Here is a 52,762-nt window from a genome sequence, read left to right on the forward strand (position 1 = left end):
GATGTGCTTGAAAGTTCTGAAGCAGGGATCGCTAAATATACTCTGTAATTGACCCAAGTGCTCATTGCTTTACCTCTGTATTTCAAAAATTTATATGCTGCCTTTTCCACAGGCTCCCAGAGGAGTTTATAAGAATGACCATAGGGCCATAACACAACTAAAGCACTAATACACAACATTAATACACATAGCTTCCCAAGCAAAGCATTGGCAGTGGAAGTTAATATGCTTTCTGCTTCAGGTATGCCCCTGGAGATCCCCTGAAGAAAATGCTTTCTTTGAAGGCTAGTCTCTGGCATTGTGCCCCACTGAGTTCCCTCCCTTCCCCAACCGCTCCCTAGTCTCCATCCCCAAAGCTCCAGGAATTTTCCAACCTGAATTAGGCCACCCTATCCCACCCACCCCCATTGCCCACCAGTGGCCATAGGAGACCTAGCAGCCCTAGTCCCTTTTGAAAAACACAGTGTTACAGACACAACAAAAGGCTACCAGTGTTGGTGCTTTCTGCACTGCCTCTGACAACCTGTTTCACACTATAGAGACAACAAGTGACAAAACCAAGGAATGGGCCCAGGCAGGACACATGGATGGGGGAGTGCAGTTTGTATACAGGGTAAGGTAGATGCAAAGTAGAATGTGCCTTCAGATATGTAGGTCCCAGCTCAGGTCTTGGAGTACTTTTAAAGGTATTAATCTGTACCTTGAACCAAGTTCAAAAGCAAACAGAAAGCTGGTGCTTCCAAATTGCTATACTGTATGTGTAGCAGCTAAGTCAGATATGCAATGTCACAATCTGCAAAAGATTCCAAGCTTGTCTTCAAGGGCAGCCCCATGTCGAATACATTGCAGTAATAGTCATAAGTTTTACACGGTTATATCAGAGTCCAGAAGGGAAGACAGTTTCTGAATCTGTTGTGAATGAAAGCCTTCTACAGACACTTCCAAACTCTATTTCTGCTTTAAAAGAAATGGTTGGGCCAATAGCACTCCAGACAGCGCACCTGACCTGCTAAAAAGAGTTCACATAGTACATGGTCAATCTCCTCCTGAGCATCTGCTTTAGCAATTAATATAACCTGTCTTGTCTAGATTCTGTTTCGGCTCATTCCCTTTCATTTACTTCAGCTCAGCTTCTCAATTAAAGTGATGTTTGTTACAGCTGGAGAAGTGATCCTTATCCGGTCTGATGATCAAATGAGCACACAGAAAAGTAAGGTAAGTCATTTTTAATAGCAGTTTATCCCATAAGCTTTCCTTGCTTACAGAAGTGGAGAGGTGGAGTACCATTTCTTTTCCATGAGTCTTTCTCCATCACTAGGTACCCAGTGCATTCAGAGGCTCACTATTATTGCATGTACCTTCTGTAGGGGCACCAGGGACAGATTAGGGATCCTGCTGGTGTAGCATCTGTGCATGCATCCATCATGTATTTGTACAGTGGTGTCCAGGAAATGTATTTCTTGCATCAATTGGTTCATTGTCAGGTTGATGGTGAAATGGTAGTTGTTGAAGAAGAAGAAGAAGAAGAGTTGGTTCTTATATGCCGCTTTTCCCTACCCGAAGGAGGCTCAAAGCGGCTTACAGTTGCCTTCCCATTCCTCTCCCCACAACAGACACCCTGTGGGGTGGGTGAGGCTGAGAGAGCCCTGATATCACTGCCCGGTCAGAACAGCTTTATCAGTGCTGTGGCGAGCCCAAGGTCACCCAGCTGGCTGCATGTGGGAGAGCGCAGAATCGAACCCGGTATGCCAGATTAGAAGTCCACACTCCTAACCACTACACCAAACTGGCTCTTGAGTACCCAGTGGAAGTTGTCTAAGGCAGCTTTACCATATTTCCAGACAATAAAGATATCATCAATGTAATGTAGGTATAGGAGAGGTGTAAGTGGGCAGATGCTCATGGCTGTACCATTAATCTGAAGTTAGAAGTTGTTACCAAATTTGAAGTCGTTAGGGATGAGAACAAAATGGCGGGGTTTGATGGCAAAGTCAGCTGTGGTGTTAGAAATTTCTTATGTCTTGTAATTCATCTTTGTGTGGGATGTTGGTGCACAGAGATTCCACATCCATTCTCACATTGTCTTCCTTAAGCTACAATTATCAGCTTGTCACCTTTCCCCCTTTCTTACATTAGCTTTTAGTCTTATGCAAGAGTATAAAGGTGATTAGTTTAACCCATTTAGCACTCAATGTATTTATTGTAATCAAAGTTGAAGGTTAAAGCAGTGATGCAGGAAGAGAGCTATAACCAGCAATCCCAGGATGGGTATTTACTTATTGTGAAACATGGTTTATCACAAGAACCATCAATTAATTAGAAATAACTGGGTGTGTACACTCCCACGTTAGGGGGAAATGGCTTCATTAAGTCATGAATGTATTTCATAAATCCAATCAAGCTTTAAAAATCTTTTGCGCTTAAATGAAATCTTAAATGTGGGTGAAATATGATGAAACTGTTAATCTCATAAAATGTGAGGCTTGGTATAGATCCATTTGTGTATCCTGGATATGTTTTCCAGAAAAATAACTACTGAAATAGCCACTTTAAACACCCATGAAGCTGCCTGATACTGAGTCAAACCATTGGTTTATCACTGTCAGTAGCATCTGCTCAGATTGGCAGCAGCTCTCCAAGGTCTCAAGGAAAGGTCATTTACATCACTTACAGCCTGGTCCTTTTTAACTGGAGATGCCAGGGATTGAAGCTGGGGCACTTTGCACGCAAAGAATAAGCTCTTCTGCTGAGCCACACCCCTTACTTACTTAGCCTCTTCTACAGATCCTGAAAACACATTCTTGCTTAGTATGTGTGTGCTAAGGTAAGTTGTGCTGTTCCAAGCGAGATTTTTCTTCACTTTTCTAGTGTCAGTGGGATGGATTGTATGACTTCATAGTCAATCTATGCGGCCCATCCTACTGAAATCAGAACAGGAGTCTCTCAGCTGTAACAGCCCAGTCTATGGCAACAGCATGGTTCTACATTTGGGAAAGGAAATGGAGGAAAGACCTGCTTGTCTGGTGAATTGCCAAAGGCTCCTCTCACTCCGCATTTTGCCATGAAGTGATTCCCATCTTGCTGTGTTCTACCTCTGAAGATGTCAGCCACAGTTACTGGTGAAACATTAAGGACTAAAGCTACAGACTACAGCCACACAGCCTGGAAAGCCCACAACAACCAGCTGCCTGCCTCTTTTCCCAATTTCCCTTCTTTATCCATTATAAGAACCATTGGACTGTGTAACTTACAGTATAGAAAACCCACAGAATGCTATGCAAAAGTGGAAAGGACCCTCAGTCGTGCCCGAAATGCACAGTCTACCCTTGGATTACATAGGAACACTGATGTAGCAGCTCCCAAAGGCAGCCGAGGGTATATCTATAGTACTAAATCAGTTTAATTCATTCTTCTAAAAGAAATCTAGAGAATAGTTCAGAATTCTGGCAGTGAAACCAAGCTCCTTTCAGAACTACAACTCCCAAGGTTCCCTAGGGAGAAGAATTATTCAATCTGTGCAGGAAAAACACATTTGTTTGGTTTGTGGTTCGTAGTGCCCAGAAGCAGTGCCATGTTGATTACAGGCCAAATAATTAATTGCTATTTTTGTGTTTCCAGGTATCACACCCATCCTTGCCCATTACACCATATAAGATAAAATCTTCCATTTGAATAAGATTCTAGATCGCTTGTGTGCATGAGATCAGCAAGCCACAAACTGTTCTCAGTGTTAGGAACACAAGAAGAGCCGGGCTGGATTTGACCAGTGGTCCATATTTTGTTCAATCCCAGCATCCGGGAGTTCAATCCCAGCAGCCGGGAGTTCAATCCCAGCAGCCGGCTCAAGGTTGACTCAGCCTTCCATCCTTCCGAGGTCGGTAAAATGAGTACCCAGCTTGCTGGGAGGTAAACGGTCATGACTGGGGAAGGCACTGGCAAACCACCCCGTATTGAGTCTGCCATGAAAACGCTAGAGGGCGTCACCCCAAGGGTCAGACATGACTCGGTGCTTGCACAGGGGATACCTTTACCTTTACCATATTTTGTAGATTCATCTTACAGCAGCCTCTCCCAACTTTTTTACCATTGAGAAACCCTTGAAACATTCTTCAGGTTTTGAGAAATCACAGAAGTAGCCCGGTTGTGTCCCATCCAGGGCCCCTTCCCTTCCAGCCCCCTGCACGACCATTATTCGCAATTTTGAGAGGAGGGGCGGATTGCCATGAACATATATAGTCATATCACCCAATACCACCGCCGCTATATGTTATATGTTATATGTAACTTTTAATTGGGGGTTTTATGGGGATTTTATTGTGTTTTAACTATTTATGTTGTAAACCACCCTGAGACCTATTGGGAGAAGGGCGGTCTAAAAATTAAATAATAATTAAAAAAATTAAAAAAAGGTTAACAAAAAAATTATACAGTATTAATTGGGAAACGCTTCCAGGGCCATCAAGAAACCCCGGGGTTTCATGAAACCCTGGTTGAGAAAGCATGTCTTAAAGCATATTGGATGATCAGCTAAATACATCATTGTAAAGCAAACTTCTTAATGGCTCTCAAGTGCATTCAGTTTTCTCTTAATGCCCAGTGCCTACACTTTTTTTCTTTGTATGTTTTTCCCACAGCTGTCAGAATAGTGCACAGCAAACAAACAGGACTAAATAGCAAACCTGCTTAAGAATTTGTAAGCCGTGTTGATAATAGGGATAGCATTATGCAAGTAGCAAACTGCCTTTTATTAAGATGGCTATAAGGGAGGGCCCATAGATTGTCGCTGTTGTTCCAGCAAGAGAGAAATGCCCCTAAACTTTTTTTCTTAGCCAGGTTTGCATTCAGTTCCAGTCTGCAATAGTCATCAAAGAAGGGAAGTTATCTCTGTGATGTGCACAGGGATAAGCCAAAGGCTAGTTTATTTCTCTTTTGGGTAGAGTGTGCCTGTTCATGTCTGATTTATCTCCAAAAAGTGAAGCTATGCACAGAGGGAAATGAATCTGGGGTATGTTTAGGAAAGACTGGTGTTGCTTGTTTGTGCCTAGACTAGTACGCCCTCATTGTGCTCGCACCATTCCCTACTACTTCGGCTAGTGGTTGAGCGGATTGATTTCGCCAGGTCTTTGGCAAGATCTTACAGAAACTGTTAAACCAAGAAATGGAAGCAGAAGGAATGAAAGGCTGGGAGTAGCCAATTCTGTATGACTGATTTTATCAAGAGCATGGCATACATAGAATCATAGAGTTGGAAGGGATCTCATGGGTCATCTAGTCCAACCCCCTGCACTATGCAGGACACTCACATCCCAATCGCTCATCTACTGTAACCTGCCACCCCTTTGCTTTCACATACGTTACACAAACACATGTCAACGCTACACAATGACAAGTCAGACCATTGGTCTACTCTAACTGGCAGCAGCTATCCAGGTTCTCAGGCAGAAACGGTAGGGCTATACTAGGTATTACCATAGTTTCAGAGGATAAGTATGCTGGACTACAGTAGAACAGTTAGATTGGCGCCCAGTAGCACCTTACAGGCCAAGATTTTCAGGGTATGAGCTTTCAAGAGTCAAAGTGTTCGTCTATCTGGAGCAGTGGAAAAAAGCTAGATCAGCATGGTGAGACAAGAGGCAGAACTGAACAGAGAAACCCTGGGGAAAAAAACAATGTATATACAATCATGAACAATGGACCTTCACGCCATTGGTCAGTTTCGGTTTAATTTCTGTGAAAGAACACTTGAATAATTTTATGGTTGGGGGTCACCACAACATGAGGAACTGTATTAAAGGGTCGCGACATTAGCAAGGTTGAGAACCTTAGATGAAGCAGCAGATAATCACTTGTAGCTATGGCTGCCAAGCTCCAGGTGGATTTCGGTGGAATCACAATGGTTCTCCTTAATACAGACAGCAGTTCCCTTGAAAGACATGGCTGTTTTGAAAGGAAGACGTTATGTTATTATATCCCACCAAGGCCCTTCCCCCAGGTTTTACCCCTAAATCTCCAGGAATTTCCCAACTCAGATCCAGCAAGTTTCAGATGGTGAAGGAAACCAAGACCCAGGCCTTTCCAGATGACTTTAAAATCACAGTATCTTGGTTCCTCTAGAAGATTTCCTGTGTAAGGAGGCAGCCATTGCCATTTTTGCCATTCCCTCTCTCCGGCAGTAGACGGTGTTCCTGGTGGTCCCTTGTTCCGCAGGAACAAAATTGCAAGCTGCAGAGAGGGTAGGCATGAGGAAGTTACACTCTGCTCATGGGAAAACTCTTCTGTCCACAAAAGTGCTCTGTGGAATCCAACCCAGAGGCTGGAAGAATGTAACAGGTCAGAAACAGTGGTATCGGTATAGCAACAGAACATGCTGAGCCAGTGGGGTGACTTGCAATGGGTCCTTTTCAAAAGAAGTCAAAGAATGGAGGGGGGGGGGTTCTGAAGGAAATGGGTCAGAGCATATAATAGAGTTAGGTCGGCTATGTTGGTTGTATAACATAACCACCGACACTGCCAATGTTACACAGGCAAAGTTGTCTTGGATTCCTACAACATACAGAAACCGTTTCTTCGGTGACGAAAGCCTGGAGCAGGTTCTGCATGATTGATGCATGTGAAACTTGCGTAACACAGGGCAGGGTGTGTATCTTGCGCACTCATTGCTTATTTTTCGCACGAGAGTGCACTGACCTTTCACCTGTACTGCGAGCTGATCCTCTGGTTTTCTTTTTCTGGAGCCAAAGATAGCTGCTCTTCTGCAATGTGCCATGTGTGGTCTTATTACCAGAGCAGCAGCTGAAATTCCTGACGCACTTTAGGAGGAAAATATGCGGGAATGCAACAAGAATGATGTGTGAGTGAAAGGGAGGGGAGCAATTGAACTGAAGCTGTTGTGCTGCAGTTTGCATTAACTATGAATATATTTGCATAGTAGAAGGACATTCTATCAGTGAGAGGTGAAGTCTTTATACAAACGTTTTCTGCAGCTTACATTACTGTTGCTGCTTTTTAATCATTATTTTATCTATTTATTATCTATTTTCATTTTTATTGGCATGCATTTTACTTTCATACTAATTTCTTTGTATAGTATTTTCTGTTTTGTACATTGCTGTGAGACTGTGTGTTGTGAGATTACATTTTTTTAAAGTAAGCACAATACTCTTATTCTTCCTGCAGGTTCTATTTAAAATGTATCTCGGCCTGGTGCGTATATGCCTTCATAGGTAAAAGCAGACTACAGGAAGATCTAGGGGCCCCTCTGTATTTAGCAACATCCATACAGCAGGGCAGAGCATCTTGTGGCGCAGAGTGGTAAGCCAGCAGACATGCAGTCTGAAAGCTCTGCCCATGAGGCTGGGAGTTCAATCCCAGCAGCCGGCTCAAGGTTAACTCAACCTTCCATCCTTCCGAGGTCGGTAAAATGAGTACCCAGCTTGCTGGGGGGTAAAAACTGTAATGACTGGGGAAGGCATTGGCAAACCACCCCGTATTGAGTCTGCCATGAAAACGCTAGAGGGCATCACCCCAAGGGTCAGACATGACCCGGTGCTTGCACAGGGGATACCTTTACCTTTATACGGCAGGGCATCCAGAACCTTGAGGTGCTGGGTGGGATTGTGAGGTGGGAGGTTGGGGTTTTTAACTTGCCGCCAGTTGTTGCAGATTTTTACTTTTTATATGGGGTTTTTATACATGTAACCCGCTGCGAGACGGTTTCCGATAGCAGCGGGAAACAAATCCAAATAATAAATAAGAATATGAATTGAACTAGCCACTGTACAACAACATCAAATAGAAGGAAACAGAAGGAAACTGGAAAATGATGTATGTGACAAAAGTGGAGGCTCTGCACCTGAAAATTTTAATATGTCCTTGGGAGACCGTTACAGTCAACCAGTAGTCCGTGGCCCCAAAGAAGTGTGACAGGCCTCTGACAGGGCTTTTTCAGTCCTGGCCCCCACCTGGTGGAATGAACTTCCAGAACATCCGAATCCTGATGGAACCAACACAGTTCCGTAGGGCCTGCAAGACAGAGCTCTTCTGCCAAACATATGATTGAGGCCTGTACGCATGGAAGAGCTAGAGCCTGGGGCTCCAATTCCCATGGAGCATATATCAGCCTATGACTTGCTGAGATACCATGCTGTTGAGTTTTAAAATAATTTAAAATGAATTTATATCTATGGTTTTATTGGTTATACTGCTAGATGTGCACTAGCGGAAAAGTCAGCATATTTTCAGATTTGAGTTTGCCTAATTTGGTAAAACCTGAATTAACTGAATCACTGATTTGGTAAATCAATTCAAGTTTGTTTGATTTGAAAAACTTAAACAAATTTGGACAAATCAGTCACCAGACAGCTGATCCTTCTGGGAAAGAAGCCTCTCTGGAGATCAGCTGTTTGGCAGCTCGGGAGGCATTTAAAAGGAACTGGATGATCCAGAGTTAAAGGGACCTAGATAGGTCGAGGCTAGGGAGACACACTTCTTCTTCTGGGCCTTTCCTCCCCAGCCACAGGACCCCAATTTTTGAAAGGTTTAACGTCAAACAACAATCCTTGAGCCACCCCAACGTGGCCTCAAAGCATCTGGCTAAGGAGTTTGGAGGGGCATCTGGTCAATTGTCCATGAGGACAATTGGATGTCATCCATATATTGGTGGCACCCAAACCCGTAACTCTGGATCATCCAGATGAAAGGATGCATTAAGATGTTAAATAATGTTGGGGAGATAACTGGGAACTTTGCTGCCCCAGCTCCTATGCGTGAGCCCTAATCTGGGATGGATGAGGTGTACTAGGCCAAATGCTCTCCCATGCAGGAGCTGGAAGAGGCGGGGCAACCTGTCCCAGCTTGAACTCCAGCCTGCTGCCCAGTGTGAAGCCTCCAGTGTGGAAACGATCTAAGATAAATTTTTCTTAGTGACATTTCAAGTGATAAGCTGGCACACCTGCTCGTGAGTAAGTGTTTGGTCTACCACTGATCTTGTTGCTTATCTTTAATTATGCATTTTCTTTGCCACAAATTTGTTTTGTTGCTAAGTTATTTAAATAACTATATCTGCAATTACTTTAGAGACTTAATGGTACAAACACAGCATCCAAAGAACAATTAAATGCTTTACCATTTTGGACATTTACTATGCTATACTGGCAAATGTTAGCCAGCAAATGATAGAAGCTGTGGCAAAGATAGGTCACGTTGCATGGGTCTTATATAACAGCTCCAGAAATCTGCTAGTGTGAGAAATTATTAACTCTGTCATTTATCATGAGCCAGGATAAATGCTGTTCTTTTTCTATAAATGAATATGAGAGTTGGTCAGTTACCAGGGATACATGGTTAGTCTCCTGACTGTAAAAAAGGTTGGCCATTAGCAAGACATTTATTATCTGCCCTACATTCATTTGGCTAGTTTTCTTTCCGTTTTTTGCTGGGCTCCCCTGGAAATCCAGGCGATCAGCTGAGAAGTAAGGAGCCTGATGCATTAGTGTTACGTAGCATTTTTAGGACAGCCAAGAGAAAATGTATATCCTTCAACACAGTCATGTAGTCCAACATAAAGGGCTGATTCTAACTAATTTGGTAATTTCCTCTAATTCCTTGCTTCTGTTGCAGATCACCCCCCCCCCCATTACATTCCTCAGAGTTCCTTATCTTCCTGGAGTAACATTTTATAGAGATCAGTGTGCAGCAGTAGGAAGGGGGAGGTTAGATTCATTCTGCCACTTGTAGAATTTAGTCTAGATCCAACCCAGCATGTATCTGTGCCTCCCTTTAAGCATACTTGGAATTCAGCAATACACACTAGAATGATTGTTGCCACATCCAGTATTCCACCAGAATAATATATTATTTGACACACGTCCCTATTTCTGCGAACAAACAAAAATGTTCCAGTTTGAGGAGTAGTTGAATTGCAAGAGTATAATGTAATTATTGCCTGGATGTTGTGTTTTCAAACTAGTAAGGGAAAGCAATTTGTCTTTAAGCAGGCTATTTAGAAGTCGGGAAAGGAAACCTGCTCAGCATTCAAGTACATCCAGTCCTTTGGCACAGCTTGTGAATGCTGCCTCCCAGTGTTCTGTTTTGGCCTGAAATGTTGACCAGATTTGAAGACTGCATTGCAATTGGAACAAAATTACATTCACTTGAAAAGCTGAGCAAACAATTTTCCTTTGTTAAAAGAGAGCATTAACTGGAACTGGAACTTAGTGCTTTTGTTAATTTGCACAGATATGAAGCTAAAGAAATGGGGGGGGGCAGACCTTATTCTAGTGAGTAAATTATTTTGTGTGACCATTTCTTTGAATTTTATCTTCGGATACTTTCAAGTCAAGATAGATTAGAAATGTAAGCCTTGAGCTTTCCATCTCCCCATTCCTGTTTACAATTAGATGAGGGCTCCTAAGACCACCATCAAAACTGGCTCCCAATTAATATGCTGATAGTAACAGACCATGAGAGCTTCCGCAATAAATTATTACAAAATGGATGTGTGCATGCTTTACTTGGAAGGAGTTCAACAAGGGAATATAATTACCTTACAGTAAATAGTTTAACAGTTTAATGATCCCATGCAGACTTACTCCAGTCTTTCCCTATTGAAATCAATTGCTTAGAGTGGAGTAGCTTGGCATTGAGATTACACAAGACGTTTGATCATAAAATCTCTTCCTGGTGATGCCCAATTACATTTTAAGTAATTTGCTAGACCATGATATGAAGCAGCCAGATCCTCATCTTCTGGCTGACATGAGCCCATTAATGATGGGAGGTAAAACTATGCCAGCTATCCTTCCAATAACAAAGTATGCAAATGAAAGAGAACCAAGTATATACCAGACATATAAAAAGCAGAGAAGAATGTGAAGGCGTTATTCCCACAGACAGCTAGCAGATCTCACCCTGTTGTCTGTTTTTACCTAGTTAGGTTACTCTTCACCATCTTCTTTCTTCCAGCTAGGAAACTCAAGGCAATTAGCCACATTTAGAAGCTAAGCAATAGAACTGTGCATCATAAAAATGCAATAAAATGCAAGATGAAACTAAACAAAAAAACAAGAGAATAGCAAAAAATAATGAGTGAATAGAAGATAGCTATGTTAATTCTCTAAGTTTCTTAAAGCCAAAGAAAGTTTGAATAGCACAGCACTAGGCCAGGAGCTGTGGGTGTCAAATGGGCCTTCCAAAGAAGGGAATTTCAGAGTCTATGGCTATTGCTGAAAAGGCTCAATCCTGTAAAAGCTTCCTACCTTGCTCCAGATGGTAGAAGAACATGGATCAGGCCCTCTGCTGATGTCATATTTGTGGAGGCAGTCCCAACTTCAAAGGGATCTGCAGAGAAACAGTTAAAGACCCTGCCCAGCAGCTGATCCTGACAATTAGCTGCTTGGTGGAGTCTTTCTTCCTTCTCCCAAGACCCTTCTGAAGTTGCAGAGAGGGTTGTCTCTCCCAGCTTCAAAGGGGTCAGCAGGGGAAGCATTTAAAGTCCACCGAATAGCTGATCTTGGGTTAGAGGTTTTTACTGTAGGATGTTTTAAATTCTGTTTGTGAATGTTTTTATTTATTGTATTCATATGCCACCTTCCCCTGAGGCTCAGGGTGGTTTACATAAATGTAGAAAACAGTACATGGAACTTAGTTTTTCATAAGAATAATAATATTAACATTAAAACTATGTTGTAAACTGCTCCAGGCTCATTTGCATAATAATAATAGTAATAGCTGCCATGAGGGAAACAATGACAAAATAATGGAAGATTCCCCAAAATGTTGGGTTTCAAATCTCTTCTTATGATGCAGACAGCAGTTTCTGAATGGGTGTTCTCAACAGTAACAAAGATGATGCCACCGGTGTTCTTCTGAGCCATTCTCCAGTGAAATGGAGGAAAACCAGAATTTGCTTTTGAAGAAAAAAGTAGTGATTGCCAGAGAATCCATGAACAGGTGCAGCTGGAGATCTGTTTTGCAGACTGCAGATTTGTAAATTCTAAACTTCTGTATTTTAATTATTGTATTACCTAGACCATTCCCTAAGGAATTTATAATCTAAAATTCAAGAAGAGAAGACAATGGACAATTGTTTTGTGATACATCAAGATATTTATCAAGATGTGGGAACAGAGAAAGCGATAATGCTATGAAGGACTTTGACAGTAAGGATCAAGAATTTTTTGCTGGATCCAGAAGCAAGCCGGAAGTCAGTGATCTTTCTTACCCATCATTCAAGAAGGACAGCACATGTGCTAGTCTGAAATCAGATGAGTTTTATTAAATAAAAATTTTGGTCTCTCTTGCTGCTGGCTGCTGTGAAATTTGATTATAGTTTTTGCTGATGTTTTGCTGAGTTTTAGTGTAATTCTCTTTCCTTATAAGCAATCTTGACTGCTAGTCAAAGTAGAAAGGTCAAATGTAAACTTCCTAAATACATAGTTTGTGACAAACTTAACTATTTAGCTGTCAAGCATCTGGTCTCCTTGTGGGTATTTTCATTATCCACAGTAAAAGTGGTGCTTATTTAATGGTGTTTATGTGAGTCAAAGACTGTAAACCTGTGGAAGGAGTGTATTCCTTTAAAATTAACATTTTAATATTTCAGGTACTTTACTGTTACTACTATTACTACTGCAATTGTACAAAATGGCTAACTTGGCTGCTATATATCTGTGTGAATTCTACAGAAAATGTGTAAAGCCAGTTTGGTGTAGTGGTTAGGAGTGCGGACTTCTAATCTGGCAAGCTGGGTTCAATTCTGCGCTCCCCCACATGCAGCCAGCTGGGTGACCTCAGGCTCGCCTCTGCACGAACAGTGATATCAGGGCTCTCTTAGCCTCACCCACCTAGATACTATGTTAGATTCAAATATGTGTGAATTCTACAGAAAATGTGTAAAGCCAGTTTGGTGTAGTAGTTAGGATTGCGGACTTCTAATCTGGCATGCCAGGTTCAATTCTGCGCTCCCCCACATGCAGCCAGCTGGGTGACCTTGGGCTCGCCACGGCACTGATAAAACTGTTCTGACCGAGCAGTGATATCAGCGCTCTTTCAGCCTCACCTACCTTTCAGGGTGTCTGTTGTGGGGAGAGGAATAGGAAGGCGACTGTAAGCCGCTTTGAGCCGCCTTTGGGTAGGGAAAAGCGGCATATAAGAACCAACTCTTCTTCAAATGGGTAGCCGTGTTGGTCTGAAGTAGCACAATAAAATCAGAGTCCAGTGGCACCTTTAAGACCAACAAAAATTTATGCAAGCACTCTCCCTCAGACTCGGATACTGTGTCGTTGCACTAAAGTGACCATGGACATATCTCCCAAAAGGAAAAATACTGGCGTGAATGACAGGTATCCAGCATCGGCCAGAACCACTGAATCAGCCTTACGCCCATAGTTCCTTCAGGTCCCAGCAGCCTATGTGCTATTTCCTTGCAGCCCATGTCCTTTCTGACTGAACGCCAAGGGGCAGCGCGGCCCAGCTCCTTCCCCCTGCCTGTGTGGCCAAAACCTCTAAGCGCAACCGGCCCGCACCGTCCTCGAAGCGCCACCAGGCGCTCGCTGCCCTCCTTCGCCTCACACAGAGCCCGTTGAGGCGGGCGCGCCGTTCCGAGCCGGCCGCGCTAGGGGGAGCCCCGACCTCGCTGGCGGGAAACCGACGCCCGCGGGAGCGGCTTCCCCTCAGCCGGCCGCCGGGGCCGAGAAGCAGTCGCGGGACTCGCCGCTCACGGCCCTGCAAATCCGCCATGAAGCCAGCCCCCCGTCACCCTCAAGCGGGGCGGCGGCAGGGGAGGGAAGCGGCAGGAGGAGGGCTGAGGTGGCGGCGGCGGCGGCGGCGGAAGCGAGCGAGGCTGGCCACTGCGCCCTCTGCCCGGCCCTTGAGGTAAGCGGGTCGGTATGTGGGCGGGTCGGCCGTGGCCTGAGGGCTGCCGGATCCCGAAGTGTTCCTCAGCGCCGCCCGTGGCGGGAGGAGGGAGGCCAAGGACCAGGGGCTTATTGGGGGAGGGGGAGGGCTCTCCTGGCTCTTTCTTGCATGCCCAGGCAAAGGCGCATTTCCTCTAGACCAGACTGGCCAGAGATTCTGGATTGCTGTGGGGTTTTTTTTTTGGGGGGGGGGCATTATCTGAGAGCGGAATTGGGGTCAACTGTGGGTGGGCAGGTAGTTGTGAAGTTCTTGCATTCAGGGGTAGTCAACCTGTGGTCCTCCAGATGTTCATGGACTACAATTCCCATGAGCCCCTGCCAGCAAATGCTGGCAGGGGCTCATGGGAATTGTAGTCCATGAACCTCTGGAGGACCACAGGTTGACTACCCCTGAACTAGAGGTCCCTTCCAGCTCTAGGATTCTATGAAACGGGGTTAGGCTGGAGACAAAGACCCTTTTTCATGGGTAAAAGCCACGTCCCAGGTTTTGGTTTGTGAAGTATGCTCTGGTTCACAGATTGTCGCGATGTCCCAATTAAGGGGCTGTGGCTAAATTGGGTGCCCCCCCCCAATAAAAAGGTAGGTCAGGAGTTCAGTGGCACCTAACAATGTTTATTCCATTGTTAGCTTTCCTGAGGTTGGATCCAGGTGGGTCACGGTGTTGGTCTGAAGTAATGGGACGACGTTGGAAACCAGTGGCACCTTACTTTTATGATCCCTGTTCTATTGTTTGAGGAAGTGTGCATGCACACGGAAGTTCACGCCTTGAATACATCTTTGCTGGTCTTAAAGGTGCCATTGGACTCAAATTTTGTTGTGCTACTTCAGACCAACACTTGAATCCTGTCCATAGACTTGAATCCAGCGACACCTTGAAGACTAACAAAGTTTGATTCTGGGGATAAACGTTCGGGTGCATGCACACTTTTGTATACATCAGCATACTTGAAACCTGATGGTGGTGTAAGCTTTGAGGGTGCCGTTTAATTTTGCAGTAGTAGACTGGCTCCCTCTGTGGAACAAAGTTTTCATCCAGTGGCAACTTGAAGATGAACAGACTTTTATTCTGGGTAGAAGCTTTCGTGTACATGCATTCTTCATCAGATACAAGATTCCTGGAGTAAGTCAGCATGCTTGAAACCTGATGATAGCGTAAGCTTTGTCTTTGAGGGTGCCATGGGTCTCCCATTTAACTTTGCAGTGGTAGGTTGGCTCACTCTGTGGAACAAAGTATAATCCAGGGGCACCTTTAAGTCTAACAAAGTTTCGTTCTGGGTTTGAGCTTTCATGTACACAAAAAAAAATTGTTGATCTTAAAAGGTGCCGCTGGACTCAAACTGTGTTCTTCTGCTTCAGAATAAGGTGGCTACCTACCCAAATCCCTCTATCGAGTGATCAGAAAGGTGGTGGCAGAGGGGTTCTGCCACAGTGGTCTGTTACCCACTAACCCTGAGGCTGTCGCTGTAATACTTTTTATGGCCAAGCAAAATAAACACAGTGCACCATTAAAGCTGAGCACTGAAGAAGGGTGAGGGAGGAAGAAGAATAGTTATAAGAAAGTGATTAAAATGTGGAATTCACTGCCAGGAAGTACAGCAATGACTAGGCTATTTTTTTGGGGGGGGGGTCATGATCTTGATATTCTTTGATGGCCACCTCTTTGGTGGCCAAATACTAACCAGGATTGGCCCTGCTTATTTTCTGTTATTTATTTCCTTAGGGATTTATATTCTGCCCTGCCTTAGAAAAATCAGAACGGATCTGATGAGATCAGGTTAGCCTGGGCCATGCAGGTCAGGGTAATCCTAGGCATAGGTAGCTTTAAAAGGGGATTAGGTTGATCTGTGGAGGGTCTATCAAGCCATAATGACTAAAGTGAACCTCCACATTCAGAAGCAGTGAATCTCTTAAAACAAATGCCAGGAAACAACATTGGGGGAAAATTCAGCCTCTGCCCTGTTGTTGGCTTTCCTGAATAACTAGTAGTTGATAACTGTGAGGTGGGATACTGGACTGGATGGACCACAGGTGTCAGACCTGGGTTCCTATGAGGCCATGATCTTAAGGCCTTTTGGTCAGCATCCTGCGTAGAATGCTTTGCTGTCTCCAGGGGGCACAGGTTGTGGAGAGTCAGCGTGGATTAGGATCTGGGAGAACTGATCTCAAAACCCTCTTCCCTCCACCACAGATCTTGCTGGGTGACTTTGCACCAGTTTCTCTTACCGCGGAGTCTGCCTCACAAAGTACTCTATCCTGAACTCCCTGAAGGGATAGTTAGGCTAAGAATGTACTAAATAAAAATAGTATCGAGTTGAACCCCTGACATGCTGTGTATGAGAGACAAAAAACAGAAGTTATCCAGATAGACCTGGATAATCCAGAACAGCATATTCTCATCAGATTTTGGAAGCTAAGAAGTGTTGTCCCTGATTAGTACTTGGATGGGAGGCCACCAAGGAAGACTAGGGTTTCTCAGCAGAAGCAAATAATGCCAAGCCACCTCTGAATGCGCCTTGTCTTGAAAACTCCTTGAGGGCTTGCCATAAATTGTCTGTGATGATGGCATTTTCTACCACATCTCTCCAAACAGAAATCCCAAAATAAACAGGCGGTATAATAAAACATTCTCACGTGCATGAGAATTTACTTTTCCGTAATAGAACCTCTGCTCAGAACAAGTCTGTTGTACTAAAAAATAGAATCCCCCCCCACAGATCAACAACTAAGCACAGGTGTTCAGTCCCTGTGGTAAAAGTGGATCTCATCAAGGCATTGAATGAGAATATAAGAGACTTGCACAGTTTATTGTAAATGGTGACTAGCTTTCATTTATAATGTATATTGTGTTTAATATATACAATTTATTCCTTTTCTATTCATTTTTACTCCTTGGAAGTTCTTCCAGTTTTAACTGTGTATTGCATAGTTTACTAGCAATTTCCAACCACTCAGATGTCACAAAAATCCTCCTGTAATCCTTGGGAATGTCCTGTGATTCATCCACAATTCTTTCATGAAAGCTGCAGTGTGATTTTGTTTGCATATCTGGAGGCCTTTTTCAAGAGCAATCACTGGACCAAGTCTTAGAATGAACAAGATGAGATGATAGAATAGCGTTTGAGTCCAGTGGCACTGTTAAGACCAATTTGTCAGCTACATTGAGACAAGAATGCATGCATTCAAAAGCTTATACCTGGAATTAAACTTTGTTGTTCTTAAGAAGAGGAGGAGTTGGTTTATTGCAGAGAAGGGAAGAAGAGTTGGTTTTTATAGCCCTCTTTTCACTACCTGAAGGAGTCTCAAAGCAGCTTACAATCTCGCCTTCCCTTCTTCTCCCCACAACAGACACCCTGTGAGGTAGATGGGGTTGAGAAATCTCCGACAAGACTGCTCTGTGAGAACAGATCTAACAGGACTGTGACTGGCCCAAGGTCACCCAGCTGGCTGTATGTGGAGGAATGGGGAATCAAACTTGGCTCTCCAGATTAACCACTGTGCCAAACTGCCTCTCTAAGGTGCCACTGGACTCAAACTTCATTCTGTTGCTTCAGACCAACACGGCTACCAGCATGAATCTAGTTGAGATGATGGCAGAGCCATTTGTTTAAACCTAGATTTATAGCAAAATAAGGAGCACAAGGTCTGATTTGCGCAGGTGAAAGGAAGCTGAATTATCTCCCTGCTAGTCAGGCTGCAATAATAAATTGAACCTGACTGGAAGAAAACAAGTTACGGTTCCAGTAGTACCTTAAAGACCAACAAAATTGTCCAGAGTACAAGATTTAATGTGTCAGCGTTCACACTGGGTACACACTGGAAGAAATATCAGTGGAAGAATGACTAAGTGGTGAAGGAAGCATTGACTCTCAAAAACTTATACCTCTCCCCCTAAAACCTTTTAGTCTCTTAGGTTCTACTGAAATCTAGTGTTCGGCAGCCCAACACAGCTACCATTTGAAAGTATCTTCAAGTGGAAGAAGTACAATTGATATATTCTTCTCCCTAAAAACACAATCTCTGTTGGCTGTTTCAAATGAGTAACTCTGTTTCTCCTTTAGATCTAGTAGAACTTCACTTTTGGAAAGTAGGGATAAATTGTTAACCCCCTCACCCATAGCTTGGACCAAAACCTGAATCTTATCTCTCCCCCTACCTCCCCATCACTTGATTTTTAATATCTTCATAGAATCATAGAGTTGGGAGGGGCCATACAGGCCATCTAGTCAAACCCCCTGCTCAACGCAGGATCAGTCCTAAGCATCCTAAAGCATCCAAGAAAAGTGTGTATCCAACCTTTGCTTGAAGACTGCCAGTGAGGCAAATAGTGGTCATCTTTCATGTGTAGTTTGGTCCTTATCTGGGAGAACTGTGAGAAATAAGAGAACTATGAGAAATCTGTCTCCCTACTGGACCTGTTTTGTAGCAGGTTGCCTCTGAGTGTGCATCTGCCCTAATGACTGTGTATTCCTTCCAGGATTTTAGCACTTCTCTTCCATAATCCTGGCTCTGGTCCAAACCATGTATCAGGTTTACTTTCTGGACACCACAATGCAACTGTGTGGTGAATAAATACCTCCTTAAACTGGGAATCCATTAACATTAAATGCTTTCAGCTCCACAACTCATAATCTGCAGCCAGCCTCTGAACTGAATTTGTTCTAGTTTGTGTGACTTTATTGAGATTAGGCACTCTAAAATGACTGCCAAGCAAACTAAGTGAATATGCAGATTTATTATTTATTATTATTATCATTGTATTTATGAGGCCCAACAGAAACCATCTCTTTCATTACCAAAGAGAAAGGGAAGGGTTTCTTCTAAAAATTATCAGCCAATTCTGTTCAGTCTTAATCAGGGTCTTGAATTCTTATTTATTTACAACATTTATATTCTGCCTTTCTGCCCACTCGGTGCCATGCCTCAATACCTGTGTTAAATAAGCATGATGCGACTAGAAAGGTAATTATGTCACAGTAATGAGTTCAAGAGCCTCTTGTGGCGCAGAGTGGTAAGGCAGCCATCTGAAAGCTCTGCCCATGAGGCTGGGAGTTCAATCCCAGCAGCCGGCTCAAGGTTGACTCAGCCTTCCATCCTTCCGAGGTCGGTAAAATGAGTACCCAGCTTGCTGGGGGGTAAACGGTAATGACTGGGGAAGGCACTGGCAAACCACCCCGTATTGAGTCTGCCATTAAAACGCTAGAGGGCGTCACCCCAAGGGTCAGACATGACTCGGTGCTTGCACAGGGAATACCTTTACCTTTAATGAGTGTTTCTGAGAGTGGCAGGCTATAAATCTAATCAATCAATCAATTCTGGGCTTTTGGCTTCATTGTGTACAATTCTGGTTCTCATTGCATGTGTGTACAAGATCTGTCAACTGAGAACAGCAATTCATGTCTGACTAATAATGGACTCTAGTATACAAATGTTTTTCTCACAGTAAAACTAGGAGGCTGGCTATGTTGGTCTGAAGCAGCAGAACAATGTTTGAGTCCAGCTAGCTGCCATCCTGTAAGTCTTCCGTCCAGTCAGGCAGTGTGGTTCTCAGCATCACCTTTTTAGTAGTCTCCCTTCTAAAACAATAGAAAGCCTACCCACAGATAAAAAGTCTTGGGTCAAACTACACAGGATGCTAGAGTGTATTTTCAAACACTCTAGTGTTTGATAGTGTTGTGATATCGAGATACCATAAATGTGAAATTAAAGTTCCAAGTACTGATTATAAACCATGCCAACCGTATGGTAGTACTAGTACTAGTATAAATCATCCCCACACCTGCCCGATTTCCCAGCTGTGGTTGACTAAATCATTAATACTGCCTGTCCTTGCTTCTGTGTTTCTGTAATCTGGGGTTGTATAAAACTTTATTGGTCTTGAGGGTGCCACTGGACTCAAACTTCGTTTCTCAGGAAATCTGTTATTCTTAAAGGGGTCACAAGATTCTGCTACTTTTGTTTCTCTGTGGTCTATTATGCACGGCCGCTGAGACGGCGGCATTGAGAACATGGAGGAGGAAGAAGCGAAGCAAACCGCTTAAGCACGGGACGGAACGCAACGGCGGCAAAACCCAAAGTATCCGATTATGCATGCAGCTACTCCGGAGCCACTTCTGGTTGCACCCTGGCCCCGGGAAGCTCCACTTTCTTCCACATCTCGCTAACGCGGCTTTTTCGGCGGCATACATTGCTGCCTGCAGCGTGCATAATTGGTGATTTTATCCACCGCCATTCCACCCCGAATACGGACCTTTCACTCTGTGAATGGGCCTGTGGTAGCAGGTTCGTGTTAGTGAAGATTATTTCATGAGCCTGTCACATTATGCATAATCGTCCATAATCATATAGGAGGACTTGAAAACCAACCTTCTAATTTTATGGTCATATAGAGAGGTTTGGAAGTATTTGTGATGTGCAGTCTGCACCTTTCTCTTTATAACCCTTTAGCTAAATGAGCTAAGGACTGCAGCAAGGACAGTGGCACCAATGTGTGCAGGATCTGCAAGACTGTACACTTTCCTGTCCACATAATATCTAGCCTTGCTTTGACTGCTATCTTTCCAAAAAGATTGTACCAAATATGTTTGGAAAGACTGCAGCAAAGCAGGGCACAGGGGTGGGGGGTGGGGGTGGAATCAAGACAATTAGATGATGCTGTTGTGTTAAATGCACCTGGAAATAGTGCTTCTGCGAGGAAACCGAGGTTAAGAAATGCAAATCGCCACTTATTTATAAAATCTACCAACTTTCCTTAGACAAGTCACTTCTCAGCCTAACCTGCTATCACATTTCCCTGAGCTCAATGGAGGAAACCCCTGAGATGGATGAATTATTTAAAAAACCACCTTAATGCTTTTAAATTGCTTTTTAACTTTGGAGAGGCTCCATTTTTTCACACTGCATAGTTAATGGTTTCCTGCATACTTGGGACAATTCAAACAATCACTGCATGAAAGTCTGCATGCCTCTGTAGTTGCTGTTATGGCTATAGAAAATTGTGTCTTCTTGGACTGTATTCTTCATTGTTTAAATTACATTTTGCATTGTACCTCTGCCTCCTGGCTCCTTATGACACCCTTCCACCTTCAGACTGGGATATATTTATTCTTATACTTATTCATGGATCTCTATTCTTACTTGTATCTGAGAAGGAGACTTTGAGTCTCAAAAGTTCATACCCCCCTCCCCCCAAATCTTGTTCATCCATAAAGTGCTACTTGACTCTAACCTAGCTGTTCATTATTCAGAACTCGTATAGCAGCTGAGCCTCTTGTGGCGCAGAGTGGTAAGGCAGCTGTCTGACAGCTTTGCCCATAAGGGTGGGAGTTCAATCCCAGCAGCCGGCTCAAGGTTGACTCAGCCTTCCATCCTTCCGAGGTCGGTAAAATGAGTACCCAGCTTGCTGGGGGGTAAACGGTAATGACTGGGGAAGGCACTGGCAAACCACCCCGTATTGAGTCTGCCAAGAAAACGCTAGAGGGCGTCACCCCAAGGGTCAGACATGACTCGGTGCTTGCACAGGGGATACCTTTACCTTTACCTTTATAGCAGCTGCTGTAGCAGGAGTTGGTAAGATGATCATGGAACTGAAGATATATGAGGGTAGTTCGACTCCACATGGTCCACAACAGCCACAGTGAAGATTATAGGTCTCCATGACTCTCTAAATGACAAATAGTGCATATGTGCAGACATGGTTTGGACCAGGTTCACAAAGGAGGGGAAAAGGAAATTTAACTATTCAGCTGTTTTGTTTCATTCATTTGTTATTTATTTCAATAAAATCATGTAAAAAGATCACAGTCTGACGAAGAGTACTTGCACTCGAAAGCTCACGCCTTGAATAAATCTTTGTTGGTCTTAAAGGTGCTACTGAACTCTGATTTTACTGTGCTACTTCAGACCAACACGGCTACTAATTTGAATCTATTGTTATTTATTTGTAATTCAATTTATATCCTACCACTCCCATGCTCAGTGACTTGTGGCAGGTCACAACGGATCTCCTACAGTAAACCCCCCATAAAACAGTAATAAAACTCCATTAAACCCTCCACCCCCCATGAAGAAACTCCCCCTCTCCAGCTCCATAGACTTCTTAAAAATGCTTCAGGGGACAAACCTATGGGTAGCCTGTTGGCTTAGTTATGACTGGGCTTTCCTTGCTGCTATTACTGTTTTAGAGAAAATCTGCCTATGTTCCCTTTAGAATGTCTAATAGTGCAAGCAGTATAGTTTTGATTATCAAAAGCCAAGCAATAGTTGAAGGGTTACATCTTCCTCCCTTGCTTTCCTGGACCCCTCCAGTCCAAATACAGAGAATCTCTGTTTTGGCCCATAGTTCCAGTACCACTTCCTTCAGTGTATGCATACATGTACAGTTGGTTTCTTCCCCTATATAGTCAGTGCAGTTTACTTTTATACATATGGGATGAGTGCACTAACATGTATTGGACCTCTGTGAGTGCATGCATCGGAGAGGAGACTCATTGGAGCAGTATTGCACAATGCATTTTGCAATAGTGTTATCTTCTTCTGAGGAGTACTACTTCTCACTTGCTTGATTTAGTGCTGAAGCATTTAACTAGCACGGTGTGAAGCTCCCATGTGAATATGCCCTTTGTCTCCAGATTGCTTGCTCTGTGACTTATCGTTTATATAGGGCTGTAAAGCCATATTTTATAAGCAATGCATCAAAGCAGGAGATAAAAGTTCTCAGTGGAAGCTAACTACACTCTCACGTAAAAAGTGTGCTTTGATAGCATGGATGGGTTTAAGTTGTTATAGAATGCATTTTTTCCACATCACACCAGCATTTATTAGTGTCTTGTTTACTTACGTGATCTATTGGTCATCTTTCGGTTAATATAGAGCTTTCTTATACAGTTATGCCATTAATCAATGCTGCTTTGTATTGCTTATTCTGCTGTGCAGCAACTGCAACATGCCAGGCACATGAAATTCTTGAGCACCTGAAGATGCCAGGGACTTAACCTGGGATCTTCTGTAAGCATGTACTCTACCACTCATTTGCTTAAGGTGATGTACAAAAAATATGAAGAGCATGCTAAAATATAATATATGCAGAGTCTGTTGTGAATGTTTTAAGGACTGTTTCTAAAATTCATGTTCAAAAAGGATACACAAAATTCCAATGGTGATACAACATGTTGTGGATCTTTATGAGAAATCCCGTGTTTCCATAGGAAACTATATACCTTCTGAGTTTTCAGTCCTTCCTGTGATCTTTCTCAAATTTCCTTTGATTTTGGGAAACATTTCACACAGTAAGGATAGGGTGGCATTCATGTTGATGGGAAAGTCTATATTTTCCTGTTCCCAATGGTGTCATTTTCCCAGCCCTGCTTCCCCAAAGTTGCTATTTCCCACACTCATCCACACTCACTGGAGGACTTTAGAAAAAATACCAATTGAATATTGTGATACTATTATAAAGCTATAACTACCTGCATTCATTTTTTTTTAAAGTAGACCTCTAACCCTTTTTGTTTACAGAGATATGCCTTTCCCCTCATATCTCCATAATGAAAAAGACAGGAGCCTTTTTAAAGATGAAAGTTGAGAATTCAGTGAATGAGATAATGATATGCAGTTGCCAATTAAATACAAATACTGAAAAATCCTCTGCTGAAGCAGGGGAATGGCAGCTGCCAGGAACTGGGGTAGGATACATGTAGGGAAACCTTTGCCACTGCAGTGTATTGACAGCCCAGCAACAACAGGGAAACTACTCATCCCCATCTGGAAAACACCCAGGTTTTACAAGGAGACCTTTTCTCTTGCTAAAGCTAGAGCCAGCTTGGTATAGTGGTTTGGAGCACTGACTTCTAATCTGACGAGCCAGATTTGATTCTCCGCTCCTCCACAGGCAACCAGCTGGGTGAACTTGGGCTCGCCACCACACTGATAAAACTGTTCTGACTGAGCTGTAATATCAGGGCTCTCTCAGCCCCACTTCCCGCACAGGGTATCTGTTGTGGGGAGAGGAAAGGGAAGGCGATTGTAAGCCGCTTTGAGACTCCCCAGTAGAGAAAAGCTGCATATAAAAACCAACTCCTCCTCCTTTTAAAATGGAAGCTGAAAGAAACTTTTAAAGAGATGGTACTGATTTTAGCTCAGACTTGTCTGGTGATTAACTGTGTTTTATTTTGTCCTATGTGCACTCTTAATCTAATAACCAAAATGAATTAAGTGGTCACGTAGTTCTGCTATTCAAAGCATGGCTATGCACCCATGATTCATTTACCTAGATTTTATAGGGTTGGATTTCATTTCCAGCTCATTTCCTACCTCCAGAAAACAGAAACAGGACTGGTTTTGCCTGCCTGAGTTGTGAGAAGGCTGGACATGGTCCCTGGAGGCCATAAAGACATTTTGTATTAATGGCTGGATTAAAAACATAGTGCTCAGATCCTGCATGATCAGGAGAAGGATGCTAGATCACCTCCCCCCTTTCTCAGATCATTCCCCACCTCCAGAAAACAGAAAACGGGCTGTATTTTGGCTGCCTGATTCCAAAAAGAATGTGGACACTTTAAAGTAGATTTTATTTTATCTTTGACAATGTAGCTTTGTGGTTATGTTGCAATACGGTCTGCGCTATTAAAAAAAATTACTCGGAACAGGAAATGGAGAGGGGAGAATGGGTGCGAGGGTGGGATAATGCTGCAGAGACTATTACGCCTTTCCCCCTCCATATGGGCTTGCCCCTGGTTGCTCACTGGTTGCCATCAATGTGATGGGTGATATAGAGTTGTAAATCCAGTTCTGGCAATTCACCTAATCATAATTTTATAATGGCCAAAACGTGACCTAGCTCCTTGATAGCCTCAGGATGCAGGTGGCGTCATGTGGACGTCAGCATTCAAGGGCTTTCCAAGGACAGAATCCTTGTGTAGAAATGATCTAAAATTCCAAGTACTGACTATAAACAATACCAGCAGTGTGGTAGTACTAATGTAAATCATAATTCATTCAACCCCTCAGTTTCCTAGCTATTGTTGACTAAATCATTAACACTGCCTGCCTTACTTTCTTCTAATTTTCTGTAATCTGGGATCAGTTTATGTTTGCTGATGCAGTTAAATGTACATACTCACATTCCCCCCCCCACACACACACACACCAATGTATTCAATTGATGGCCATAATAATCCCTGCGTGGTACCTTTATTCTGGTAAACTGTAATGGGTTATCCAATTTTTTAATTAACCAGATCTTTTCTGTTACAATTCCTTTTTAAAATTCTTTGTTGAAATTCTGAGAAATTCTGTTCTGTGAAATTTAAAATATTGCAAACACAGTTCATTAAAAGGCATTACAAGCATTTGGAATTCTGCTTGTCCCTGAGATCTTCTCTGGCAGATTATTTTTCACTTTACTGTAGGAGATGTGTTATACGAATCTTCAAATGATGTGGAAGGACATTTTCCAGTTGGAAAGAAAGCACACTGCACTTAAAACACTAAAAAGTCTTGAGATACCTTAAACCAGTGGTCCCCAACCCCCGCTCCGCAGCCCGGTGCTGGGCCGCGAAGGCCTTGGCACCGGGCCGCGGCTCCCCCGCCCCCCCGCAGTAAAAAACTTCCCAGGCCGCAAGCTTGCGGCCCGGGAAGCTTCTTACTGCAGGAGGGGGGGGAGAGGGAATCAGGGCCGCGTATGCGCACATGCGCCATGTGCGGCCGCGCGCATGTGCGGCATGCGCGGGCGGGCAGTTGCCCTGCCGGTCCCCAGCCTCAAAAAGGTTGGGGACCACTGCCTTAAACAACTGATACACTGAATATGACATGAGCATTCATGAACAAGGACCCCCTTGACTTGCGTTTGACAAAGTGGTCACAAAATCTTGTGTAATATTCATTAGTCTTTAAGATGTCCCAACATGCTGTTTTGAGAATTTGTATTTTTGTATATGTCTGCACATTGATCCCTGAAACTAGTGGAAATTGTATGGTGATTGATATTTTGTTAAGATCTGACTGTCTTCTTTCCCTGTAGAGATACGGTGGTATGCTGAGAAAGTGTGGTTCTACTCTAGCTGCCAGTGCTAATAGACTGTTAAGTTCTTACAGTATACTATTTCATTTTGTCACCTTCCAAATCATCTTCAAACTCTGTTCTAAATTTGGACCCTGCTATATTTCTAATAGATTTACACATGGGAAAATAATGTGTGTGTTTCTCTTCTGATTTTAATCTGAATCTGCAAATATTTTAGATTTTTGCCTTTTAAAAAGCCTAGTATTGTTACCCTATGGAAATCTGGCAAATGTTGCCGTAGTGTTTGGGTAACCTAGATCTGCAGTTTTGTGCATGTCTCATATATATAAGCAGTTAATGTCAGCACTAGCCATAAGAAGACACCAAGATCAATAAAGAAAGGTAATTGAATGTAGACTGCCTTTCTCTTCTTGAATTCACTCCAGGCTTTTAATGTATCCTGGGACCCAATCCCACTAACAAGTCCAAAGTTGTTGTCTGAAGAGCAAATATGAACAAAATACAAAATAAAATGTGCTGTCGTTCTGAAGTTTCATAAGTACCCAAGAGAGGAAAGTTTCAACTTGCAAATAAAACAGGTTTGCTCTTTCTTTGTGTTCGATCAGTTTAAGTGAAAGCCATTTTTTTTTGTAAAGCTCAACTGGCATCTGTATTTTTTCAGAGTGCTCTCTAGTATTGCTTTTCTGAAGTCCAATAATCTTCTGAAGTGGAATCTGGTCCTTAAATAGTTAATATGATAAACTTAAATGTGGCTTCCCTTTTTTGTAAGTCGTGAACTATGCCTACATTGTCCGTGATAATTGGTACATCACTGGGAATATATAAAATTAGAAACATCTTCTGTTTGAGAGATTTCATGGAAAGAGTTAAATCTTGAAGGCTTTTAGATTTGCAAACCTTAACATGGTTCTTGAAAAAAAGTTTGTCTTTTTAATGTATTATTCATTGCCTAGTTATTTGCTCTTTAGTATCAGTCCATCTGATACAGAGCACATTAAAAGTATAAACACAATTAAATTTTGATTTCAAAAGTATTGTCAGTTAACCTTAGTGTTAACATTAGTGTTAGCTTTTAGGAGGCAGTTCTCCATTTCACAGATGCAACTAACTTGTATTATTTCTGTTTTTGTTTTCAGGTGCAGGAAGTAGAAGAAAGCATAGAAGAGATGTTAATAAGACTGGATGAGTTCTGCAGCATGATTGATATGGTATGTGTTTGCTCAACTCCTGAATACCTTAGACACTGTAACTGCATGTGTTCTCTCTCTCTCTCTCTCTGGCTCCTATGGAGGCCATCTTGTGAGTTATTTAGAAACCATGCAGCTCAGGCAAGGCAGCAGCCAGCCGTGGTGGGGAGAGGGAGTGAACACGAACAGAGACACACACGCACACACACTCTGTCTTACTTCCTGAGGCAGCCATCTTGGTAACTACTTTCCCTGAAATAGTTTTTATTGCAGAGAGAAGTGATGGTTGAGCCACAAGGTGGCACTATGGTGTACTAATTTTTAAGGGTCTTGGCTTGTGCTCTCTGCTTGTAAATTTAATGTGCTCCACGCATAGGCCCCCATGCGTGTGCGCACACACGTACCCTTAGGAGCCTGGATCCTCCAATGGTTTTCTCAGCTACTTAAACATTACAGACAGGCTGATATTGGTTTTTCTGGGTTCTCTATGTTTTCTTCCTCTGGGTATCTAGAGAAGATGAAGTCTCATGACATCTAATTTGTAGCAGTCCAAAGAACATTTCAGGAGAATTTTCTTACTAGTGATCTTGTGCTTTTTATCTGAAGGAATAGAGAGCACATTCTCACAGGGTTCAATTCCCTCATGTCATATATATTGGCTACTTTCCAGTTGGTGATCTGAGATATAGGATAGATTGGACAGTATTATATTGATAATAATAGCATACTCCCCTGCATACCACATAAACAGACTTATTTGTAAAAAAAAAAATCCAATCACCAGAAGTTTAATATAAGACACATCCTTCATTACTAGTAAAAATGACAACGTAAGTGGAATTTGGTGCTAGTACTCTTAGGAGGTATCATATAAACACTTAAGGAGGAAATGATGGAATGTATCAGCTCAAACTAGGAGATGGTGCTATAATGTCTTTCCAAGGAAGGTACTAAATAGTTTTGTAATACGAGCTCTGCATTGAAATGATACATTCTGTATGCAGCCTGTTATTAGCAATTATTAAGCGTTTTGATTCCACAGTCTCTATAATTCCTCTAGGTCAAGTGGTTTTCAAACAATTCTTATAATACTTTCTAGATCTTAAAACTATATTTTATTTTATTTTCTTACAGATTACAAACTGAAAACAAATCTGTGCTCCCTTTTTAACCTGTGCACTATTTGAAGTGTCCTTTTTGGCATGGTTTTCAAAGTTGTTTATGTAACTATGAGCGATACAGGTCAGTCCTAAGCTGAGTTATACCTTTCTAGGTCTTGATTAACTCCAGTGGCCTTAGAAGTATATAACTGTTTAGGGTTGCTTGGATGAAAACTGTTTTGGAGGATTTCATTACAAGTTGCGTGGACTATCTGAAAGAGCTGTAGAAAGTGGAGTGCATCTGTGTTGCCCATTTCACCATTCCTTATTTGATGCACAGTAAAAGCTTTATTATTGGTGCTTATGCAGAAGGGGTGTTGACGATTAATCAAATAAGGCAAATATACAAACTTATTGTTTTGTCCTGTCCCTTACACAGAAGAATCCATATTGACCAAATCCCACTCAATTGGGACTGCTGCAATGAGGGTCCCCATGCCTAGCAGGAAGTTTTTCTTGCTTTCCTAAGCTACAGAGCCTTCCTAATACAGTGTGGAAACAAGCATGCCAGCTGCCCTCTAGTCCTCTAGCAGAGCTGGCTTTTGACAGCTTGAGGCAGGCAGAGGGGGAAAATAGGAGAATGTCATCTGGCAGTCCCAACTGTTGGAAGCCAAGCAGTTTATTTATTTACATTTTTATAGTCTTGCCTTTCTCACTTAGACTAAGGATTACACAGTTTAAGTCAATGCAATCAACACAATGGGGCATCCAGTAAACAATGCAATTTGATTTGGATTGCAGAAATTGGAAAACAAGCAGAAATTGAAAACAAAGCATAACCATTTGAACCTGCCACATTAAACAATGCAGGATTTACATAGTAGGAGCCTGCTTGTGGCAACAGACAGTATATAGTAGTAATCACCACAGTCCCCAACCCTTTACCGAAAGGGGAGAACAGAAAGGCATAAATAGCTAAATATATATAAACTGTTATGTATGTGTGTGTGTGTGTGTATAATATTCTCAATTTTGTTTTTTAGGTTGAATCACTTAGAGGATGACTTTCATTGAGGCTTTTGACTTAAATTTTATCTTTAAATAAGATACATTATGTTGGCATCATTTGGCCAGCTCCAGCAAATTTTCAAATGTTTCTGAAGGTATTTGTCTCAACAAACCTATTTTATAGCAAAAACTAACCCAGCAATTTGATTATTTGCTTATTTGCTTGCTTCATCTGTGATTTAGATGTCATGTGGCTGTGAATAATTACCGTATTTGCCGGCGTATAAGACGACTGGGCATATAAGACAACTCCCCAACATTTCCACTCAAAATATAGAGTTTGTTACATTACATTACAGTACTATAGGCCACTATGGGCAGCTATGTCTATCCCAACTGAAGTGCACCCGGCGTATAGGACGACCCCCCCCCCACTTGGAGGCATGTTTTTCAGGGGGGAAACGTAGTCTTATACGCCACAGTGTCAAAATACGGTGCTTAGTCTGCTGAATTTGTGCTTTGCAGTGTTACGTGCCTGAAACGGGAGTTATGGGTTCTCTCCAGCAGCATATGAAACTGTATCTGAATCTGATAAAATTTCATGTCATCTCTAGATTCACTTGAACTCTTGCAATAAAAAAGCAAATTTATCTTTGTTTATTGCCGTTAAGAAAGTTGGAGCATTGTTTCAATTACCAAGTCAATAAAAGATTCCACAGGAATCTGCTTAACTCCTTTCAACATCCTGCTCTTCAGGGTTGGTTAACACGATGATTTTACTCAGTTAATTTTTTATGAAGATAAATTTGTACATATTAATTGGTGTGATACATGAAGAATCTTAATTTTAACTATTAACAGTATTCTGGCAAATATGAGGCTGAACTGAAAATAAAATGGCACCTTTAGGGAAGACTACAGTTACATTTATAAAAGAAGATTAATCACATCAGATTTTCTTTTTAAGGCCATACAACTTAATCTAAATAAATAAGCATTTATATCTTTTCAATATGGTACTAGGTTATATGTAATAATACTGTCACCTCTACTAGTCTGCTAATCCATTTATCATATCCGTAGACTAGTGCTCTTTTTTTTGGAAGCTTATGGCTGAGAAGCAATATATGAACTTTTAAAATAAGTAAGAGTTTAAAGGTAAACAAGACTAACCATGAAAAGTCATATGTCCCAAGGATTTTGTTGTTCTTAAAACGATGTCCAGGTCTACAGCTTCTTGATTTTTTCAGCATAGGTGAGCTAGAATTGATAAGCTTATCAAAGCTGGGTGTTTTTTTTAAGTAAGACTTACCAGGTAGTAGTGCTTTATTTAGCTGTCGAATATTTTCATAGGTTGTAGCTCAGGCCCTGATGTCCTCTGGGAGCTCATTCCACCAGGTGGGGGCCAGGATCAGGAAAGTACACATCAACAGATGGAGAGAGCTGAGAGCTTAAGGGAGGATTGTTTCTTTCTCTCTAGCAGAAGAGTATGCAAGGCTCCATGGGCTAGAGCAGAGGTAGTCAACCTGTGGTCCTCCAGATGTCCACGGACTACAATTCCCATGAGCCCCTGCCAGCATTCGCTGGCAGGGGCTCATGAGAATTGTAGTCCATGGACATCTGGAGGACCACAGGTTGACTACCCCTGGGCTAGAGAATAAGAGCTCAGTGGGTTATACCTCACATTTCACTAGCCAATCCCAAAGCAGCTGATGAACATCTTTCTCCTCCTCTCCTCACAACAGACACCCCACGAGGTGTGTGTGGCCGAGAGAGCCCTGAGAGCCCTGTGATTGGCCCAGGGCCGCCCAGCTGGCCGCACGTGGAGGAAGAGCAGGGAACTAAACCCTCCTTTCCAGACTAGAGGTCACTGTTCTAATATGACTTGTTTTGGAAGTAGTATTCCTTTCTGTAAAATTTTGGTCTCCTTGTGGTTGATATATTTTTTACTAATAACAATACTAACAATAAGCAGGTAATTAAATTTCATAAATCACTTTGACAAGGTAGTGGTTTTAACAATACCAGTAACTGTAGGGTAAATACCCATCTTTGTTCTTGATTATTTTTGTTTCACTTCCTTCCTTGATAGAACTCAACTACATGTATTTTGATGAAAGAATCAAAACATTGCTTATGCCTTGCAGTTTCTTCAGCAAGTCATGAACCTCTGTATATCTTTGCATAAGCCTGCATTAGTTGATTTTAAATAGAAAGTAAAGAACTTTTTTCTGTTTGTGGTCTCTAGTAGAAGCGAAGAAAAGATACTGGGTAGGATCATACAGACTACTTTTGCTGGTCTTGTGACAGCAGATGTTCACACAGCAGATTCACACAGCAGATGTTCAGCACATGTGGACTTTGCAGAATGCACCATTGGGTATGGTAGATGCCATGAGGTGTATGTGTATCTGGCATTGTCTCCTTCAATGATATACCCAGGTTGAAACTACTAACTGTATCATATTTTAAGCTAGTGTTTTACCCGTTCAGACATATTTGCTGCTGGAAATTTTAAAAAAATGAAATTTAAATAGCTTTTCCCTTTTTCTTGTATAACCAGCATATAAAAAAACTTCAGTTCTGTTGAAGTGCGAACCTTATTTTTCTGCTGATGAGTTTATGAGATCTCGGATGGCCCTGTGGTTTAGGAGGAAACTCCTGGATTTGTAATTTATGAATGCAGCTACTGGATGTATTAAGCTCTGAATTGTCTGCAGTGCCTGTGTTTTAACAATAGTGTGCAGTACTGCAGTATATTTGCATGAGAATCTAAAGTGCTATCTTTTCTGATGGATTACTGGCAGTCTTCAAGCAAAGGTTGGATACACACTTTTCTTGGATGCTTTAGGATGCTTAGGGCTAATCCTGCGTTGAGCAGGGGGTTGGACTAGATGGCCTGTATGGCCCCTTCCAACTCTATGATTCTATGTTAATCTCCTTGATGGTCACCTTCTGGGCTGGAGTCTCAATAATATGATCTCTGCTGCCATAAAGATGTATTGCTCCTTGTGATTCTGAACTTCTCTCGCTCTTTCTCTCTCCATGAATCTGCTTAACTCTCTGTAAAATACATTACAACTTAGCTGTGTTCTGATATCAAGGCACTGAGTATTTCTCTGTAATGAGAGGTTATGGCCAAACTATATCAGATGTTACAGGAAGGGGAGGGGACTATATGTATGGCTGCCTTTTTTTTTCATCAGCTATCTCTGTTTCATAATGAATCGTTTTGAACTGAGACAAATTGAAATGAAACGAGATGTAGTGAGTGAGTTCTTGGATAAGTACCTTAACAGTACTAAATACCCTTCTGTTGCGTTGAGGACAAGAGTGGTAGTGGTAGAGAATGGACATAGGTATACCAAATTAATGTATACTAAACATTAATTTGAATGTTCAGTTCTGGAACTATGTCCTTTTTTTAGAAGAACAAAGCAAGGCTGACAGGTTCAAAATGGGATAGCACACTTCTGCCTTTAATACTGAGTGGATAGAAGGATTTTGTAGGTGTGCATAGTTCTCCAGGACCATGATTCATTATTTAATCTTTTGACCAAAATAGCAGCTGTCATGCAAGGTTAACAAGCACAATTGCCAGGTGAACTACATCCTCTGAAACTTCATACAGTGAATAACCTTTTTTTCCCCCTAAACCTCAAAGGAGCAAAATTGGATCTTGAATTGCCATGTTTGGCTTAATTCTAGCCTTTGATCTTGGCACTCAGTTTACTGAATTAATGCTGACAAATTTCCACATCGTGTTTTTGAATGCAAGTTTCATGCTTATCCCTTAGTTAGGGTTATATGGATACTGTTGTACTGTTCAGGAGCAAGCTATTTTGGGACAGCAGTCTCTGCCACCCCTGACATACTTTTTTGCTTTGTGAGAGATGATTGTTAAACCAGCATGGAGTTGTACTTCATTTGAATTTTTGTTTTCTTATTAAGCTTATGCAGCTTAGAAGTTTAATGGAACTAGAATTTCCTATTGACAGCTGTTCTCTTGAGCCCTCAAGCAAAACAGTGAAGCTAGAAGCCTAGGATTATTGGGCCCTTTCCCATGTTGGGAAAGGTTCCCATTATTGGGCCCTTTCCCATGTTGCTTTCTTTCCACATGCCATGTGTTCTTTCTGTGCTTTTCTCTCCTCCTTAAAGAAAGAAAGGATTTGTTACATATTACTTCCTTAATAGGCATGTTAATGAGGGGAGGAGGAGTATTATGCAGCCTGGATTTCTTGCTTAGAGAGACAGAGGCTTATGATGAGTATATCCTGCAGGACTCCAAAATCTTTTTTATGCTGCTGAGACAATTGAATCCATCAAGGTAAAAATAATATAATGTTCACCTTACTTAAAGTTTCCAAGAAGGGGATGGATCAGGTTTCGGCTGATGATTTTTCCATGTCAAAACAAGCATTTGTGTTCATTATTAAGTGTTGATTCCTTTTCAGCACCTTTGCTTGTATGGGACCTTAGTATGTCTCAAAATAAATCTGCTCTTCTGTGACTTGAAAAGCAACTCTGTTTCTTCTCCTGGTGAAGATGGCTGCTTTGTCCTTGTGGTGTTAGTTTGCTTTCAGTGTAATTCAGTTGATTAATATCTTGTTTTGTCTACATTTGTGGATTACATTTGCTCTAAATATACTTCTGTTAGCTCTCTGGATGGCTTTTAGGGTGTCTTCTTTCTCCACTTTCAAGATTAACAAGCAGCCTTCACTTGCTTATTTTTGTTAAATTTTGGGTCCATTTTTAACTATACTGAATTTTGCTTGATATTGTACAGCAGAACCAGTTATCTGGGTTAGCAGGATATAAAGTAGAGACTGTGATAGTCTTTTCTAGTTTAGTGGTATAAAATTTAATCTGTTTTTTAGAGACTTGTTTATTATTTATTTATTATTTATTACATATTTGAGGATATGTCATACATGACATAAGCTAAGGAAAGGCATCCTAAAAGTTATAGACTGCTTAAACATTTCTTATATTTAGGTTCTGCGAAGTTCTTTTTCTCCTGAACACATTGTTCAGGCTGTGATGGGGACAACTCCAGACCCTTTTTTCTTTGTTAGCTTCCAACAATAACTCTCTGGGACCCCAAATACACAGTTTAAAGAACCACATGCTACCTACCCGATCAGTGGTGACTAGTCCTTTAAGCTGATTCTGTGAAGGCTTAAGGGGGTGGCAGGATACAGTGGATGAGCGATAGGGTTGTGAGTGTCCTGCTTAATGCAGGGGGTTGGACTAGATGACCCATGAGGTCCCTTCCAACTCTATTATTCTATGATTCTAAGCCACCAGCCTGTGTCAAATGGTCACCTATCAATCGATCCTCTGGTAGTTCTACTCTTAGAGCAGGAAAGGGGAACAGTTGAACAGAGATTGCTACAAGGTCACCATAGTCTGTCCCGAATCTGTCCATCCTTTTTGGTGGTGTGAGGTTGCTGCGCGTCCCTGAGTCATGAATAAGGCTTTTAAGGGAGTTTAAGGGAGGAGGCCAAGGAAGAAAAAATTGCTTGATCTCCCAACTCAGAGGAGAGTTGATCTAGTGGAGAGGGTGTGAAATGGGGACTAGACCTAGGAGAGAGGATGTGAAAATATGCTGCTGCTTCATCCCACCTGTGGCCTAGGGCTTGTCACAAATGTAAGACAGACTTGGACACAATGGGAGATAAGGGAGCACTTGACATTGCTGAATCTAAATGAAAATCAACTGAATGTTTGCCTGGATGGGAGACCATTGGGAGACACACATAAACTATTCTGAACGTTGTAAAGAAAGTAATGTGATATAAATAAAACAGTACTTGTGTTTCTAAACAGTTGAGTGAAAGGTGTTCTGAAATGTACTAAAAGTGTTTTCTTATGCAGCCCGTCCCCCTTGTCTATGCAGATTAGAAACGGCACATCCCAGCTCCTGGATGAGGCAGTTCCACTCATTAAAGCCAAGATGATAGAAATGCACAGTATCTCTATGAAGGTGGATAAACTAGAGGTTTGTCATTTACATTCAGTAGTTTTTATGAATAAGATTGTGTGTTTGAAAGTTTTTTTCCCTTCAGAAATCGTGTGGAAAGTTTGAATCAGTGGGTTGGATCTTATGATGCAGGGATTGTGGGATTTTCCCCACCTCTCCTCCCCCCCCCCACCCCCCAAAGCTGGTTCTGACCCTGAGTGGAGGGACTTGTGTGTATAAATAGCTACATCAGTTAGGAGCTGAAGTGGAGAGGGGGCAGAGGGTGAAATGGCTCTGTTCTTTCTTTGCCGCTCACACAATAGGCAAAGAAGGGTAATCACCTTCTCTCCTCTTTCTCCACTAGAACCACCTGACTGGTACAGCTATTAGTATGCCCAAGTTCCTTAATCCTGGGTAGAAACTTTCCTTGGATTGGAAATGGCTCCAGAGTGGAGGCAGGAAATCATCAGAGCCTTCAGCTGACCAACACTCTTAATCAGAAAAGATATCATGATCATGGCTAAAGTTTCATGACCTATTTTATTTCCTTAACCAGAAATCTGGCTGTATGAATTGTTAGACATTTGAAAATATTCTTTCATTTCCTGCTGGCTAGCTCAGGAGATTTTAAAATATCCCCCTCCCCCAATCTGATCATGACTATTAAAGAAAAATCTATATCAGTCTCCTTGTCCATGGATGAGCAGGCATACTGTATTTAGCTTGGGACAATATATCTATCTACAAAATTAAAATAAGCTTTGAATAGCCTTTTAGAGAAGGTTTTACAGTGGCTATTCAGATGTCAGTGAGAGATATGACCCAAGCACAGAACTTGCAGACTTTCAGAAAATTGGTGTTTTTACAAATTGATCCCCAAAATCAAAATCCAGCAAAAGGAAAAAAAATAAACAGAGGTAAATAAACAGGCCGCAGTCTCCAAAACTTTAATGACTGCCAACTTAGGACTCTGGTTTCAGTAGTCAGTCAGTCAGTAAGCTTTTATTGGCATAGAATATGTATAAGACATATAAAAATAGGGTTTAAAATTTCAACAAATTCAGTAGTCAAGAACTCCCCCACCATTGGTTCAGCAGATGAGGTGTCATGAAACATTTATGAACATTCCAACTTGAAGTTTAAAAACTGCTGGCACAAAAGGCCCTTCAGGCAATGGGACTGATGCCTTCACTTTGACATACTATAGGTTATATGGCTGTGTGCAAATTTCCCTCTGGGACAAAACGTAGTAAGATGTTTATCACAGTGTTAAGTATCTAATAATAGGTGTTTAAGGGACTTGGAAGTGAAAGTAGCAAAATGTATTTTTTAAAAAGTACGCTTCAAATTTAACCACTGTGTGTAATGTAGCTTTTCTTCCATGAGAATGAGAGTTGTACTACAGTCAGAAAGTCAGTGTAGCTGATTTTTATTATGCGTCAAGGAAGTCAATAATACTTTTCTTTTGGCAGATTAGAACACTGTATTGTAGTTGCATAATTATGCACTTTCCACTTCGATAAAGCCCTTTTCAGCCCTGGCTCCTGCCTGGTAGAACGAGCTTCCATGAGAGATCAAGACCCTGCCTGAACTTTCTGAATTCCACAGAGCCTGTAAGAGAGTTCTTCAGCTGGGCCTTTGGTTGAAGTCGACTATATCTAACTCTCAGGCCTCCCTCCCACCTCTTCTGCCCTCCCTTCCTCTTCTGACTCCTCTTAATGTCCATCACTTTGGCTGGCTATAAACTATTATCGATCCCAGTAATCTTCACTGATGCAACTGTGATTTATCTGTGGTTCTAAAATTTTAAATTTGTTTTTATATTGTGGAATATATTGGTTTTATTGAGCTTTTAGATTCTGTAAACCACTTCGAGACAGTATGTCTGAGAGGGGCGATATATATAAACAAACAAACAAATATAATGAAGTTGGTTAATACTTTTGGTGAATCTGCTTTTGGTGAATTATGCCATTAGGTCTATTCAAGTAGAGCATTAAAACTCGGAAAATTTGGCAACTTGCTTCAAAAAGTCTGACAATCATACTTAATTTGCCAGAATAGCTTTATGATGGTGGATATCTCAGTAGAATTTAATGTTAAAAAGTGTTCGTATTGTTTGCTGACATGTTTCTGTCTGAAATTTTACCTAATGTGTGAAATTGCATAGTATAATCCCTTTTGACACCAACAACTTTGCCTCTTAGCCTGGCCTGTAATTGACCATTTTCTGAGTTGTGTATTGTACTTAAATCCATGTCTACACAAAATCTCCATTATTAAGTCTAGATAGAAAGCAAGACAGTTTAAGATATGGACCCCATAATGAAGTCTCGTTCTGCATAGTGCTGTATTCTGGTTGTTATGCCTCTCTTCAGCTCAAGAAAGTTCAGAAGATACTAGTGAAAAGCCACAGTTGTCAGACCATCAAAATACAGTACTGCACTAATAGTAGATCCCTATGATGGCATCCTCCTTATCTTCTATATATGGAGTAGCAGTGATCAGAATGGAGATTAGCACAACCCCAGTCTGCATTGCAGGTGGTATGCACTTGATTCAGTGTGACTTGCACAAGAACTGTGACTGATCAAGGAAGCAGTTACCTAGAAGTACCCCTTCTTAACATTAGAAAATGAAACCACAACAACTCTGAAACCTAGGAAGATTTTGTCTCATTAGCTTTTTTCTCCTCTAACAACTCTAGGCATTTTTTAAAATGGTTGGACAGCATGCTTCTTTCCTAGAAGAACAAGTATTCCAAGCAGAGAAGGCTCATGCTGTCATCACTCACACTGTTGGGAAGCTATTCGGATCTGCTGCTATTTCTTTATTTAAGTGTGAGTTCTTCACTGCATGAAGGAAATACCTTTTTGCCACACACCTTGGGTGTTTACTACAATTTATAATTTGTTGTGCAGTTTTAGTATGCACATTTCAAAAAGCTTTTCTGCCACCCAGAGATGACTGGATGGCTGGTTTTGGTGATGGACAGATGGTCACTTTAAACTATATGGATTATATTCAGAATCAATTTTTGAAGTTCTACATGTTGGTCCTCTTCAAGTGGCTCGTGTACATGCAACCTTTTACCCACATATGAACTACAGAGAGCATCACTATTCTGTTTCTTAAATTAAAATTCTAGCCCACTGTCAAGGCTTATAGGCTTGGTGTAGTCACGTAACCAAACGATACCAGGATTTGGTATCAGCAGCTCCCGAAGCAACACGCACACAATAAAGCAAAATAAGGCTTTATTGAAGAAATTTAGAAACAATGGTTTTAAAAACAAGGCATATGGTTCAGCAGCAGTAAAATGCACAGATAAAACACGAAAGCTAACTAGCCATTTGAGATGGGCATGAACTGGCTCACAGTCTAGTTTGTGATGAATTTTGGTCAGTTTGTGGTTTGCAAACTGAAGTTCATGGCAGGGAGCTTTCCAGCATTTCGTGGGAACTTGGGAATGCTGCTTTCATCTTGAGTAAAAAAGTATGGCTAGAATGTCTCAAGGCTTAATTTTTCCACTTTAGGTGATCTTGGGTTTGCAGCCCAGGTTAAGTTCCAAAATTATTTAAAGCAATTTACTTGCCAAACAAAACATTTCCAGAGTATTGGAATCCTACTTAATTTTCCAGTGTGCCAACATGGATGTTAGTTGTTCCTGCAATAACAATGATATTGCAGCAATATTTGGGAACATGTTTCTACGGGAGCCATTACTCACGGCATGCTCTGATTGCATGGTACCCTCAACACAGTGTCTTAAACGGGAAATACAGTAAGCAGGCAGAGTAGTTCCTTTTAATGTACAGGTGACTCCTCTGTGGCTGTTTTCATACATGAGACTGAAACTGTCTTTGCTGCCACATGTACAGTCCCTCCCACCCAGAACTGGAAAAGCTGAGTATGGCTAGTACAATACTTTCTCCTCTTTCAGTGCACAGTACTGCCTGCCATCTGGCCTTCTGCTTGGGGGCGGGGAAAGGTAGGGAGGGCAGAGGGGTTCTCTTGCAGGCTGTATTAGCACAGCACAGAGAGCCAAGCTTAGCTTGTCCCTGCTGTGTAGGAGGGGCTTTCTTCCTTGCAGGCAGATTCTGCCTACTGCTGCTGGAAGGGTGGAGTTCTGTTTGCTGTTGGAGGGAGAAGCTTAAGCTTCCCACCAAGCAGCAGCAAGATGCAGCTGGCTGTCTGGCAGCATACTTCTCAGTGCCCATTGGAACATGGCATTAGTCCATATGTAGACCAGCATTCGAAAACCACTGGAGTAGGATATGGGTTTGTAATGGTTTCAGTCCTATTTTTAAAAACATGTGCTATTTTTTCCCCCTCCCTACTGGCTGTCATGTACTTTTAACTCCTCTGTTAAGCTTACAGTGCTCAAAAGGTCTCTGTAAAGAAATTTAATAGAATGCACTTTATAATCAGTTGGGTGAACAACATCATACAAGGCTTTTAATTGAAAAACAAATGCATGTAGGAAAAATGGATTGTGTATAACTGGATTATTCAATGGAAAATGTGAAGCTTGAGGCTTATTGAGTAGAAAGTTCCAAAACCTAGGAATGTGGGCGGAGGGTGCTCTTCTACCTCTGGGAACTTGGAAGAGGAATTTACAATATTTATACATTGCTTTGTAGCTGAGATTGCGTCTCAAAAATGGATCAAAAATTCTAACGAATAAACATTAGCAACAGTAATAGTTAAATTATGAGCAATATGCTGATACAAATAAAGGAATTAAGTTGCAAATATTCAAATTTAGCAGTGGAATTTGCTCTCAGATTTGTGGCAGTGGAATGGAGGAACATGGGAAGTATGTGATGATCCAAGTCTTCACCCAGTTCTACTGTTTCAGCTGCCATTGATTGCTACTTATTCAAGGGGTTGTGGAAGTCTTGGTGGTGGTGGGGAATTGCCTTTCCCTCAAAACACACCCCTATATTTAGGAATTACAGATTTTTTTTTTTGTCTTTGGAGTGGGGCTTTCCTCACTTGGGCCAAGATGAAATTAGTTTTCTGCTTTCTTCTTAGCAGCAGTGAAAGAGAAGCAAGACCTGTATAATAAAAGTTCAAAATGATAATGTCGACCATTTGATATTGGGCAGATGCCTTCCTTCAGATTTTTCAGTGTCGAACCACAGGGTTATGATGAGATTTTAAAAGTTTGAAGTCCAGTGCTCCCCATTAATGTTGGAAGCCACCCTGAGCCAGCATGCTAGGAGGGGCGAGGTATACATAAACAAACAAACAAACAAATAAATAAAATTTGCTTGGTATCTTTGATTCTCAGATATAGAAGTTCTTTGCATTCTTTCCCCCCCCCAATAGAGTGCCAACCATCTTTCCCATATCTTCGATGTCTTTTTCCTTAGATTCTTCTGATTCCCTTCCTCCTTTCTTCAGATCCCTACATATCATTCCAGTGCTATGTCTCCATTCAGCAACTTCCACTTTACAATTCCCTAAGAGTTCTTTCATCATGTCATATTACAGTCAGAAATATCCTATTGTGTGGTTTTCCTAGAGAACAGTTAAACTCCTTTCATCACAGTATCTACCTCAGAGGTGGCCAAACTGTGGCTCTCCAGATGTTCATGGGCTATAATTACCATGGGCCCCTATAAGCGCCCTGCTGGCCTGGGCTCATCGTAGTTGTAGTTCATGGACATCTGGAGAGCCACAGGCCACCCCTGAACTATATTGATGCTACTGTTGAATTAGCTCTTCAATAACTAGAATGTTTGTGAGCATTCCAAACATGAAACGAGCTCTTGTCAGTAGCTAAGTTAGAGCATCCCAAAGCAAGTCATTTTCTAGCCTGCTTGTGAATAAATTATTTGGTACCTTCTCATTTCCAAGAGGAGCAGAAGTAGTAGTAGTAGTAGTAGTAGTAGTAGTAGTTGTTGTTGTTATTATTGCTGTTGCTGTTGCTGTTGCTGCTGCTGTTGCTGTTGCTGTTGTTATGGAATACATAAACCATCCCTCCATATAAGTCTCAGAAAATTAAAGTAGCAGAGGGCAGCGTAGAAATATAAACTTTCCAAAATCTTGAAGAGACCAACATTGCCAAGTCAGAGCACCAGATTCAATCATAATTCTCATTTGGCTCACTGTGTACTAGAAATTACTTCTTCTGACCCTTCTTTTCCAGAAGACTTGACTTTTAAAGGAAGGTTTCTTCCCCATTAGTTGGTACACTTTGCTTTCCTTTTTCTCCTCTTTATTGCTTATTCTTTTAAATATTTGGCTAATTATTTGCTGAAATGATAGATAAAGCATTCTTTCTCATTACCTAGATTAATATGATCTGGCATCATGACACATACTTCTGTACCCTCACAGTTGGATTACTGCAATGTGTTCTAAATGGGGCTGGAAATTACAATTGATCCAGAAAGCAGCAGACCAACCATTGACAGAGGAAGCCACTGAGAATATATGGTGCCCATTTTGAAACATCTACATTAGCTGCCAGTGTGAGTTTGGTCCAAGGTGCTCATTATTAATTTAAAGCCCTTCATGCCGTAGAACCCATATATTTAAAGGACAGTCTCCTTCCATAAGTTCCTCTGCACTTGTTATAGCCATCAGGCAGCTGTCTTTTTGTTAATCTCATCACTTAGGGTGCCCCATCTGGCATCAGCCAGAACCTGGATCTTTTCCATTGTGGCTCCAACTCTGTAGAATGAAGAACTGAGGTGGCCACCTTCCTTGGAGATGTTCAGGAGGTACTGCAAGCCAGGGCTTTTAAATGAATTTAAGAGCAATAATTTAAGAGCAATAATTCAAGAGCCATTTTGGTGTAGTGGTTAGGACTGTGGACTTCTAATCTGGCATGCCGGGTTCGATTCTGCACTCCCCTACATGCAGCCAGCTGACTGACCTTGGGCTCGCCATGGCGCTGATAAAACTGTTCTGACCAAGCAGTGATATCAGGGCTCTCTCAGCCTCACCCACCCCACAGGGTGTCTGTTGTGGGGAGAGGAATGGGAAGGCGACTGTAAGCCGCTTTGAGACTCCTTCGGGTAGGGAAAAGCAGCATATAAGAACCAACTCTTCTTCTTCTTCTTCTTCTTCTTCTTCTTCTTCTTCTTCTTCTTCTTCTTCTTGCGATTGGTAGCATCTGGGCACATGTGTCTAAGTGCTGCTAACTTCATCAGTAATCACTGCCTAAACTAGAGTAACGTAAAAAGAATTGGAAATAAATTGCTTTAGACAAACACCTTTAACTTTCATGCTCCTTTTAATGTAGCATCTATTTAAGTTTTAGTGAGTAATATTAGTTTTGTTGGCAAGCCAGTACTTCCTAATCTCTCCTTTCGCACCAGCTTTATGTGGAGGTGTTGCAACTTGTAATCAATATCCTTAAAACATGTGATTGATGTAATCTGTCAAAACCAAGGAATGGGAGACAGTTTAATGTTTAACGGACCAGAAGGATGGGTGAGGGAGGAATCCTTCCACAGTCTGTTATCAATCATAGTTGTATAAAAACGATACAAATCGCTGTGGAATATGTTTATAATGCAGTAGTGGTATTATAAATATGTGTATTAGAAGTTTGGATCCTTTTTCACTCAGTCTCACCTGCTTCCTCACATTGCTTACAGCCTATATGGTTTTTATCCAAGCAGGTTCTATGATCCTTAGCCTAGATGTATTTTGTAGTCAAAGGGGCTCTCTTCCCCTTTTTCATTGGTGGAAAAGCTGGTTGGATCCTAGACTGGAACATGGTAGGCTTCCTCTTGTTTTCCGAATTACACAGAATAATCAGCAGGGGCTTGAAAGTTTTTCTGAATTTTGGAATCTTAGGTAAGGACTGTGCTGCCTCCTGTAGTGGTTTCACAAATGCACAGGCCAAACACTTTTAACCATCTTTTCTTTCCAGTGTAGTTTTATAATAGGTTTGCTGAATTTGTTTCCATTATCACAACAACAAAAAGGTCATCCTACTGGAAAATACTTATGGGGTGCATGTGAATGCTTGTGACACTAGTGACAATTCTTTTTTTTTTCTTCATGCAATAGAGCTGCCATTTGAGTCCACAGATATTCAGCCCTTTTTTTAATGTGCAGGAGGAATATTCATGAAGTTCAAAAATGTACTGTCAGATTTCCAGTACTGAGGACTTTCTCCCACACCATGTAGACCAGTGGTCCCCAAACCCCGGTCCGGGAACTGGTACCGGTCCGTGGATCAGTTGGTACCGGGTCGTGGCTCCTCTTCGTCCTCCTCCCTGGCTGCTGCCTCGGGGGCTGCCCTGCCACTCTGCCACCGACTCACCTTTGGTGCTCTCCAGCGGCTGCCATGGCTGGGGCTCCCCCTTGGCGTGGCACTGCGCAGCTGCTGCTGGCAGCACCCCCCAGCAGGCAGCGGGAAGTCAGGGGCACTGGCGGGAAAGCAAGTGGAGCAGGGGCTCAGGCGGCAGCGGCCCTCAGCAAAAGACTACCCCCCCCGGGCCTCAGTAAAATTGTCAAGCGTTGACCGGTCCCCAGTGATAAAAAGATTGGGGACCACTGATGTAGACTTCTAACAATGTAGGTTTAGACCTTAGCATAGGATGGCACTGTAAGTGTCCTGGAGTGGGACTCTGAGCAGCAAAGCATTTCTGTGCATACCAAGGAAGGGCAGAGGCGCATCCTTTGAGGCATTCTTTGAGGTAAGTGTGTGAATTGCAATCAGCAGTGACGAAATGGCTCAAGCAGAGTCATCTGACAGAAGTCCTGTGGCTGGGTAAGAAGGGACCAAGCGAGGAAGTGCACCTACCCAACTTGGACGGAGTGCATCTAGCAGTAACCCACTGCGCCAAAAACCTGGGTGTGAACCTCAACACCTCCCTCTCCATGGAGGCGCAGGTCACGAGAGTAGCGAGACAGGCCTTTTACCATCTACGCCAAGCCAAACTATTAGTGCCCTACTTGGCACCAGAATACCTAGCCACAGTGATCCATGCGACGGTGACCTCTAGACTGGACTAGTGCAACTTGCCCTATGCAGGCCTACTGTTATCCTTGACCCAGAAACTGCAATTGGTTCAGAACGCAGCAGCCAGGATACCAGGATCTCTAATACACCATGGAGATCTCATATCCAGTCTATACTTCAACAACTCAGCTGGCTCCCAATTCAATTCCGAATCAGGCTTAGGTTTTGGTTCTTTCCTTCAAGGCCATACATGGTCTGGGCCCTGTGTACCTGAGAGACAATCTTTCTGCCTATACCCCCAAAAGAGCATTACGCTCCGCCACCGCCAACTGGCTGGTGATCCCTGGCCCCAAACAAGCACGTCGGTCCTCAACAAGGCCCAGAGCTTTTATTGTCCTGGCCCCCACATGGTGGAACGAGCTCCCTGAAGAGATCAGGGCCCTGAATGAACTCCCACAATTTTGCAGGGTCTGCAAAGGGGAGCTCCTATACCAGGCATTTGCCTGAGACCGACCAAAGCCAAATAACATCCACAGGTCCCCCTCAGACATCCCTTCCATGGCCTAAACCAGTCTGACCTCTCTGGGGACCATAGCTAAGTTACAGTTCCTGTTATATTGTTGTTGTTTAAGACCATTGAAATTGTGTTATTCAGAACCACAGTTAGATTACTGTTGATGTATTGACTATGTTATATGTTGGGTCGATTCATGTATCTCCCCGTGATGTTATATGTAAACCTCCCTGAGCTGTATGGAAGGGTGGCATAAAAATCTAATAAATAAAATACCACTGCACAGTTCCAAGGTTTTTGTTTGTTTGTTTAATTTAAAGCCTTGCAGCCCTTTCTGAGAAACTGATTTGTAGATTTAGATCTGGCTGACATGGGGGTGTATGTGTGATTTTATTTTTTAAATCCCCAAATAGAAGAATCTGTGCCCTGGCACTTTTTCAGGTACAGAATGAGGGAAGAACAGGTTTTTCTTTTGCAAAGCATGGAAGAAATGAGGGGAGAGGGGAAGAGACAGAAGATAGCTCCGAAATGCAAGCATGTATACTTATTTAGCCATTATCCCACCAGAAATGGGAGAGCGCTGCAAACTTGCAAGTAGCACACGGCCATTTAATAAAACCTGATTTTGAAAGCTCTTTTTAAATCCTCCTGTAGATAAATAGTGGGCTTTTTAGTTAGAGGGACTCTTTGTGATCCTGTGCTGCTGCTGCTGGTTTCTGGACAGTTTTCATTTTTTAAGTGTCATCAAGAAAGATAAGGGGACTCTCCTAAATTCATGAATGCCCACTAAGATTACATTCAGAGAGCTCAAAGTCATTTGGGGGTTGCTAGGCAATCACATAGAGCCTCTTGTGGCACAGAGTGGTAAGGCAGCAGACATGTAGTCTGAAAGCTCTGCCCATCAGGCTGGGCGTTCAATCCCAGCAGCCAGCTCAAGGTTGACTCAGCCTTTCATCCTTCCGAGGTCGGTAAAATGAATACCCAGCTTGCTGGGGGGGGGGGGGGGTAAACGGTAATGACTGGGGAAGGCACTAGCAAACCACCCCATATTGAGTGGATACCTTTACCTTTTTAAGCAATCACATATTGTCCAACCTTCCAAGCTTTGCAAAGCTGTAGGAGCATGAAGGGTGGACTTGGAGGTCAAAACAGCTCTGGAAAAAGTCCCATTCCATCCCCTGTCCTGTTCTATGATGGTGGAGGACTTGCTGAGAACAGGTGTGGTGGGTGACCACTAGGTGACTTTATACTTATGCAGATTGACCAGGCTCAGTGGCAGCTCCCTTGAAACTTGGCAACACTTTTCCTGGGGAGAGGCTGCCAAGGGGACAGAAAACTGAACATGGGGAGCCTCTCTGGTTGGCTGATGGGTGAGAAGGAGGTAGGAAAGGGGCTGCCAAGGGAAAGACAGAATAAATTATTGGGGGGGGGGATACAGGGCAAGATGAGTTGCCCCCTGCAAATCCTTGTGTATCTCCTACTTATATATTAATACCAGTTGCAACAAGCACTGTAATTTATTGATGATGGTCGGTCCTAAAAAAATATTCAAAGTTGATATCAGACTTTGCAACATCACATGAAGGTAATTCTCCATACTAACAATTATAATTTCATCCCTTGATCTGTACCTGATTATCTTAGCATTTAAGACTGACATGCTGGAATGCAGCTAATTCTCTTTTGGCATGGAGGAGTGCCTTTGCATTCCTCTGTCAGGACCGCCTTGTGCTGGGTTGAAATATATTAACTGGAAGACAGAGGAAGAATTCCTGGTAACAGAGAAAGTAGTCAGGGAATCTCCTGACTTTTCCTGTGTCCCTTGATAGCTGCTGCTGTTGGGACTGCAGCATGACGTTGTCTACTGCAGCACTATTGACTGTATGGCATATGCTTTTGTCATGCACAGGAATACTTGCTGTGGGAAGGAATTGCTTCCTTGATCAGAATTTGGATACTCAGCTCTGTAATTCAGTGTCTATTTTTAAGTAATTAACTGTCTATGGATGGATATCTTGCCTTCTCAACAAATGGATTAGTTCCTGATAAAGAAGAAGAGTTGGTTCTTATATGCCGCTTTTCTCTACTCAAAGGAGTCTCAAAACGGCTTACAATCCCTTTCACTTTCCTATCCCCTCAACAGATACCCTGTGAGGGAGGTGAGGCTGAGAGATATTACTGATGAAGAGTTTGTTCTTATATGCCACTTTTCTCTACCCGAAGGAGTCTCAAAGCGGCTTACATTCGCCTTCCCTTTCCTCTCCCCACAGCAGACACCTTGTGAGGTGGGTGAGGCTGAGAGATCCCTGATATTACTGCTTGATCAGAACAGCTTTATCAGCACCATGACGAGCCCAAGGTCACCCAGCTGGCTGCATGTGGGGGAGTGCAGGATTGGACGCAGCTTGCCAGATTAGAAGGCCACACTCTTAACCACTACACCAAACTGATGCATAACACCACTAGTTTGATTTATTGCACTTAAAAGCCAATAGCAATGAAGACTGTTATGATTTAGGGAGGATTACCCACAGCAAAATAGCATACAGCAAATTGCGTCATGTAATCGCAAAGGGTATTCCTTGCTATTTAGCTGTTTCCATTTGCCCCAAATTTCCTTCATCTTTAGACCCTCCCCCTCCAATTACAGCTGCCTCATAATTTGTCTGCTTAGTCAAAATGGTGCTCCCCCATTTTCCCCCACATTGTTGCAGGTTCCTGATGACTGTGCCCCACCCTTACACTTTTTTGCTTTGTTTTTTATAAAGAGAGCATCTGGTTCCTGGTCAGGCTTCTCCTGAATGCAGTAGCAGAAAGTGTGGGAGAAGTTTGTGAGATTTCAGAAGATTTCCATCGGGCTGTGGGGAGGTGAACAGGATCAAAGAAGTGAAAGGGCATTACTGTTTGGATAGTTGCTTCTTGAAATGTAGTTGTTGAGTTGTTTACAGATGAATTAAAACAGTTGGTCTGTGGAATTGATTGGGACTTCATACTGAATAAGTGAGTAATGAACTAATTGTACAATAGGGGAACCTGCAAACAGTGGCAGGGAATGTCGAGTGTAGATCCACACCTATGCCCAGGTCCAGTTTTTCTCTGCCATCAGCTCTGGCATTTCCAACTATCTTTCTTCTTGCCTCCGTTATTTTTTTGTAACAACTCAACATGACGGTCAATCTTGGCATAGGTGTAAAAATCAAAGGGGGAGAGAACTGTTTGTGTTGTGGTATGGGGGGTCTGGCTTGCCTTCTCAGACCCTGCCATTCTTTCATGTCATCATGAGTTGGAGTTGCTATAGTAGTAGTAAAGATGTTGGGGGAGAAAAAGGAGGGTGAATAGTGCGGGTGGTGATATCACTTCCAGTGACATGTCACTTCCACGGGCCATGACATGCAGGTGTGGCCAGCTGGCATTACTTGCAGGGGTCCTTGAAGTTTGCACATTTTTATCATTTTTGGAACACTTTGAGAATATCTTGACCAGTTGGTCTTTAAAGACCTCTGAACACACCTTTGTAATCATTATTGGTCCCATCTTTATAAAGTGTAACACTTTCTTTGATAACTATATGAGGGCTTGCCCCAATACTGATATCCAGCTCTGTACAATGGGGTTAGCCATACCTATCAACTAAGGTTTTACAAACCCACAGAAACCCTGTATTTGCTGGAAAATGACAACTCTCCAAGTCCTCTGGTGGGTAACTTGAGGCCAAGTCCCTTAAGGTAGGAGGGTAAAGGCCGAGGACTCCTTCCAAAGCTCACGGAACCCCAGAGCTCCATGGACCCCTGGTTGAGAATCCCTACAGTTGAGGTTCTCCTGGTGCCTAGTCTTGATGGTTTTTAGCACTGGACAAATATATTCCTTTGCATCCAGACTTGTAATTTAAGGTTTTGGTTTTTTAAAAAACTTGTTTTAAACATTTTAAAAAGCAGGTACCAGGGAGTGAATTTAGTACCCAAGATAACTATTTATTGTTGCATTTCTAGCCTGCCACTCTCCAGAAACTCATGGTGGGTTACAGTACATAATCCCATAAAAACCCCATAAAATCCCCAACCCCCCAAACAACATAAAATCTCTAATGATAAAATGTTGGCAGCATAAAAAAAACCTTTAACCCCGTAGCAGACCATCCTGGGGTGGGGTACAGAAGATATTAATGCATAGACTGAGGGAGGCACTGTGGTTCTAAGCCCTGGCCTCAACCAAAGACCTGGTGGAAGAGCTCCGTCAGGGCCCTCAGCTCTCCAGGGAACTCATTATATCAGATAGGGGCCAGGATCAAAAAGGCTCTGGCCCGAGTCGAGGCCAGGTGTACGTCACTAGGGCCAGGGACCTTGCTTGTCAAAGGCAGCATCATGCATGTTTACCCAGGACTGCCAATTAAAATTGTTCTGGGAAGTACCATTCAAAACATACAGGTGAAGAATATTGCTCTGATTAAGATATTTTGAATAAAATTGATTGATATAGATGAAGAATTTATTGTAAGTGGTGGACCATGTGGAATTGTTTAGAAATGTGAAACATAGGCTAGAAAGATGACTAGCTGGAGCACTTCTCAATTTGTGCTATTAATTGATTGATTAATTGTATGTCTATCAATTTTCTGGGTCCATTTTACTGAATTCCAGATTGAGAAATACTTGAGGGCATTTTTGAAATTCAAGAATAAAAACTTTGACCACAAAGAAATTGAACCCCTTTACAACTCTCCAGGGACTAGCAGGTTTCTCCTAACCTTTGTCCATTCAACCATTATTTCTTTGATAAAAAGGTAAAGGTATCCCCCGTACAAGCACAGAGATGTCTGACCCTTGGGGTGACGCCCTCTAGCGTTTTCATGGCAGACTCAATACAGGGCGGTCATGAGGCGGTCCTCAGTCATTACCGTTTTACCCCCCAGCAAGCTGGGTACTCATTTTACTGACCTCGGAAGGATGGAAGGCTGAGTCAACCTTGAGCCAGCTGCTGGGATTCAACTCCCAGCCTCATGGGCAGAGCTTCAGACAGCTTGTCGGCTGCCTTACCACCTTGCACCACAAGAGGCTCCTTCTTTCTTTGATACTTTGAATGAAAAAAAAAATCCTGACTTCCAAAGGCATCTATCCATTGGATATTTTAATCAATATTATGTGTACTCCTCTTATTAATAAAAGAGTCCACTGTGCAAATAACCTTATACTTTTAATTTTGAACACTAAGGGGGAGCCTGGTCAGGCTCTAACCAAGAATCTAATTAGCTGGGAACACTGCCTAGCCATTCCCCTAAAGACTCAAACTGGGGCCACAACATCTGTGCATTCCACTGAAGAGAACTTAATCCACTCCTTTAAAGCCCTTCCAGACTCTGAACAACTAGCCATCACTGATAAATTGGCACAGCTCACAGCAACACTCAGGGCTGAGAAACAGTAAAATTTCTTCTTCTTTAGCTCCCATTTTCTGCAATGTTAACAGCACTGATCAGGCTTCATCTGAGTCTTTTGACAGCTTAAAATTACTCTGGAGAAAAGAAAGTACCGGTAATATATTCTTCTAGGGAAAGAACGGGCCAACTTTTAGAAAGTCCCTTCCGAGCATCGAAAAATGCTCAAGCTCTCAGATGTTGAGCTACTTGATTGCTCCTTAGAAGACCATGAGCCAGGTCTGCCTGACTCTCCTATGGAGGTTTCCAGTCGTAATTCTACCTCCTTACTTCTTTCAACCATATCCAATGATGGATATATTTGGGGGGGGGGGCACCAAGCATGTGCTGGACACTATGTGAAAGGTAGACGGGCAAATAAAAATCCTTTCTTGGAACATCTTGGGTCGGTGCAATAAATTTTATGATTCAGCATTCTCCACATTTCTGCAGAAATGTAGACATCTTACGTTTCGAAAGAAATGCATTCATGACTGACTTGAAGCAATCCTACCTTAACTCCTACCCACAAAATCTCTCCTCAGCTTGAGATTTATCGGTGACATCTTGACTGTTTGGAGACAGCAAAATCAAGCACTTGAGAAATTCCACCAGGTCTTTCAATTTTCTTCTTATCAGTCTGAACCTCAACCATTCTGCACCACAGGTTCATTTTCTAAATTCCACTGGACAAGTTCATAATGGTCACATAGGCCCATTATGAACAGAGTGGAAGGTCCACATTCGGGGTGAAATGGCTTCAGCTAAAATCACCAATTACACACACTGCAGGCGGCAACCGGGAGCAGAGTCAACGTATGCCGCCAAAAAAGCTGCGTTAGCGAGATGCGGAAAAAAGTGGAGCTTCAGAGTAGCCGAGTGCATAATCGGATACTCTGGGTTTTGCCGCCGTTGCGTTTTGTCCTGTGCATAAGCGGTTTGCTTTGCTTCTTCCTCCTCCGCGTTCTCCATGCCACCGTTTCAGTGGCCATGCATAATAGGCCCTAGACAGCACTTGTACTGAAACCCACTAACAACTACCCATGTCCATGCATACTGCCCTGAGCATACCATGCAACTCTGTTATTGCTAACCATTATGTTACCACTGCGTTTCCTCCAGTTTGTTGGATGGAATCTGACATTTTTGTATCAGGCATTCTTACTATTACAATACCTGCCTAACAAGGTATTGAACAAGAAATAATATACTATATGATGAGGCCAAAAGAAGTGATGTAGCATCATTATTAGTTACCTAGAGCAGGGGTAGTTAACCTGTGGTCCTCCAGATGTTCATGGACTACAATTCCCATGAGCCCCCTGCCAGCGTTTGCTGGCAGGGGGCTCATGGGAATTGTAGTCCATGAACATCTGGAGGACCACAGGTTGACTACCCCTGACCTAGAACTCCTAGATCAAAACAATCCGGTGCATTATCCCCTGATCTATAGCCTATTTTAGACAACTCTCTCAGGGGCCCTGGATGGCCTTTCCCGACTTAAAAATAGCCCCCAATTCTAAAGCAACTTCTTACCGATAAGAGTTGTGAGCCACCTAATGGAAACATTTTGCAACAGTCCTAGATGCCAACTCATCTCCATGTCTACTCAATAATATTATTACAGTTCTAATAACATCCATGCTGTTTTGGGCCCATCTACTTGTTCATTTTCAAATGTCATATATACCATAATTCATCACCAGTGCCCTTTTACATAGGATAGACAGATCTGTCCGTAGTAAAATAATACATTTTCCAAGGATGTAGAATTCCTCAGTCATTACATGGTTTAACAAGCTTAGCAAACACTAGCCAAATTGTTATCACTAATTACGCCTATTCTAAGCGGTCTCTGTCTTTTACTCTTCCTGATTACATAGTTCTATCTCACCATCTTTCCTTCATTTCATAGTCTTTTGATCTTCTTGTTCTTACAATATTGCCAGAGTTAGTAAGGCAGGAAAATTTAATATTAGTCTGGACTAAATATATGATCAGGATGCATTGTTGTCATGCAGTCAACTCAAACATTTTATGCCCAGAGTCCCTCCTAGTCCTCATCAGGCCTTGAAAGTAGCTGAAGATGACACTGAATTACATGCTTGAAATGAATGGGCTTAGGAAGATGCAACTCTGCTTAAGAGTGTCGAGCCAGTGTCCTTAAGGACACTACCCTTATTGCTGTATTTTCAGACTTTTAAAATTGTTTCAAAAGAATATTTTAAATTCATTTTTCATGGGAAAAGATATTTAATGTTGCTGGAGCTCCATTGATTTTAACATAAATTAGTACTCTTTTATGGCACCATTATTGATGTCTGGGGTATTCTGTGCTTCATTTACACAAGGTTTTAAAAACTTTTGCCAGGTATTTAAAGTTTCAAAGTAAAGACGAGAAAGCCAAAGAATGGTCCAACAAATTCTCATAATGAGAATTGGAAGAGTATTGTATAATCTTTCTGGAAAGGAAGGTTAATTTTCAACATTATTTGCTTAGTTACTGTGCTGCAAGCAACTTTCCTCTTGATACTTTGTCATCTTGCTAAATGATGAGATTTGATCCCGTTACACAGGAGGATTGATTGAGCTGCTGATGTAGGACGGTATCAGACAATGGAAAACTTGATGATGATGATCATGATGATGATGTCATCCGTTTAGTCGTGTCCGACCCTCGGCGATTCTATAGGAAAGTCTTCGCCATGCGTCCCTGT

The 52,762-nt window shown here is 42.2% G+C and overlaps 1 protein-coding gene and 1 long non-coding RNA gene across 2 annotated transcripts; both read left to right on the forward strand.

The window, feature by feature from the left end:
- Window positions 1-13,333: 13,333 nt before the first annotated feature.
- On the forward strand, window positions 13,334-51,328 carry BCAS4 (breast carcinoma amplified sequence 4). The gene is made up of 5 exons (XM_077336232.1): window positions 13,334-13,340; window positions 13,508-13,872; window positions 27,069-27,140; window positions 35,127-35,228; window positions 37,897-51,328. Exons 1-5 carry the CDS (start codon window positions 13,334-13,336, stop codon window positions 38,047-38,049), a joined length of 699 nt encoding a protein of 232 aa, XP_077192347.1. The 3' UTR covers window positions 38,050-51,328.
- On the forward strand, window positions 28,344-33,418 carry LOC143836383 (uncharacterized). The gene is made up of 3 exons (XR_013230597.1): window positions 28,344-28,361; window positions 29,263-29,382; window positions 31,479-33,418. It is a non-coding gene; the product is annotated as an uncharacterized LOC143836383 (long non-coding RNA).
- Window positions 51,329-52,762: the final 1,434 nt, after the last annotated feature.

Source organism: Paroedura picta, chromosome 4, assembly GCF_049243985.1.
Source record: "Paroedura picta isolate Pp20150507F chromosome 4, Ppicta_v3.0, whole genome shotgun sequence".
NCBI classification, from domain to species: domain Eukaryota; kingdom Metazoa; phylum Chordata; class Lepidosauria; order Squamata; family Gekkonidae; genus Paroedura; species Paroedura picta.

What these genes read in the sequence shown, in the direction of transcription:
- BCAS4 (XM_077336232.1), top strand. An exon ending in TCTGCAGCATGATTGATATG is followed by an intron (nt 27,141 to 35,126) that starts GTATGTGTTTGC and finishes TTGTCTATGCAG; the next exon opens with ATTAGAAACGGCACATCCCA. An exon ending in TGAAGGTGGATAAACTAGAG is followed by an intron (nt 35,229 to 37,896) that starts GTTTGTCATTTA and finishes TAACAACTCTAG; the next exon opens with GCATTTTTTAAAATGGTTGG.